The 72089-nt window shown below is 48.3% G+C and overlaps 1 long non-coding RNA gene across 1 annotated transcript; it reads left to right on the top strand.

Annotated features, from left to right (window-relative positions):
• Positions 1-37670: 37670 nt before the first annotated feature.
• Positions 37671-38982, top strand: LOC138296494 (uncharacterized). Its single transcript, XR_011203846.1, has 2 exons — positions 37671-38262; positions 38789-38982. It is a non-coding gene; the product is annotated as an uncharacterized lncRNA (long non-coding RNA).
• The last annotated feature ends 33107 nt before the right edge of the window (positions 38983-72089 follow it).

Genomic DNA, 72089 nt, shown 5'->3' with positions numbered 1-72089 from the left:
AAGAGAAGACAACAAAGAGAAATAAAGATATTGCTCCTTTTTGTGACTTCTCTGCAGAGGCATAACATTTCTGACACATTCCTAGGTTTACCAGTGTTGGTAAATCAGGGAATGAGCCAAAATCTGTGGGTGGATGTGTGGGATGCCTCCCTGGGGCGGAGTAATGCAATGCTGTGATTTGTGCCATGTTACTCTAGATTTATCATGTCACTCGGGACCACACAAGGTGGCCTTCTGTGATGTGATAAATCTTACATTTGTGTTATGTTGCCATTGTGCCTGTCTTGTGTGGTCCAAGGGGGTGGAAAACATAGATAGATATGACCCTTTGAGACCTATCCCTGCAGCTGAAGTTGATATCAGTGATTTGAAGTAGGCACAGTGCAAATTCAACATGTGTCCTTAACTTGAGTAAACAATGGACTGAATATCTAGAAATGCCTCTGTGTGGCTGTTTGTGACAAATCTGTCCCTTGCTATACAATGTTATGTTTTTACTCACAATTCTGTGTTTGAAGACAAGTCCCGGAGTCTCCTAAATCAGACTGTCATGTACATTTTTACTCTGTGTTGCCAACATAAGTGTTAGATTCATATAGATTCATATATGCCACCTTTAAAAGATCACAGACAGGATATAAGGAGTAACTTACATTATATAATGGCACATACGCAAAAATTGCATAGAACATCAGAGCCAACACATTTCAGCACACTTATTAGAACTCAGACACAGAAAGTGGTTTCAGCTTCACAGTGTCTCAGTAGGTACACCCAGAACATGTGTGCATTTGGTTAAAATATGCTGTACCAGAAGCTATAGACATTTAACAGAAAGGCCACATAGAAGACACTAATTCAAAGTGCCTAAGACTATGTCACACAATTCTCTTGTATATAAATGTCTGTTAAAATGTTAGTAAAAACAAATTAGTATGCCAATATAGGAATGTATCAATCATGTTTTGGATAATATTGTTGGCCATAAAAGCTGTTACAATTAATTTATTCAAAAAGTTGCTTTCAATGTTTTTTTCCATAACATAAACATTGGCAGTGCAACAGTTACCAAACCATAGAAGTATCTGTGAAAAAAGTAATTTGTGATAGCGCTAACAAATTTTCAACATTACTTTGCACTAGTGTCATATGGAATAATGCTCTTAAGAAAAGGTTCACAGGATTGTACATATGTATGCCTCAGTATAAGACATCACTCACATTGCATCTATTCATTTAGAGAGGGCAGACTTCACATTGCTAGAGGTGCAGCTTGAGTTGTGACATCTCTTGTGAACCTGAAAAGAGAAAAAATATTTTACAGCACAATATGAATAAACAGATATGTATCCCTTGTTGCTGCTCCTTGTCCTTCAGCTCCCCATCCAGTTGGGTGGTAAAACACAATAAGGCTTGCTTAGTGCTTCAAATCTAAAAAAGCTAATTTTTAAATGAGCTTTTCTTTTGTGCTGGTGACCTTTTTACATGGCTTTCACTCATGCGGTAATGTATTGAGAGATGACTGTACATGCAGCTTGTATTTTGTAAGCGTTGCTGCTATCCAGTCTGTTCACTCTGTCCAGGGCTAGGAACACAGAACGTGATGTCCTAATATTGTGATTGTCTGTGGAGGCAGCTCTTCACTTATAGACATATCGCATGGTCCTGCACCTCTGACACAGTGCGACATAAACTGTGCCTATATTATAAAAACTGCCTCTTTGCTCCATTCGGCAGATGAGCTCTTCAGCTGGGACTATCGTCGGATGCTGCTCACAGAGGCCCGAATGCAGCTTTGCTGATGACCCCTACATCTACCCTGCACAGGACAATAGCATGCACTACACCAGACTGGCTTCCTGGCTTCCCAGTAAGATGTAGGTCGGCAGGTATGGCAGGTTGGGGTATCCCAGTTTATCTGACAGAAGGTACTCGCAATATGTCCTTGATAGTGTAGGCAGTAACAGATAGGAATGTACTAACATAATAACATTACCATAGTTGAAATGTTTATAATTTTCACCATTTTTGTAAGCCTGGTTGCCATGCTTTGCCTCATTTGCCTAATAATCATACGTCATGTTTTTCATGAAATAACATTTTTGCAATAAATGTTGTAAAAGACGTTTCTGCATCTTTCTTGTGGCTCATCTTGGGTATGCAGACTGACAACGAAAGAGTGGGGGTCATTACAACCCTGGCGGACGGTGGTAAAGCTGTGGTAATACCGCAAACAGGCCGGCGAAAAAAAAAAGGGAATTATGACCCTGGCGGAAACCGGCAACAAAGACAGCCACTTTAACACACCGCCCGCCACAGCGGTACAGACAAGCAGCGCAGCGGTCACCGCCAACAGACAGGCGGAAGACAATGTACCGCCCATAGTATCACAACCCGCCAAACCGCCACCTTTTCCGGGGTGGATTCACCGTGGATACAAAACACGGTGGAAACAGTTGCTGCAATGGGAAAACGCTCACCTGAACACATCCCACGAGGAACGAGGACTCCATGGAGCCGGAACTCCAAATACTCCCTGCGCTTGTCTTTCTGCTCCTCTACGACCACCATCTACGTAGGCGCCGAAGACAGCGGTGAGTACCGCACCTACGACATGTGGGAGGCAAAAGTTAGAGGGACACCCACGAAACACCCCCACCCTCACCCTCGCATTTTACAACATACACACCAATGCATCCACAAAAATCACAGTAACAACCCACAACACCCCCTGAAGAATGCAAAGACAAAGCGAAATCCGTTCAAACAATGTAATGTTACAATATACATGTCTTGCAAAAATATACAGATATATACGAAAATCAGGCAGAAGTATATACATTACGAGAAGTTGTGCAGATATGTACATATCAATGTCCGTGCACCACTAGTCCAAAAATGCATGGGCGAGGCCCACAAAAGATACCTGACCACAATCGGAGAGAACACTGCCGGGGCATCAGATAGAAATACTACAGGCACCTCAGGGGGAAGGGAAGGGGGGGCACATCAGCCGGATGACTGCAAAGCCAGATCCACGACGGGGCTCCATGGCCACTGTGCCATCCTGGGGAGTGCAAAGCCACAGTCTCTCAAGTCTCTACAGTGGGTGGCTTGCCCACTGTGCCATCCTGGGGAGTGCAAAGCCACAGTCTCTCAAGTCTCTACAGTGGGTGGCTTGCCCACTTTGCCATCCTGGGGAGTGCAAAGCCACTGTCTCTCAATTCTATACAGTGGGTGGTTTGCCCACTGGACCATCCTGGGGAGTGCAAAGCCACAGTCTCTCAAGTCTCTACAGTGGGTCGCTTGCCCACTGTGCCATCCTGGGGAGTGCAAAGCCACAGTCTCTCAAGTCTCTACAGTGGGTGGCTTGCCCACTGTGCCATCCTGGGGAGTGCAAAGCCTCAATTTCACAAGTAGATAACATCCGCCAGTGGCTCGGGAGGGGGACTGGTGCCCAGACTGGATTAGTCTCCCCGTGAAAGTTCCTGTCCCGCCACTGTCCCAGCTGCACATGGGATAAGGATGCTTGATGTGGTGGTCTATTCATTCTTACCCGGTGCATGCCCTGTTCAGCGGTGCTTTGCCATGGCGGTTCTGGACTGTTCAGCGGTGCTTTGCTATGGCGGTTCTGGACTGTTCAGCGGTGCTTTGCCATGGCGGTGCTTGCCCTGTTCAGCGGTCTTCACCATGGGGGTCTTTGGCCTGTTCAGCGGTGCTTTGCCATGGAGGTTCTGGACTGTTCAGCGGTGCTTTGCCATGGCGGTGCTTGCCCTGTTCAGCGGTCTTCACCATGGCGGTCTTTGGCCTGTTCAGCGGTGCTTTGCCATGGCAGTTCTGGACTGTTCAGCGGTGCTTTGCCATGGCGGTTCTGGACTGTTCAGCGGTGCTTTGCCATGGCGGTGCTTGCCCTGTTCAGAGGTCTTCACCATGGCGGTCTATGGCCTGTTCAGCGGTGCTTTGCCATGGCGGTTCTGGACTGTTCAGCGGTGCTTTGCCATGGCGGTTCTGGTACGGACATTGGTGTGTGGCATGAGGTTCCCTAGACTGGGCATTGTGTGTGGCATGACGTTCCCTCATAACCCACCTGGGCTGTGGCAGCCGGGGCCCTCCTGGGCACTGACTCCGGCGGTGGCGGTGGTCTCCTGACCAGTGACGATACTTGGGCCCTCCTGGGCACTGACTCTGGCGGTGGTCCCCTGACCAGTGATGATACTTGGGCCCTCCTGGGCACTGACTCCGGTGGTGGTCTCCTGACCAGTGACGATACTTGGGCCCTCCTGGGCTATGACTCCGGCAGTGGTCTCCTGACCAGTGACGATACTTGGGCCCTCCTGGGCACTGACTCCGGCGGTGGTCTCCTGACCAGTGACGATACTTGGGCCCTCCTGGGCACTGACTCCAGTGGTGGTCTCCTGACCAGTGACGATACTTGGGCCCTCCTGGGCTATGACTCCGGCAGTGGTCTCCTGACCAGTGATGATACTTGGGCCCTCCTGTGCAATGACTCCGGCGGTGGTCTCCTGACCAGTGACGATACTTGGGCCCTCCTGGGCACTGACTCTGGCGGTGGTCTCCTGACCAGTGACGATACTTGGGCCCTCCTGGGCTATGACTCCGGCGGTGGTCTCCTGACCAGTGACGATACTTGGGCCCTCCTGGGCACTGACTCTGGCGGTGGTCTCCTGACCAGTGACAATACTTGGGCCCTCCTGGGCACTGACTCGAGCGGTGGTCTCCTGACCATTGACGACGGTGCTGGCGGTTGGGTCTCGACCGCCGGGAATGATGCCGCCCTTCTCCACTGTGATACTCACAACGGGCTGGGCAGACTTCCTCTGGCCCTTCCCCACCTTTGGTGGAGTCACAGCTGACTCTCCAATCTCCTTGGAACCCATGTGAGTTGTTTTCCCTCCAGGAGTCTTCACACGCTCCCGTTGTCCACTCTCCAATTTCAGAGCCTTTACAGGGGGTGGGCTGCCAGTGCCTTGGCTCTGGGTCACACTGCCTGCCCTGGTGGCCGGTGCACTCCACATACCTTGAACAGGCACCACTGGTATTGGAGGCTTTTTGGCTGAGGCGCTACAACAGGACTGATGAATTGGAGGGAGGGGAGGGGACAAAAAGATCAACTTTACAGAGGGACAGTTTCTGACGAACACTGGGATGGGTAGTTGGAGGAGGTCTGGGAGTGGAGGAAGAGGAGGTGGTTGTAGGAGGTGTCACTTTAGGTGTTTTGGGTGCAGGTGCAGGTACTGGAGGCTGTCGTGAGGTGGATGGATGTTGGGTGTGTGGTTGCCGGCGTTTGTGTACTTTGGGAGGGGGCGTCACAGACAGACTGGTAGAGGACACAGGGGACGTGTAAATGGGAGTGGAGGTGGTGAGTGCAGGTGAGCGGCTTGGGGTGCTGGGTGTCCTTGTGCGATTCATGGTGCCTGTAGATGTGGTGCATGCAGGTGTGTGTGTAGACGAGACTGGCAGGGAGGAGGGGGACACAGTGGAGGCAGTGGATGTTGCTGTGTCTGTATGTGGGTGAGGCTTGTGTGAGTGCCAGTGGGTTGTGTGGTGCCTATGTTTGCTTGAGCTACTTGTGTGTGCTGACTTGTGTGCATGCTGGTCTGTAGGTGTGCTTGGGATGGGCTGGGGTACAGGGGAGTGGGTCTGGGTGGAGGAGGTTGGAGGGGGGAGGCTAGACACAGGGACAATGGCTGCCATCAGTGCTGAGGCCAGAGATTGCAGGGTTCGCTGAAGGACAGCCTGACCAGAATGAATGCCCTCCAGGAATGCATTACCTTGTTGCAACTCTTGTTCTACACCCTGGATGGCATTCACAATGGTAGACTGCCCAACAGTGAGTGACCTGAGGAGGTCAATGGCCTCCTCACTGAGGGCAGCAGGGGTGACTGGGGCAGAGCCTGAGGTGCCTGGGGCGAAGGTGATGCCCACCCTCCTGGGTGAGCGGGCACGGGGCGAACGCTGAGGGGCTGCTGGGAGGGCGGTGTTGGTAGGGGAGGTGGTGGCTGTACCTGTAGAAGTGGGGCGCACAGATAGTGCCGCCACCACAAGGGAGCCCCCATCGGCCGACGAGTCCGTGTCGCTGGTTGGTGATCCGGTGGCCGACGCGAAGCTCCCCTCGCCCTCCATCCCACTGGTACTTTCTGAGTCCATGGTCTGGCCCTCCATGGCCATGTGGGATGCAGCTCCCTCGTGCTCCGGTGCCACTGTACCTCCGCCTGATGATGCTGATGTACAAAAGAACAGGGAGAGCAGAAAAAGGGGGGGACAGACAGACGAAAGACAGGTTGTGTGCATGGCATACCGCTACCGTTGGCAGACAAGACAGACACAGCAGCCCCCTGCATTACACCGTGCTCCTGCCCTCTGCATATTCAATTTCTGGGATATGGCCTACATGGCAATGGTAGACATCTGCACACATGGATGCCACAGGGGCAACTATACCTCGACTTGGCACTCTACTGAGGTGTGGTAGAGTGCCACATGGGCTGCATTACAGAGGGGCCTAGTCTTCGTGTTTCTGGCTGGCCTAGGTACACCCACAGGCCTCCTCCCCCACCCAGACCCCTCTACTGCGCGCAAAGTCAGCAGAATGAGGTTGTACTCACCCCCTTGTGTCTGCTGTGATGCCCTCAAGCGCCCATCCAACTCCGGGTAGGCCACCACCAGGATCCAGAACATCAGGGGGGTCATGGTGCGACGGGCACCCCTCCAACATTGGGAGGCCATCCCCAGCTGAGATTCCGCCATCTTCTTGCTGCAGCGGCGAATGTCCTCCCATCTTTTCCGGCAGTGGGTGCCCCGTCTCTGGTGGGCCCCCAGGGTCCGGACCTCCTTGGCAATGGCACGCCAAATGTCCCTCTTCTGGTGGGCGCTGACCTACATGACATGCACAAAGGAAGAGGAACAGTCATAACCAACTGCACCGTCGATGTGAGTGCCCCCTCCCTACTCTGGCCATGTGGCCCATTCATTCACATGCAATAATGTTCTATGAAGTCTTCCTCCTTCCCTCTTCCAACCAGCCCTCTCCACCCAGGCCTAGCCCATACAACGTGCTCCCTGTGTGCTAACCTGTTGGTCTGGAGGACCGTAGAGTAGCGTGTACTGGGGGAGGACCCCGCCTACCAGTTTCTCCAACTCCTGAGCCGTGAAGGCAGGGGCCCTTTCCCCAGACGCAGCAGCCATCGTCGCTTCCAGACCGAGGTCACAGCAGCACTTGCAGTGAAGGTCCTCTCCTTTCGAAGGTCAGGTATCTAGTGATTGAAAAGATAGAAAATGGCGGTGACGTCCGCGGCGGTGCGCATCATCACCGCCGGCGCACCTGTTCATTGGCTCCTGGGACCCATAGGGTCCAATGTTAACCAATGCAGCATTGCGCCACGGTCTACGACCGCCTACCGCGACGGTATGCAATGCCAGCGCTGTTACCCCACAATCCCATTGTCCCAGTTTAGAGGTCAGGCAGCCGCCATTTCAGGGGCCCACATGGCTTCATTTACCTCTGCGTCACACACAGCTAGGCCTACACTCAACACACATACAGGAAGGGTTTTGTGATTGCTGTAGTCTTGTGTGTAACTGTGGGTACATACCTGGAGGAAAAATGACTGATTCGTCGCTGTTGTCCTTCGTAGGCACCGTCAGCTGGGACATGTGAGAAGATGGCGGAATCCTCCGATGTACCGACCGCTGGTGGACCTGTTGACAATGGAAGAGCGACATGTCATCGTCACCTACCGGTTTGGCCGTGCCACAATCCAGGAACTATGTACCCAGTTGGAGCCAGACCTGATGTCACCAATCCGCCATCCCCCTGGAATCCCCCCAGACGTGCATTGATAATACATATTTACAATCTCACAGACTGACTCCAGATTGTTTTGTGTTTCAAGGGTGTTTATTGAAGTGCTCAGAAATGGGAGGTGGTTGTAAAATGGTGATGGGTGATGGCGGAGGAATGTCCATGGCAGAGTCCAGTCTATTAGTCTCACAGGTGCACTGCCCATCTGGGCATAGGAAGTGGAGCTGAGGCAGTTCAAGTATGGACAGGGTAACACAGTTGGTCAGTGGGAGGACAATCAGGGTGGTCTCATTTCCTGGCTGGGGTCTTGCCATCTTGCTCTGTCCTGTTCCTGGCTCTCAGGGACCGCTTGCGTGGTGGTTGTCCGTCTGCAGGGGGTGGGGTGCTGATGTGGTGTTCCTGTGGCAGGGCGTCCTGTCCACTAGCGCCGGCGGAGGTGGTGGACAGTTCATCGTCCTGGCTAGTGTCAGGGGCCCCTTGGAGTGCCACGGTGTCCCTCAAGGTCTGCTGTATGTCCTTCAGCACCCCTACGATGGTGCCCAGGGCGGAGCTGATGCTCCTGAGCTCCTCCCTGAACCCCAAATACTGGTCCTCCTGCAGGCGCTGGGTCTCCTGAAACTTTAGAAGGACCGTCACCATCGTCTCCTGGGAGTGGTGGTATGCTCCCATGATGGAGGTGAGGGCCTCGTGGAGAGTGGGTTCACTTGGCCTGTCCGCCCCCTGTCGCACAGCAGCCCTCCCAGTTCCCCTGTGTTCCTGGGCCTCCGTCCCCTGGACCGTGTGCCCACTACCACTGCCCCCAGGTCCCTGTTGTTGTTGGGGTGGTGGGTTATCCTGGGTTCCCTGTGGTGGTGGACACACCGCTGATTGACCTGTCCTGGGTAGGGAGGTTTAGGCCCGCTGGGTGGGTGCTGTGCTGGTGTTACCAGAGGGTGGAAGGTCAGTGTTGGGCTGTGCCTGTGCAAGTGGAACCGACTGCCCCGAGGCCCACGATGGTCCGGGCTGGTCATCAGGATCCAGTAGGGCAGAGCTGCTATCGTCACTGTGTGGCTCTTCTGGGGGTGGAGTGGTGTCGTCTGGACCCTCTGATGTGGTGACGGTCCTTCGGGTTCCTGCAGGGGCATAAGAGCATGATTAATGCATTTGTGTGTGTGATGGTGTGCAATGGGTGGGTGTCTGTGTACCCCAGTGCAGGCATTCCTGCGTGGGGGCTTGTGTGATGATGGTTAGGTGGGTTGTTCTGGGTATGTGCAGTGGACATGCTTTAGTGCTGGGTGTCCATGCTTAGTTGTGTCATGCAGGGCTTGGTGTTGGGATGGGTGGTTTGTGTTATTAGTACATTAGTGAGGATTTTGGGTGATAGGGGAGGGGATGAGGGTGGGGGTGTGTGATAGCATGCAGGTAGGGTGGGGGATCTGATAGTTAAGATTTGGCTTACCAGTGTCCCATCCTCATGGGATGGTGCGTGTGATGTGTGGGGTGGTGTGAGTGTTGATGTGTGTGGTGATGTGTAGTGGTGTGTGGTGTTTTGTGCGTGGATGTGGTGTGGGTGATGGTGTTGTGTGCCTCTGTATGGTGGTGTTGTCTTGGCTGTGCTGTCTCTCTGGCCTTCGTCCGTGAATTGTGGTCGGTACCCTGGTGTGTTTAAGGGTTCAGATAGGGCACTGTGAGCTAGCTAGGAACTGTGTCAACATTTCCAGACTTTGACAAACACCGTTTGTTCGAAACACGTTGTTTTGTTGCACTGAATAAATCTAATACATATATATATATATATAAAATCCCTGTAAAACCTTTACAGCTAATATGTTTTTACCATTAATTCCTTTACCATGAAATACATTGTAATGGCACGCATAGTAAAGGCACATTTGTTGTAAAGGCATGCGTGGTAATAGCATGCATAGAAATGTTGCATGTGTGATTAAGTCTGCGTGGTAATGGCATGCGGGGTTCAGCTTTCATTGTAGATGCTGTTATACAGCACTGACCATATTTTCTATGACACAATGAAGCCTCTCATACGGTTTCTTTCTAAATTAAAGGTTTTAAGTTTTACCAGTTTGTCTCAATCAAGATAGCTTCATGTCTGCCACACTTTTGTCATAAGTAAAACTGTTAGCAATTAGTTGTTCTTTAGAACATTCTGGGAGATTACAGTTGAACACTGGGGAATCAAATGACAGCCTGCTCCTGTTGGAAGTACAAATTTTACTGAGAATGTCAGACTTCATTCTCATATGGCTGAGAATGATAGTGTGAATTTACAGAAAATATTCTCTCATTTTACCTTCTGGATGGTAGAAATGTGGTTTCTGGTATGGCTTGGGTATGCACCTTAGCCAGACAGAATGCACCCAATCCAGTCAGGGTGAGGGAGTTACACACCCAAGATAACCTCTGCTCACCCCTTGGTAGCTTGGCACGATCAGTCAGGCCTACCCCAGAGGCAATGTGTAAAGCGATTGCAAAACACACACAACACACTACACAAGCAGATGTCAGAACATTAGTCACATAAAACATAGAGGTTACTGGTTATTCTGCAACATAAGCAGTTGTCAGGAGAACATTGCTATCACTAACAAAAATGGACCTCTCATAGTAAACATATCATCATAAATGCCCATAAGAGGGACATTGGAGAACACATGGTAAGCCATGAAAACATTCCTTGTATGCACAGGTCATCAACACATTGCACCATTGTGCACAAAAACGCCAAAGTTCCAAGTTGGCATAGGTCAGCCTAATAATCAGGGCTGCCATGCCCTAGGGCAAAAACATGGACATCTGTGTCCGGGAGCTTCTCTGCTTTGATATCCAGGAGCACCAAAGAATGTCTCTCAGCTGGATGGGGCCTCCATTGAGGCCATAGTCCATCCTGCAAGGTAATGCCCCCAAAAATCAGTGTCCCCACGATCCCCAATATCTGCTCAGGGAGGGGGAAAACCAGATCCAACAAAGAAGGCCTGAACCCAGGCGGGAAGGGGCCTCTCTCCACACACAGGGCAGCCTTCAGCAAAGAAAATCTCCTGACGAGGTTTGGAAGGCATGTGTGGCTTCCCGCGTCCAGGGAGACCACGCACCTCTCCTCCAATGCGACAATCTCGCCTTCAAGCTCACTATGGGCTGGGATGCCACCTCACCTGCCCAGCCAGCAGGGCTCTGCTCACTCTGCTTGCTGCTTTACCTCCGGGCAACCAGCGGCAGTCAGGGGCACTCCTCCTGAGCACGTCTTGGCCACGGCCACTCCTCTTGGCCTTACGTGGCCCTCGACAGCGGGGGCACTCTTCCTGAATTTTTCGGGGCCCTCAGCAGCAGATCTCCCACAAAGGGTGATACCTGCTGATACACTACTCAGGATGCAGCAGTGAGGCACCCGAAGTAGGTACCTGCCTGTGCGCCAGGGGCACTTCTCTCAGCGCTCCTCACCCCAGGGACACCAATTACGGGTTGCTTCATTCGCGTTGGCTCCTGGTGACTCGCCCGGGTTGCAGCTGTAATTACTCCCTCAGGGACACTGAAAATGCACTCCTCACATGCTTAAGCAAAATAAAAGGGCAACTCACTCTTCCTGTGCTATGCTCCCAGCAGGAGCAAACAGATGTAGAGGTATCCTTGCACTGTAAGCCAACAGCAGCAAATAACCACAACACTTCTCTTATGCTGGTAAAGCAGAGAATAAAGGGCTTTTCTAGCGCTGTGATGCAGAAAACAGGGGCCTCAGCACCCAGCCCATGAAGATAGTCAATGGGAGCACAGGACCATAGCTCCCAAACAAGCAGGCCAGCACAAAGAGTTGCAATCAATGGTAGTTTCCTAGTGACCCAGGAGGTCACAGGTTAGCTCAACAGCTGCAGTCCAAGATGGTTCCTGATGAGTTCCTCCAGTAGCATTCTGTTTTCAGATCAGTAGTACATTAGTGTCTTTCCTTACATGGGGAAAGTCCCCTGTACTTATACTCAGTTTTGCACAAGCTTTCACAAAAAGGGGAAAAAGAGGTTCAAACCAGTTCTTACTGGCTCTAGGAGTGTCCCCTCTCTCCTCCGTCACAGGCTCCAGACATCATTTGGGCGCTAAATGATCCCTTTATGTGAGGCCAGGGTACAGCCTTTACAAATGCAGATGTGCCCCACCTCCCCTTCTCTCAGCCCAAGAAGACCATTCAGTATGTAGATGCTCCTCTGTGTCTCCTCCACCCTCAATGTGTACAGGCTGTCTCAAAAGTATGCACAAAGCCAAGCTGTCACTCTGCCCCAGAAGTGGATTGGAGACAAGCTGCAAAACACCAGAGTCATAAACACAGAGAAATTCCCACTTTCTAGCAGTGATATTTCTATATTGGTTGTTAGAAATGGGGTCTTTGGTTGGCAGTCAGCTTACCCCCTGTCCAAACAAGGACCCTCACTCTAGTCAGGGTAAGTCACACACAATCCAAATTATCCTGTGCCCACCCTCTGGTAGCTTGACACTGAGCAGTCAGGCTTAACTTAGAAGGCAGTGTGTGAAGTATTTGTGCAATAAATCATGCAATAACACAGTATACCACCACAAAAATACACCACACAGCGTTTAGAAAAATATATAATATTTATCTGATAAGATGCAGGTCAAATCAATCAAAAGGCAATAAGCATACGTTGAGATGTCACTGTAAAATGATATAAAGTGTCTTCAGTTTCTTAAAAACAATAAATGTCTCTTGCAAGCACAAAGTACCTGGTTTGTGTTAGAAATCTCTGCAAGGGACTGCAGAGGAGGTGATGCATGGAAAATGGGGAGGTGACTCTTTCACCGCAATGCAGGCTGTGCATCTTTTTTAGCAGGCTGTGCGTTGAATTCTCACTGCACAAAGAGTCCAGTTGCAGGAGTGACGTATTTTTGGTCCTGAGACTTCAGGGAACAGGAGGCAGTTCTATCCAAGCCGTTGGAGAGCACTTCTCAGCACACCCAGAGAGCAGCAAGGCAGCAGGGCAACAGCAAGGCAGCAGTCCCTCTCAGAAAAGCAGTCTAGGTGAGTACTTTGGGCAGCCAAGCAGTTATTCTTGGCAGGTCTGGTTCAGGGATTCTTCACCAGCAGGTTTCTTGTCCAGGAGAGTCTGAGAGGTAGAGTGTCTACCCCAAGACGTATCTAAAGTCTGTGGTTTTGGGTGCTCTCCATATACCCATTTTAGCCTATGAAGTAGGCTTACTTCCAAATGAAAGTCTCACGTGTTTGTGAAATCCTGCCTTGCCCAGACAAGGCCCCAGACACACACCAGGGAGTTAGAGACTGCATTGTGTGAGGGCAGGCACAGCCCTTTTAGTGTGAGTGACCACTCCTCCCCTCCCTCGTAGCACAGATGGCTCATCAGGATATACAGGCTGCACCCTAGCCCCCTTTGTGTCACTGACTAGAGAGAGGTGCAAACAGCCCAGCTGTCAACCTAACCCAGGCAGGGAATCCACAAACAGGCAGAGTCACAGAATGATTTTGGCAAGAAAATGCCCACTTTCGAAAAGTGGCATTTTCAAACACACAATCTTAAAACCAACTTTACTAAAAGATGTATTTTTAAATTGTGAGTTCAGAGATCCCAAAGTCCATATGTCTATCTTCTCTCAAAGGGAGTCTATGCTTTAATCATGTTTAAAGGCAGCCCCCAGGTTAACCTATGAGAGAGATAGGCCTTGCAACAGTGAAAACCGAATTCGGCAGTATTTCACTGTCAGGACACATAAAACACATTAGTATATGTCCTACCTTAACCATACACTTCACCTTGCCCATGGGGCTATCTAGGGTTTACCTTACGGGTGTCTTACATGTAAGAAATGGGAATGGTTAGGCCTGGTAAGTGGGAACACTTGGCAAGTCGAATTTGCAGTTTAAAACTACACACACAGACACTGCAGTGGCAGGTCTGAGACATGATTACAGGGCTACTTATGTGGGTGGCAGAACCAGTGCTGCAGGCCCACTAGTAGCATTTGATTTACAGGCCCTGGGCGCCTCTAGTGCACTTTACTAAGGACTTACGAGTAAATCTAATATGCCAATCATGGATAAACCAATCAAATGTACAATTTACACAGAAAGCATATGCACTTTAGCATTGGTTAGCAGTGGTAAGGTGACTAGAGTCCTAAAGCCAACAAAAAAAGGTCAGGAAAAATAGGAGGAAGGAAGCAAAACCTTTGGGGAGGACCCTGCAAAAAGGGCCAGGTCCAACATTGGTCATAAACAATCCACCTGCACTTGGAAGCAGCATTTCTCACTACTGTTACAACCATACCAAACATGCCTATGCGCCCCCTCATAGATCAGACAAAACCCCCTAAGCACAAGGAAGGGAATTTCCAATGCAATCCTATGAGCAAGGCAGCACTCACAGCAGTAAGAAACCAAATTGTCTGTTTGTCACTACTAGGACATGCCACACAGCCAGGCACATGTCCCGCCTTTCACATACACAGCACCCTGCCCATAGGGCTAGCTAGGGCCTACCTTAGGCGTGACTTACATGTAGTAAAAGGGGAGTTTCAGGCCTGGCAAGTAAATGTAGATGCCAAGACCCTGTGGCAGTAAACTGCACATGCATGCCCTGTACTAGAAGGTCTGAGACAGGTTTGAAAGGCTACTTGTGTAAGTGGTACAAGCTGCGCTGCAGGTCCTCTAGTAGCATTTAATTTGCAGGCCCTGGATAAAGAGATACCACCGTACAAGGGACTTACAGGTAAATTAAATGTGCCAATTAGGTGTAAGCCAATCATACCAACTTTAGAAGGGAGAGCACTTGCACTTTAGCACTGATAAAGTGCTCAAAGTCCTAGAGCCAACAACAAGAGATCAGAAAAAATAGGAGGAGGAAGTCAAAAAGTTTGGGAATGACCCTTCAAAAAAGCCAGATCCAACACTGGAGCACCTTCCACCACCTCCATGGGAAAATCATGAGTTTTCTCTCAATCATGATACATGAAATCCCAGTAGGGTTAATTCACCTTAGAACACACAGCAAGTCCTATACTTAGTATGGTACCATCAACAAATGATTTATATTGAAATTAAAATGTATTACCCTTTATCAGAGGTTGGCGGAGCTCATGGAGTTCCATCCATGGAATTCTGCAGAGTTGATTTGAAACTCAGTGGAATTCTGGAGAGGCAGAGTTCCATGAGCGGCGGAGTGCTACCTGCCCTAGTGGCAGTGGCACCCTGTTCTTCTGAATGCTTCTGATCTCAGAACCACTAAGCAAGGTTGGGCCTGGTTAGCTAGGCCCGACCGTACTTAGCACTTCTGAGATCAGGTCCATTCAGGACAGGACCATAGGCAGCGAAAGCTGCTGTTTCAAACCTCTTGTGCACCAGTGTGTATGAATGAAAAAGAAAAAAGCAAGGGCTCACCTGGCTCCGTCCAGGGGGTCCTCGTTGCCAGCGGTCTGTCGCTCTTCTTCCCTCTGCTCCCGGGCCGGGGCCAGGCTACTGGCAGAGGAAGACCTGGAATCCTGGATCCAGAGCTGCTTGGGTCAGCAGCAGCTCCATCGCCGTTGTGGCTAGACTGCTCATTGGCGCGCAGTTATGGGCCACATAGTGCAAGTGTAAACTGTCTGCGCTTGTGCTGTGTGGCCCATAACTGGCCTGCAGTGTATACATGCTGGCGGGGTTAGTGGAGTTTTTGCTCAAAGCTGTGCTCCAAGCATATAGATAGATAGATAGATAGATAGATAGATAGATAGATAGATAGATAGATAGATAGATAGATAGATAGACAGACAGACAGATAGACAACATTTTGGAAAGTTTATTGCTCTGTTTGCAATCATTCTAGAGATGAACAAAACCCAAAATATTTTTCCTACACCAAGACCAGAAGCTTAGCACACTGGAATATATTGCTTCTAAACCATTTAAATATACTAAATGTAATTATTGTTAGTTTTGAAACCAATCCATGTAGTGTGTTTAGCCAACATGTACTAACATGTACTAATCCAGCAAAGTGATGCTTCAAAATGGGGTTATTTACATTGATTTTACAAAAGGTGAGTACAAACACAAAAGTTTGATTTTGAGGCATGTGATCATAGAAATATCTATGTTATAATTATTCTAAATGCACAATGAATGCTGAACAATTGCTTTCCCCTACCTGTGCCTCTAAATAGCCATACCACTGGCTGTAGCGGGACATAGCCTCATCAGTCAACATTTGCAGTGATTTGTAAGTGATGTTAGGGCCCTTATCTCCATAATTCTCAGCCATTTGTGGTTTTAGAGTTGGGTGAACAGCATTCATGGAGGAGGTATGCACAAAGCATATATTTGGAGGCAAGTAAAATGTAGTTAAAAACGCAGGTATGTCACAGTAATGCACACCTACGTAATTAGATGTCGGCACTAATTACTGCATTTGGCAAAGTGAGTCTCACAATCCCAAACAATAGGTGTGTACACATTGACAGACAGTTGTCCTAGTTCATGTAGTTTGTCCATTTTGCAAGACTGACAAGCCTCTTTTGACACGCCATATTTGACATTCTAGAAAGTTTGACAGAGATGCCTAAAATGGCAGAATGTGTTTACTATAATGGTGTTACTTTCTTCTTTCTGCAATGGATAATTTGGGAACAATAGTAATAAACTAGGGATGTAATGTGCAATAATTGAATCATACCCAGTGTATTTTTACAGCTCTGTTGACAGAGCGAAAAAAATAAAGTACATGTACAAACCAATTACAAAGTTGCAATGTATATTATTATTGTTTCACTTCTAAATAATGTATATTAACTGTATAACCTATAAAAAATATAATACTTCGTCATATGATTTAATAAAGTCCATACTTTTTTTTACAAACCTCTGCAAGTCCAGGTACCTCAAATGCTCCCTGCTATAACCAGAAGATGACAGCCAAGGGACTTCCGACTTTTCCCAGACCTAGGCATCATGCAGGACAGGGACATAATAAAAAAGGATACAGACTGAACCATCAGACTGTATTGGACTTGGCAAATCAGCTCTCGTCAAAACCTGTGTCTCTGAATCTCAACCACACCACTCTCACACAACTTGTAAAGACAACAGCAGTACTGCATTTCACAGAAATTGGCTCCTTCTAGTATACGGTTTGGAATTTCAATGGGATATCCCAGCCCACTTTCCTATGCGTGCTCCAAACATTTCTCAAGGTAATGCGTATTTTCAAAAAAGCGTGTACAAATTTCCAAATGATGTGAGTATCCTGAACACTGATGAATGACTTTTTGCATTGAGAAGCACTGCCCATGTTGTTAGTACAATTGATGGAGCACATATTTGCTAGAAATTGAGTTGTTGCTTGACCTGGGGTAAACCTTAGTGACACAGAAACCACAATCCTAGTCAGGGTAAGTGTCAAGCAAACCCTAAATTAACCTTTGGTCACTCTCTGGTAGCTTGACATGGAGCAGTCAGGCTTAACTTACAGGAAATGTGTAAAGTATTTATGAACACTTCAAACAGTAATACAGCAAAAATACCTTACAAAAGATTCCACACCAAGTTACAATAATAGAGCAACTTTTAATAAATAAAACGATGAAAAAAACTAAAACCTGTAGAAGCAAGAAGTGCCAACTGGGGATATCTGCATGCGCTGGACCTGTGCAAAGTCAAATGTTCAGGTCAACTGTGATGGAGTGCAGGCTAGCCACACGGCCCCAGTTGGGCCTACTGAACCAAAGTACCTTAAAATTCTTGTGTGGGGGGCATTGTGTTTTCCCCATGTAGTTGAGGAGATGCTTCGAAATTCCTCACACAGTGGTGGTGTGTACTGGTTTTGAGAGGCGATAGAGCTCGTGTGCAGGTGTAGGCTGCACTGGCATTGATGAGATGCACTGATTCCGAGGAGTGCAGTGACTGCAGTGCAGAGTACAGTGTCACCATCGAGGCTGTCATCAATGGGCATGGAGGGACCTTGCACTGAAGAAAATGGAACAATACTGGTTCAGAAGGTAATGCTCCTGTTCTGTCCATGCAACAGTGGCGATGCATCAATTTGTTCTGTGCAACCGGGAATGTGTTGGTTCTGCTGGAGCAAAACATGTTAGGCCCACTTCCAAGCATCCTGGAGCAGGGTGGTTGGAAGTCTTTTATGTCCCTGAGACTTCAGATTCGACCAGTTAGCTGGTTCTTGTAGCCACTCTGTGTTCAAGTGAATCAGGTGCAGTCCTTCTCACCCACTCAAGGGGACAGCAGTCAGCACAGCAAGGCAGGAGTCCATCAAGCAGCAGTCTAGTAAAGTTCCAGTCCATCAGCAGCACAGCAGTCCTCCTTCCTGGCAGTGTAGTTGCAGGTCCAGAAGTATACTGAGCTGGTGGTGTCAGATGTTAAGTACTTTACTTGCAGTTTGATGTGGGGGACAGACCTTTGAACAGCACATAGGTCCTGCCTTGTCTCCAGACGCACTATAGAGGATTATGCAGCCCTTTGTGTGGGGGCAGGGCACAGCCTATTCAGGTGTAAGTGTGATGCTTTGGCCACCTCCTCCCTCCCATCCTCTTACAATGGCCCATAAAGGCCTATCAAGTTACACTTAAGTTCCCATTGTGTGTTGCTTTCTAGGGGAAGTAGACAAAGCCCAGCTGTCACCCACCCCACACAAGTGATCAGAGACAGGTGGTAGGCACTAAATGGCTAACATAAGAAAAGTGGCATCTTCAAAATTACAATTTAAAATCTGACTTCACCATGAGCTGCAATTTTAAATTGTGATCGCAGAGACACCAAACTCACCAAAAACATATCTCTTCCAAATTGTGAATTACAATTGTAATATGTAATAGGGTAATCCCAATGTTATCCTGTTGGTGAGAAAGACCTGGCAGTAGTGAGAACAACTTTGAGATATTTTTACTACCAGAGCATGTAAAAAGTAAAAGTACAAATCCTGCCTTTTAAATGCATTGCACAATGCCCTCTGGGTTGTTTAGGGTCTACCTTAGGGGTAACAAATGTATAAAAGGACAGGCTTTAGCCTAGCAAAAGGGTTATTTGGCCAGGTTGCTATGGCAGGGTAAACTGCACTTACAGGCTCTGCAATGGCAGGTCTGAGTAGGTGACACGATCTGAGCTGCAGGTCCACAAGTAGCATTTCGTTTATGGGTCCTGGGCACATGTAGTATCACTTTACTAGGGACTTCTAAGAAAACGAACTATGCCAATTGGGGAAGAACAAATATTGCCATGATTAGGGGACAGAGTACACACACTTTACCACTAGTTAGCAGTGGTAAAGTGCACAGAGTCCTAAAATCAGCAAAAACAAGGTCAGAAAAGTGGAGGAGGTAGACAAAAAGTTGGTGAGGGGAGAGCACCTAAGGCTGCCAGGTCTAGCAAGATTGCTTTGGTACCACCCCATGACCTAGAGCAAGTATACAGAAACTGGAAAAATTGCCATTCCTTCAATGTGCAGTTGGTCTGCATTCTGGACCTGTACATCAGACGTGTATAGAAAAGATTCCCAGGATCCACCCATGAGTCAATATTGCTACGCAATAGCACCATACAACAACAGATGGCACAAATTGAACATATAAGGGTCTTGCTTGTTGGTATGTTCTGTGATCATAATTTGTAAACTAAAAAAGAATTAGGTACACTGAATAGTTTGATAAGAATGTAATTAACATGTGTATGTTTAAATTATATTTTTCAGGAGACTCTAGCAGACCACGGTTGTTAGTACATCCATAGAATCCTTCAACGCCAGGGGAAGTCTGCTTCAGTGAGTCACAAGTCGAAACAAAGAGGGTTGTGGACCAGGCTTTTGGGCTCTTCAGGCACTTTTCGCTTGTCAGGTGGAGCCCTCCTCTTCTCAACTACCAAAGTGTGTCACCTAGGGCCATGTGTACAAACACATTTTCCCATTGACACAGAATGGGTAAAACCCTTTGATACATCTGGCCCTTAATTCTTTAGTGGTGTACGCTAAACAACATCCCTTTTATCCCTTATGATGACTTCAATGCTGATGCCCAGGGCGATGGTGCTGATTTGCAGGATGAAGATGCCATTGGGGAAGAAGAAATTAACAACCTCAGGCAGAAAGAGTTACCTCCTAACTCTCAGTACCTTGTGCTTGTTCGGTTCAATAATTTCTCACGCAGGTGGGTCAAGAGGATGTTTCTTATTTCTTGATTAAATAACATTCCCATATCTAGTTTATGTGTACACATTAGGTGCATTTAGTAAAATATTGGTAAGATTGGTTTGTATATGCAGATAATGGGGGTCATTACGACCTCAAAGACCGCCGAGGCCGCGGGAGACAGAATATCGCCATTGCCGGCGGTATTCCTGGCTCCCTATTATGACATTTCCGTTGGGCCAGCGGACGGTAACACTGTTACCGTCCGCTGGCCCAGCGGAATGTCACATCAACATTGCTGCCGGCTCATAATAGAGCCGGCGGCAATGCTGATGTGCAGCGGGTGCAGTAGCACCCGTCGCGCATTTCACTGCCCGAAATTCGGGCAGTGAAATGCGCAACGGGGCTATGCCTGGGGGCCCCTGCACTGCCCATGCCAAGTGCATGGGCAGTGCAGGGGCCCCAAGGGGCACCCCAAGTCCCCTTACCGCCAGCCTTTCAATGGCGGTGTGTACCGCCACGGACAGGCTGGCGGTCGGGGACTCATAATCCCCAGGGCAGCGGTGCATGCACAGCTGCCCTGGGGATTATGACCGTCAGGCGCAATCCTGGCGGGAAAGTGGAGGGGCCGGCAGTATGGCCGTGGCTTTTCCGCCACGGTCATAATTGCTGGCGGAACTTACCGCCGGCCGCCAGGGTCGTAATGACCTCCAATGTGTCTTTGGGAAGACGACAAAAGTGCATTATTTAAAGATGTATTTAATTTCCTAATTGGGCACATTACACCATAATCTTCTGTAACACTAGAGAATCAGTGGTGAACCTTTAAAAACAGTCTCTAGTGATGTACAGATCTTGAAGGTAAAATGTCTGCGCATTGATGTGTTTGTGTGTTTCTTGTTCTCCAATAACATTTCTCCTAGTGATAGATTGATTTCAAGATGTGTTTTATTTTTTCAACTTCTTATTTATAAACATGAGGTCAGTGAAACCTAACAGAATAATTTTTTATTGTGTCGTAATTTGTGAGCAGATGCAAGGGCATTGCGTTGGGAAATTACATACTAAAATACTGTTTCTAGTTTATGTAGATATCTGTGGTCTAAGCACACAAATAACAAACAAATAACTTTCTCACCCGTACATGTTGAAACATAGTGTTCGTGTCAAGCTGTTGTTTAATATATTATGCATTTTATCATGAGTGATGGGTTCCTTATTTAAGAAGTATAATAGGCACATGAGCATTCCATGAATATTTGATTAATCTAAGACAAAAATATGCTTTACTTTGGTCTACATCAAAAGGACAACAATACAATATTAAACAATAATACATAAAGATGGTATTTTATAATTAAAATTGATGCTTTCATAGCACACTACAAACAACAAAAATCAAGACGCAAATTTAAAGTAACATGAATTCATTAACTAAAAATATAATTGGAAGAAAACAAAAAATAACACTTTATGGAGAAAATAAAATAACATAAACAATTTCAATAAACAGATTTATATAATTGGTTAGAATGAGTTTACTAGAATGATTTCACATGTATGTGCAGTTCATGTTCAGAAACAGAACAGTTTGTAAAAGGCAAATGTGTTTTTGAATTTGTCCAAATGTGAATTCTGGTGGCTCAAAGCAGAAAATTAATGTGTGTGCCTTTTGGTGGTGATCTTTTTTTAAATTATCTGCTGGTCCAAATGAACGATTCCTCCTGAGGAGGAAGGGATGCCTCTTGAGTTGCAGGCTGAGAGGTAGTGGCAGTTGTCTCAGTGGTTTATTGGGCCTCCTTTTCTATGGCAGTACCTTGCTGGGTGGTGGTTGTTGAGAAATGAACAAAGATAAAGGTAGAGGTTTCCCTAATTTCCCTGCAAATGTCCTGAAAACCATCTTGCATGTTCCCAGAAAATAAACACATGATGAAAATATCACGCTACAGAAGGTCATTTGTGTCTTATGGATAATCATTATGCCCTCTTTGCAATTCATTTTACTCCTTCAGGAAGTCATTGTAGTTTTTGAGGAGAACTAGTAAATGCCTCATCTGATCCTCATGTCTGGAGTCTGCACCAGTGATGCTCTGTCCCATGGTGCCTCTAAAATTTTGGCATCTGTGGTCTCACTCAGTTCAGGCAATCAAAGACTACCCTAAAGATCACCAGTTGAGACTTTAAACTCAACAGTAGATGTCACATATACAGGAGCCAGAACAGGGGTGTACACAAGATGCCTGTGCAATGAAGGCTTCTGCTTCCTTTGTATTGGTAGATGGGATATTCTCACTGTGTTGATGGTCATCTGCTCTGGCGGAGGGTCCAGCAATTATAACAGAAAGATCCACCAAATACTGATTAACCATATACTTATCTTCAAAACACTTGCCACACAATCTTGGGTTTACAATGTCATTTACAAAGGGTGTCCAAATAGATAGGGACACAGGGCATATATCAGAACTTGAGGAATAGAATACTCCATCACAGAAGTGACAATATTACAAAGGCAATTGAACAGAATGAACTTGTAATACAGCGGATGAAGTATCCAACATGTTTCTGAAGTCTAAATCTGGGTCACAGTCATCTATATTGTGTTTTAATGAAGGGATGTATTTTTGGCCACCCCTTGATTTTGGGTTGTTACCGAATGCCTTTTTGCATGATTACCATAAAAATTGGTTATACTGTTTTTGAAGAGTCGGAATCAGGTTTAGTTTGTTTTGCACGGGTGTACCATGCCCAATTAATGTTCTTTAACCCTAAAATGATAAGACATTGCCTAATGCTTGATTGACATAAGGAGTCCAATTTACCTGTAAGTCCAAAGTCAATAGGACTTTGACAGCTGGTCCAGGTGAGGTGAAGTGTCATACGTGGGTTCACTCTTTTGGTGATTTGGCGTTGGAGTGGCTAGAGAGAAAGAAGCACAAATGTTGTCCTTCAGCCTGGTAGTACTGAATTCCAAAACCCAACTCAATAACTCCTGATTGGAATGACTAACTTGTTGTTAAGATCCTAGTATGTTTCTATGTGCATCCAGGACATGAACATTGTAGACACAATAGAGTCGGTCAGCACTAATTGTAGCACTCCGGTGTGATCAGTGAACATGTGACTCCCAGATGAATATTACAGCTTTTAAGCTGGCAATTCAAAATTCTAATGACACCCCTTTGCAAATTCAAAACTTTAAAAACAATTATTTGTAAGACATCCCCAAGGCAGTTCTAAGGTATACATAAGCCATGGTGAATTCTGTAAGATGTAGTCTTTGTACCCCAAACACGTTCACAAAGATGCTGGTCTTAAGGAAAAAACACAGATAATTACCATAAAGCAGTGTAGTATACATTAACATTTGAGAAAGATTGTAACCAAAGTAACTCCTGTATTTTTTAACAACAAAAACACACAAACAATGCAGAGACAGGAGCAAGGGAAAACTCAGGCAGCAAATCACCACGCTAGCTTACTGTCCCCCCAACCTGCTGTCATGCAGGCTCTCATTATTCTAATGAGACTACTGGATTGTGAGCAGCAAGATCTTCCACGGTGTGGGAGACTGAGGGCCTCATTCCGACCCTGGCGGTAAAAACCGCCAGGGCCACGGACCACGGAAAACACCGCCAACAGGCTGGCGGTGCTTCCTGGGCCATTCTGAGGACAGAAAACCGGGTCTGGCGGTTTCCCGCCGGATTAACCCCAGTTGGCCCAATCCTCCATGGTGGCGCTGCAAGCAGCGCCGCCATGGGGATTTCGACCCCCTTCCCGCCAGCCTGTTTCTGGTGGTTTTCACCGCCAGGAAGAGGCTGGCGGGAATGGGTGTCCTGGGGCCCCTGGGGGCCCCTGCACTGCCCATGCCACTGGCATGGGCAGTGCAGGGGCCCCCTAACAGGGCCCAATTAAGCTTTTCACTGTCTGCATAGCAGACAGTGAAAAGTGCGACGGGTGCTACTGCACCCGTCGCACACCTGCAATACCGCCGGCTCCATTCGGAGCCGGCTTCAGTGTTGCAGGCCCTTTCCCGCTGGGCCGGCGGGCACTCCCTTGGCGGGCACCTGCCGGCCCAGCGGGAAAGTCTGAATGGCCCCAGCAGTCTCCTGACCACGGAGCGGCCAATTGACGGTTCCCGTTTGACGGGCGGCAATCGCCGCCCACCAAACTTAGAATGACCCCCTGAGTCTGACCCACTGTGGGTGACACCTGTCGCTGTAAATCTGGGTTTTGCTACGGCTAACTAGCAGTGCCTCATCTCGGCCAGAGGAAAGGGATGATTGGGCAGCCGAGTGCATGAAATATTAGGCTTCTCAGGGAAGTCGTGGTCACTCAGGTCGCAGCCGGTTCTCTCATTTACAATTCAGTCTCATATATAAATTACAAACAGAAGCAGTATATGTTTCAATGATTGGTTTAATAAAACTACTGCATCTTAGATAGCAAAGCGTGAGCTGCAATAACCAGGACGTCACAACATGACAGTATTAAAATGGTGATGAGAAGAGTGAAACATAAGAATAACGCTCTCATATTGTCACTAAGATTGATGGATTATTTTCAATCTAAGTCATAATCTGAGCACAGCATGTTAAACTCTAATTCTGTCTTTCAGGTTCCCCCGGGGAGACATTAACCCTCATACCTGAGCAAAGGCCTGTAGTCTGCATTAGCATCTGTAGCGAAGCATTCAGCAATCAGCATACAGTTGTGGTTCCCTGGTTGGAATCTCCCTCTTAAAGTATAATGGGACTAGGAAGTGTTTTTATAATAACACAGCTGATGTTCTAAGAAAATGTCCCTACATAAGGACGTGTATTTTATACAAATGTTGGAGACTAAACTTCTACCACGTCCACCGGCAATGTACTGAACTGTAGCCTTGAATGAAGCACAGGGTGATCAAGAATGTCTTGTTTGAGAACACAGTGCTGCGCTAAGCAAAACAGTTTGATAGATGAAAAATAAAACAATACCGTACAACTGGTTATTGTAAAAATAACAATGTAAAGCCGAATAAAATATATCTAGATTAAAGTGCACAGCGGCCTAGTGTGTTAAAATAACGTGCATGGAGCTATAAATAAAATGGCTACACAACACGGCTAGGTCTCTGTAACTGGATTCATGCCTGAGCTGGTCAGACAAAGTATGAATCTGCTCTCACCATGATTGCTGTGGCTGGAACAAATATGATACACACAGTACAGTAAAAAATGTATAAATATGAAATGACCATCGGATTCCATAAAGAGTAATGAACATACCTCTGCTAACCTAGATTTTTTTCAGAAAATGTGGCATCATTTGAAAAATACTAATAAACCTTACTTTAAACCAACATTTATGTGTCAAATCATGAATAAAAAGGGACAATATAGAAATAGAAATAATTATGAGGAGCTAAATTTTGGTCAATTGAATATAGTGATTTAACTTACCAATCTCCAATCCACCAAGAATTAATGCAAAGCCTTCATTGTGCAGAATTCCATTCACCTTCTCCTCCCTGGGCAAGAGGTGGAGTGGCCTGGGAGAGCCCCCACCATTCTGCTGGACCTCTAGGTGTGCTTTGGGGACCAGAGACCACACTGTCCCCACAGATCATTCCAGTGCTTGTATATTTTGCCCTTGAGTGCCTAATGATAGATTCATCATTCACTTTGGTGAAAATTGTATTCCAAATTTGCCTTTTTTGTGCCATGGTGGTAGTCTGAACAAGGGCAATAAACAACTGTGGCTTGAACCTCATAATCTCATCTACCCCTACTGTTAAATCTAGGGTTCCTTCTCCCTGCCAGGTTAATAAATGTAAAAACAAATACAAGCAGGTAAGAAAAATAACCTAAGCGCTTATAAATATAAAGGGAATAAGGGGAAAATTATATAGGTCTTGCTGCTTTGAACATTTTTAAGGCAAAGGATTGTTGCTTAGTGAGGGGTGGGCTTTATAGTCTGGATTCCAGGTCTGATTAATGTTCACACCAGATTCAGTTGTGTCTGACAAACATGTCTCTCATTTAAATGGAATGGTACATCAACAGTAAACATGCCTGCTATGTAATTACTCTATCACAAGACTTCCGCAACACTGCTGGGAAGGCAAACACATTTTAATATGCAATGTGTTTAAATGCCACTCCAATGCTGATGGAGTAGTGTCTGAAGGCAGAAAATTGACAGAGGACAATCATTGGTCCGGTTGAGAAACCCCTGTCCAAGGACAGAGGTGATTGCCTCAAATATATAAATTGAGTGAAGAACCTCCACTAGCATGATGGACTGCTTGCAGCCTTTGTCATGGAGGATGGACAGATCGATCGACCACCAAGGTCTAAATCAGGCCCTTAGATCATAAAGAAAGCAGAAAATAGCAGCACAGCATCTGATAAACCAAGCTAAGATAAACACAGTTAAATGAAGAAGCACCCAACTCCTTAAATAGAATAGACTGTAAAAGAATAAAAGGGAGCTTTTGGGGGATGATCAATGAGCAGTGCCTGGCATCACACAATAGTCTGCATGTTTATGTGCCTTACTGGAACACAGAATGCACCTGCATAGATGAATGGCTGAAGGAAATATCAAGCTAAAAATAACCAACAGATAATTATGAATTATTGTGGCTGTTGTACTTGGCTCTCTGCAGGTTCGGCACTAAGATTGTTGCCTTCACACCTACTATTTTTGCTGAATTTGTTTATGCTTGCCTTAAGATTCTGTACACTTTACCACTGCTAACCAGTGCTAAAGTGTGTGTGCTCTCTCCTCTAAACATGGTAAGAATATCTTACACCTGATTGGCATAGGTAATTTACCTATTAGTCTCTAGTTAATTGGTATACTATATACCCAGAGCCTGTAAATTAAATGCTACTAGTGGACCTGCAGCACTCATTGTGCAACCCACTTAAGTAGCCCTTTATATATTCCTAGTGTCAGCCTGGATGCAGTTTTAAACTGCCAATTCAACTTGGCAATATAACCTCCTTGCCGACCCTTAAACTCCCCTAAGGTAGACAAGGTAGCCCATAGGGGAGGGTGCATTGTAATTAAAAAGATTGGAAATGTACTTTTAAGCTTTACATGTCCTGGTAGTGAAAACTTCCTAAATTTGAGTTTCACTACTGTGAGGCGTATCTCTCCAATTGGAGAATATTGGGCTGCCTAATTACATTTAATATGTGCTAACTTTGGATTGGGGATATGTATGCATTTCATGTTTAGTGTCTAATGAATTGTAATGAAAAATCCTCTTTATTGGTGAAGTCAGATTATAATTAAGACTTTTGAAAATGCCACTTGCCAAGTTTGCATTTTCCAACCTTAAACTATCTAGTATTTGTATCCTCCCCTGGTCACATTACTGGGTGTAGCTGGCAGCTAGACTTTGTTTGGAGCTGGGTACAACCCCTCTTGCAACAGAAATGGCTGTGCTCTGCCTTAACACAAAGGACTTTTCACCCCTGCATTTTCCATGCAGCCAGAATGGAGCAGGGCAGGGGGGTGAGGAGAAGTGAAGCAATGCAAACGGAATTCTTCAGAGCCTTCTCCTACTTCAAGGAAGGCACCATGGATGAAAAATGGATCTTCAGTCTCTTCAGTCTTCAGCTCACTTTCTGGACCTGGGGAAGGACTCTCAGATTACTGCCTCATGCTGTGGCCTTTTCTGTGCTCCAAACAACTGCATATGAAAGGACTGCTTTCCGGCCTGTAGCCTGCCTTGAACTCTCATAGGCCTGCACTGTTGCTTGAGCCTTGCTTCATCACCTGCACTAGAGGGACCCCGAGGTCTAGTTTACCTTCTGTTCAGAGCATCATGGACAGAAAAGGCTCCCATCATCTTGAACCAGCACCTAGACCCAGCTTGAGTGAGTTCTAACCCCTAAGTTTTGCCCCTCCACCCTTGGATCCTTAATTGTGGGGTTATGAGTCCTTCGCCAAAGGGATATCCAGGCCTCTTGAAGCTCTCATCAGCTACATCCTACTACCTCATCCCACTGGACATTTCAGACTCCAAAAAGAGACTAAAAGCCTGATTTAGAGCTTGGTGGAGGGGTTGCACTGTCACAAACATGACGAATATCCCATCTGCCTTATTACAATGTTCATAAGATATAATGGAATCATAATAGGGCAGACAGGATATCCATCATGTTTGTGACAGAGTAACCTCACCCTAAACTCTACATCAGGCCCTAAGTCTGAACTTAAAAATCTTCACTGCGACTTCATCCAGTGGCTGCTGGAAGACAATGCTCCCACCTCGAACACGATCTGCATCCTTGCCCCACTGAACCTTTAACTTCTCAGACGTTTTTCTTTCTGAAGGTAAGCACCATCCTGGCCATGCTTTTCGACTTTGATCCAGTCTGACACAACTAGATGTCCTCATTTGGAGATTTGATATTATTGGCACACGTTTTTAGTAAAAAATTCAAATATTCATAACTCCAGTTCTACTGATTGGATTTTTGTTATTTCGGTGTCAGATAATTTATTAAAATTTACCATAGTTTCCTAAATTAGGGGGTTATTCTAACTTTGGAGGAGGTGTTAATCCGTCCCAAAAGTGACGGAAAAGTGACGGATTTACCACCAGCTGTATTACGAGTCCATTATATCCTGTGGAACTCGTAATACGGCTGGTGGTATATCCGTCACTTTACCGTCACTTTTGGGACGGATTAACACTCCTCCAAAGTTAGAATAACCCCCTTAGTGTGGGATTGTTCTTGAGTTTTCACTTTATTACTGTTTTGGTGCTGTATTAATAGTTTACACATTGGCTCTTCTTTAAATCCAATTGCTTTTGTGCCAAGCTACCAGAGAGTTAAGCACAGGTTAATTCTGTGAATTTTGTGGTTCTCCTTGACATCGATTGTGGCTGTTGTTTAAACAGGAGTCAACCTCCCTTCAAGCAACAACCCAATTTCTCACAATGACAGTATAATATATGTTTCTCTGCTTTTGTTTCAAAATCCATGGCTCACGAGGAAGGTGTCATTCCCCTAAATTAACTTCAGTAATTATATTATAACTGTTCATTTTCCATTTTATCCAATGGGAGCTAAGTATTATCAGTCTAATTTCATTCTTCACAGCTAAGTGGCCTCAGCGCATTACAATGATCAGAGAAAAGCAAACCACTGACGAGCTCATGCAATCTTTTCATTCCATTGTATTGTCTCCAGGAAAACAATTGAAGGCTTAGCAATCCTATTGCAGGCTTTGCTTAATCGTTTGGAAAAGCAGCTTCCAAACAGCACATTTGCCCTTTAACACTTCAAATAAAGCACCCCCAGCTTCTACATTACTTGTTTCTATTCAATTTGCCACATCCAAGCAAACAGCAGGAAATAGTGATTAACTGTTTTCAGCATACATTTTCCAAAACAAACTGCCTTGTCAAGGTAACCAGAGTGAATGCACAACTGAGTCAATGGTTGAAATAATGTGTGGGTTAGTAAGTGAATGGGTGAATTGAATGATTACTGCATGGACTAATGGATGAGCATGAATATGAATGTGTGTCCGAAAGAATGGGTGAGTGCATGAGTGGCTTACTAAGTGTGTGGATTGATGATTGTATGTATGAATGAATGACTAAGGTGATCAGAGATTACTTGAATGGGTGGATAAGTGGGGCTTGTTAGAACTGTTTAAGTATTCCAAGGATATAACTAACCATCAAAATAGTAACAGCTCTCTGTTTCTCAAACAATCAATTTCTGTTTCAATCTGCCATCCGTGCGCTTACATGTATCTGAACACGTATACAACTGACAGAACGTTCTACAATGATTCCAGGGCCAACATTGTGCCACAAAAAAGAGCCTTCTTGCTATGGATACCAGACCTAGAACTGAGACAAGGTTGCAATTTGTAAAGAATGGCCACAATATTCCAAAACTATCTTCAGTATGCCAGGACAGCCATTAGCAGAAGTGGTACCATCTTGCTACGGAAGCCCACATTATGCCAAGAATTATCAATACTATGTCAACCCCTGTATTATGTCACATGTGAATGTCTTTATGCCAATGAAGCCCACATCACCAACTATTACTACCATTATGCAACAAATTGACACCATATTGCCAGTACCATTATGATTCTCAACAATAAGGAAGTCCATAGTAAGGAGATTCACTGCCATTTTCCTGGGACCAATATAATGTTAAGGCTGGGGTCCATAATACACGAGTTGCTCACATTATGCTAAGAATTATTAAATTTTTTAAAACATGGTAGAATCCTAAACTTGTTTCACCAACCCTTCTACCAGCTCTGTCGCTACCTCCCTAGCTCTGGAGCTACCTGAGGGGGAAATTACAAGGATCTAGCGGGTGAACTGCTGAGTGTTACCTCTCACCACAGTGTTGAATGCCGCAGCTGCCTGGGAACCAATGAGATGCACTAATGCCTGATCATCAATGAACTGGTAGACATGGAACTTGTGGCTAGCATGCCACCTGGGAAGCTGTGGAGTTTCTGAAGCTGGCAAAGAGGTAGAAACAATATCTGACAATTCAAGAGGTTAAACTTTGATGCAAGCGCAGAAAGGGAAGTTGCTGTGCTGAGTTGTTTGAAAGGAGAGAGCAGAAATGCAGCACCAGTGCATGCACCGTAACACCACTACACAAGGGTGCCTGTGTTGTTATCAGAATATTTTTTTTGTGCAGGAAGGGCTACCTTCCTGCCCAAAAACTATTCTTAGAGGCATATTCCTCTTTCTATGTGTTCTGCAGAATGCAGCGCACATGCAAAGATAAGGTAACAAAGAGAAATAAAGATATTTTCCTTGTTAAACTAGCTTCAGGTAGGCGCATCATGTTGGTGCAAACTCATGTATACTACCTTCGGCAAATATGGGTTTGCATCAAAATACATGGGTGGATGCATAGGAACAACTTGCTTCAGCCATGCTACATTTCCCCCATGGGCGGTATCGCAACACAGCATTAGGAGATGTCATTCATTGTTTTGGGATCAAGTCCAATGCAAAGCCACGCATCTCTTGATTTACATGGCTTAATAAATTATTACGTGTATAACACAAAAGTGGCACAATTCTAATGAAAAATCTCAGGAAAGTGGACATGAAGGCACAAGAATGCTTTTTCTTCCCATCCTCCTTCAATGGAGTTGTAGAACAGACAAGAAAAATATTAAGATTCTAACCTAGATGTTCAAGCACAGTATTGTTTGTCTTTATTTAACATAATTAGAAGGATAACAGTAAGGTGTCCTTGGAGAAGAATAATGAATTACATGGTGGTAACAACATTTATTTTAGTACTGCACACAATCCAAGACTCTCTTCTTCAACATTCAAACAGGGCGTGTAAGGCAAAGCCAAAGCGTATATATAACTTATAAATGAGAGGTGTTCTGCTCTTCAATCATCAAGTCCCATTACTGAGAGGGCTTCGAGGGTCTTTCACAGTGTGAGCAATAATATACAGTATTCCACACTGGGAGTGAAGGGGGCATGTGTTGCACGCCAAAGTCATGCTAGAAGAGCCCATTCAGCTACAGATAACCAAAGGCAGGGTATGACCCACACTACTGGGAGACCAGAGTGTGACAATTAAAATCGGGTTGTTCTTTTGTCCAGTCAGGCCGAGGTGTGCTAAAACCTTCTCTATGTAAGTGAGAGAGCGTAGCTTATATAATCAATATTAGCACGATATGTTTAGGAACTAATGTATAATAATGCTGCATAGAAAATGTACTAATGTATTTTGCAAAACGCATGCTTGAAATGTGCCCACAGGGGAGTGGCAAACAATATATACGGAGACTAATGAAAATGACTAATAATTATGAATTATTATGTTAAGACATAGTTTTACACTAATTATTGAAGGTTATGTTGCTAAAGTTCTGCTAATAGATCATTAGGCCTTAGTTAGCATGAGTCGGGCCTAGCTGCCTGGTTCTCATATAAAATGTGTTTTTCTAACGTGCAGAGTGCTGACTTGCTGAAGGACATGAACTCTTGTTTTTCCAAAGCTAGAAGCTGAATGTAACTGTAGTAGATCCCTTCTCATGAAATTCGACTTGCTTGTAGAAACATTTTAGCCGAATGCAACAGTGTAGATTTATACCTGGTACAAGGTCGCCTGGACTGGTACAGACAATGGAGCCACTGACTAAAGATGTGCAAAGAATCACAAGAGGATAAAATCATACCGGACATTCTACCCCCTGAAGACGTCAATCATGAGGACCAATAAACTACGTGAGAACAGTTATGGGGTGACAAATTTAATGAAGTAATCGAAACTCTATTGGAGGGAGATAGTGGGGTTCAACCCATTAGCTAATTAGGTTTTAGGGGAATGGACATCGAAAAAGGGATAAAAACCCTTGACACAAGGAAGTAAATTAGAACAGGAGAGAGAGAATAGTTAGGGAGATGCTGATGCGATTTGCTATGATCCAAACACTTTGTCACTCTGCATAGAGACTTTGCTGTTTGGTTCTTGGAGCCAACCTTGCCCTTTAATGGCCCATATAAACTTTACCACCTTATGAGGGAAGTACCCATTTGCCCTTCCTTCCTGAGCTGAGTTCCTGACCGATGGCGAATCAACTGATGTCCTGAGGACGAAGACAGATTCTGAGTGCTGACCCAATACGGAGGGTAACTATATGACAATGATATTGTGATTGTTTGCTTTTCCTTTCTAGGTACCAACTGCTACTTTTGACAGAGACCATAGTTAGAGGTTTTTCCAAATTGATGTTACTAAATTATTTTGCATGAAGCCCAACATGCCAATGCTAATTTGAGGTTAGTTAAGGGGTTCACTAAATAGACACAAATAGACAAATGACTGAATCTATACTTTGTTGAACAATGCACTAATGTTATTCTTCTGTGGATGATCTATGTTGACGACGTGTTATGTTCTAATATTCGTGATACTCGCTTTGATGAAGTCTTATCAGAGTTGCCATATTGTGACTATGCTATTATGCTTCTTGGTCTTGAGATTAATAAACTTGCTAGTAGAATTGTAATCAATAGGGAATAAATATCATAAAATCGTACTAAACTGGCGTGGTTATTCATGACTGAAAGGTCATGGTGGTGTCCTGAGTCTTATTAAATGTCTTTGACTAAAGTAAATTGTCTTGTTATAATAAATATTGATCACGTTATTGACATATTGATTGACATGTTGATTAGCTATCTCATCCTAAGGTGTCTTCAATCAGGGTCGAAAGATTAATTGGCCTAAAACGAGTCCCCGAATGTATAAATTAGTCATGAAGGGCGCGTTAGCAGTTCTGGTAGCAGAGCGACGGTTTGGCCCTTTGGGGGCCCTAAGACGGAGAATCATTGTTTAGACTTGTCTTTCGAAATATTTCAAATTGGAGGTAAGATCTGTTTCTAAATTCCCCATGACTTTCCCAGAATCTCGGAGCCTGCTTAAGTAAGTTGGGTATGTTCCCGGCGTTTTAGCATGTGTGGTGTACAATTTGCGCTTGCTCAGCTTATGCATATTGCAGGTGATTTGTGAAGTTTGTGTGTGTATTGGGTCAGGTAATGTTGTTTTAGTAGGAGTGGGCATACTCTGCAGTGTGAGAGTAGGGAAGTCGGCGAACTTCATGTGAGTGTGGCGCTTTGTGCTAAAATATTATCCACATGGTTGTTGTTGGTGATGTACGGACCCGTCGTGGTCTAAGACTCCGGAGTATATTGCCAAGTGTAGGAGACACTTGGGTTTATGTTGTAATTTGTGCGGTTTAATAGGTCAATCGGGCGTGGTTGACAAGTCAAGTTTAAGTCAAAGTGTGTGAGTGAAACCTTCGATGGAGATTTGGCAAGTTCTAAAGTGTACTAGAACGAACCACTGACAAGTCGAGAGTAGGATGTGCAGGTCGAATTATGCTTGCGTATGCGGGAACTGAGAAGGAGAGAGTAGCGGCCGAGGCTTCAAGTGAAATCTCTGTAAAGTTCTGAAGCAATTGTGTACCCTTCCTGTAGTAAACCGGCAAACTTGGGTTTTGTTGTTAAAGGTGCTCGCAATAATTTTGCATTAGTTTGGTGTGAATCCAGTGTAAGGAGGACAAGCCGCAAGACTTAGTCAGCTGCAGTGTGTGTAAGTGTGACATCAGTCGAGCCGCGCTGGGATAGGTCAGTTGCTGAGAGGGGTCGCGCACAGATTGGCAGACATCCGTGAGAGGCAATTGGTCGAGAAAAGTAGGTGAAGAGTGTTCTGGGAATTAAAGTCACTTTGATCAGATTCTAAGCAAAATAAAATATGCAAAAATTAAGTTTTTCAAGGCTCTAAAGAGTGCCGTGAAGGGAGACATATATATTAGAGCGAGTGTGGGGGAGCCTACACCGCCTGAGGGTACTCCAGCTTCTATTGTAATGGAAGAGAAGGGAGTCGCCCCATGTCTTTGGATGAAGCAGTGGTGCAAATTGACAGAGAAGAAGGGATGTTTAGCGTTTCTGGAACATGGAACGTTTAATACGAGAATTTTGGCGAATTTGCGGTGGATGTTAAGTTTGCAAAAACCGCCTCCGAGACCAGCCCAGTACGAGGCATTAGCAATCTGGGAAATAATGTCCATAGGACAAAGACAGCAGAAATTTGAGAAGAGAATGAAAAGAGCAGAAAAGACTTTAGCTGAGGCTAAATGGGATAACGAGACCAGGATGTGGAGAAGGGGAATAGTTGATGGACTTAAAATGTTTCCGGCAATAACTCAAGAAGACGAGACGCAGAGAAAGAAAGCCATTTGTAAGACAGACAAGGGCTCTAGTAAGAAGAAGGAGATGCAGAGGTCTTGGGTAGATGAAGATGACTCAGATGATGAAGAGTTCCTTAATCAGCTGTTACATGATCGCCCGCCACCATGTGCTATAAATGACACTACACAGAGCACTAGTGCGGGTCCTGAAGATCTGGCACAGAGTAAGGGAATTACAAATACAGTGCAGACAAGTGATACAGTTTTGATACAAAATGGTGTCAGTGTACCCACTGCACCAGACACACAGATACAGTTGCAACTTTCGCCGATTTAGAGGCTCTATCCAGATGTTGCAGTACTAGAGACAACTACGAGTTTGATGGTGCTGCCTGATCTAGCACACACTAGATCGAAGTAAGTGCAGATTGAGCCAACTCCACAATTGCTGCCCCAGCCGCAGCAACAGGTGGCTCCGAGTTACACTTCTGTTGTAGGATCGCAGTCAGTAGCTACAGCACCCATGATGAATCAAGCTATGGGAGTTAATGCTCCACAGGTTTTGGGACTTGGACAGTCACCAGCTGCTATATCATTGCCAATTACGGTTGGTCCACCAGTACCGCTGTATGCGCAAGGTAAGCCTGGTGTATGTGTTCAGGGAGTAATGACCCAAGAGGCGATAAGAGGAGGGTCTACCGGAAACCTGCAGGGAATGACACAGGGAAGTCAGTCAGCCGAAAGGTCTAGATCCTTATCAGACTGTAGTCCGATTGGGGTTCCTTTGGAGACTATGAGGCAAGCAGGGTTAGGCACGCTAACCCCACAGATAATGAGTACAAATATGACACAGACACCCATGGTGCAGTCTGGAAATGTTTTGTTGCAAGGCTTGACAGCGCTACAATTGAATGAGTGGTTAGACAAGCTCAACACTCCGCAGACTACTACAGTGACCGCGGAGAAGTCAGAAAGAGACGAGTACCTGAATTTTGTGAGACTGGGTGTAGAAGCCACAGAACTAGTAGAAGGGACAATGGGGGTGTCCTGCCATTTGATAAAGTTTGTTTTGACCAATGACTTTGTGTTTCACCACTGCGCATATTAGTTGCTCAATGTTCACCAGTAGCACATGGTATGTTTTGTTCAGTTTAGCCGCCTATTGGCTTTGACATGGCATTAGCCATTACTTTCTGTATTCAGTTGAGCCGCCTATGGGCTTTGACATTGCATTAGCCATTACATTCTGTATTCTGCCTATTGGCTTTGACATGCTGTATCCAGTCTAGCCGCCTATTGGCTTTGACATTGCATGCCTATTGACTTTGACATGATGTATTCAATTTAGCTGCCTATTGACTTTGACATGCTATTAGATATTCTGCCTATGGGCTTTGACATGATATTATATATTACATTTTGTATTCAGCTCCGCTGCCTATTGGCTTTGACATGATATCATATATTACACTTTGTATTCAGCTTAACTGCCTTTTGGCTTTGACATGATATTATACATTGCATTTTGTATTCAGCTCAGCTGCCTATGGGCTTTGACATGATATAAGACATTGCATTTTGTATTCAGCTTAGATGCCTATTGGCTTTGACATGACACTAGACATTGCATTTGATATTTAGGTTAGCTGCCTATTGCCTTTAACATGACATTGCATTTGATATTTAGGTTAGCTGCCCATTGCCTTTAACGTGGAGTTAGACATTGCAGTTGAGAATAGTTCTGTATTTTTCCAAGCTGTGTTTTTGCACCAGAGAACCAAGATGTTTTGCTCTCACAGTAGACTAGACCTGATAAGAGAGAGTACATGGGCGTTGTTTCTCTTCCCTTGAGCTTGGGAACAGGAGTAGTCTTGGAGACCTGGCCAGTCTCCAAAAGGCTTGCTCAGTTTCCCAGGTCTGAGAGGAGGGGGCACACCTTTGTAACGAATGTAACAGGCTGCAGAGAGTCAGATTCGAATCTGCCGGACCTCGTGCTGGAGCTTGGCGCCAGTTGCCAGCATCCCGTGTGGGTAGATGACACTCTTTCTCGCGGCTGACAGGGGTCCTCAGCTTGCAGACCTTAGAAAGATGTAGCTGTAAATAGTTCCCACACGGTGAAGTATTTGTTTTGCTTTGCATTCAATATCTTATAAATATAACCTGCTGTGTATATTGCAAACTGATATATTTTGTTTGATTAACGCGGACTTGAAAGCTACTAATTCGTCATTCATTCATAAACATTGTGGTTGGGGAAGAATAAAATAACAATAAAAGTCTTCTTTGACCTCAGAAGTGCATTTCTGTTGTGTTATGTTAGTGCTTAGAAACTAAATAAGAGGAAAGCACTACAATTGGTACCTGGAGTCGTGGGGTCGGTCATTAAGAGGTGATTAAGAAGGGGTTTGACGAGTTAGTAGATTTCTAAGTGCACACTTTAAAAGTGTAATTGTTTTTTGTTGTTTGGAGAATTACAGAAATTGTTTTCTGTTTGGGGAATCACAGTAGCACGGCAGACCATGTCTGAGAATACATGTGTTGATGAACTGCCTGATGGTGCTAAGAAAAACTGTGAATTGTTTTCTGTTTGGGGAATTACAGAAGAAAATGCATGTGTAGCTAAAAGGCCTGATAAGGTTTTGAGAAATAATTCCCGTTGTATATATGTAGAAAACATGTGTTTTGGAAGTAATGATGACAGAAAGGTCTGGATACCTTTATCTGCTTACAGAGAAATGCAGGAGAAATGTAGGAAGTTGGAACATGAAAATAGGAATTTACGTGAGCAAATTAGCCAGGATACGATAATTCAAAATAATGCTGAAAGTTATAAAAATGAAGAATCTTTCTTGTCCCATTCCAGTAATGAGGGGGTTAAGACAGCTCCGAGCTGCACTGAGTTTTCCTGTGAGCCAGGGTTTTTGGCAGCCAAAATGCATTCCTTAACTGATAACACGGACGAGAATGTGATTTACGAGTTACCGTTGCAAAATGCACAATTAGCTTGTTTGATTTTTGGAAAAAGAATAGCCCTCATTTGAGAGAAATCCTAACACTTTTGTATATGGTCACTGTGAAAAATAATATGCAGCTGCGCGCTTGTGATTTGGCAAATGAAATAATGCAGACTTTAGGTTTCTGCGCAGTGCAAGAAGGAAATACTTATGTATATTTAAATCAAGAACAAGGAAAGAAAATAGTGCCCCTAGCTAGAATCATACAATGGATCTGGTACTTGCAAGACAGGGCTAGAGTACCACAGATAAAAGAATTACTGATGAAATTGTGTGCACCATTTGAATTCGTGTCTACTGAAGATAAAAAGCATGTTTGTTTTACTAATGATTCATTGACTGAAATGTTGTTTTCTGGCACCGTAGAAGGAACAGAGTTGTATAATGTGTGTCAGATTTTAAAGCAAGAGCTACGTGAGATGTGTCATTTTTATGCTGATTTTTGGTTCTTTGATAATGTTTTAGCACCTAACTGGTTCAATTACCTTGCAGATGTTAATGAGAAAAATGCAGAGAGAGAAGTGTTCACCCAGAATTCTGCCTTAGTGGGGATGGCTATGTGGGTGCCCCAGAAATGTGAAAAGGCCACTTACAGGTGGGCAGAGATGAGAGAGATGCACATTCCCCTAGATTTGATAAAAACTGTGCAGCACGCACAAAAGCAATCTGTCATGCAAGCAGTCACAGAGCAGTTGGGGAGAGGAAAGTTGCCAGAACAGAAATGGCAAATTGATCAGGTTTTAGGGAGAGTGATTGCTGCAAATTACCAAGGAAAAATCGAAATTATGCTGATACCTAGAAAAGAATCTGATTCATTCATACAAATTGGAGACAGAATGGCCCAAATTGGCAAAAGTGCAGTGAATGGAGGTTTGGTAAAGAATGAGTCTGCCCCAGCCCTTCTGACAGTGCAAGAAAAGGGAAGCTGTGGCGCAGCAGATAAAAACCTCAGTGCTGATGTGTGGGCTGAAGCCCCAAGTGATCCTCCAGAACCTGCAGAAAATATAACAAAGGGCCTCAAAAACGTCCTGCTGATTATAAAACAGGGAAAGAAAGAGGAAGGGTGCAGTTTAAATGAAAAATGTTATTTGCAAGAAAAGTCATACTTGTTTCTTTTGCAGATCCGACCACGTTTCGCCACTGTCCCTGAGTGTGCTGTGTGGTCCCCCTTCCGGTGTGTGCGTGTGGGGTCGGGGAAGGGACCGAATCCCCAACCTGAACCTGGCTGAGTAAAGTGCCAGCACCATGGATCCATTTTGCGCAAACTGCGCCTTCAGTTCAAGTTCAACTTGTTTGCTGTGTTTTTTTTTTTTTTCCCCTCTCGTATGGAACTCTGACTTTTGCTTACCTTCCAGAAAACCTTTCAGGTGGACCGTGCATCTTTACATGAGTAGAACTCATGCCACATCAAATTGCTAACACTGTTGAATTAGAGACTCATTCAGAAGAAAAAAAAAAAAAATTGCCCAGTCTTTTCTATGTAGATGTATCTGATGTGAAAGGTTATGAAATCAATGTGTTAATTCACTTCTATTGCTTTACAGGGATTGCTTTGATCATAATGTTTTTTTTTGTACTGATGTTTTTTTTTTTTTTTTTGAAATATGAGATATGTGAAACAAAAATTCATTGGTCAAAGGGCGGAATGTCCTGCCATTTGATAAAGTTTGTTTTGACCAATGACTTTGTGTTTCACCACTGCGCATATTAGTTGCTCAATGTTCACCAGTAGCACATGGTATGTTTTGTTCAGTTTAGCCGCCTATTGGCTTTGACATGGCATTAGCCATTACTTTCTGTATTCAGTTGAGCCGCCTATGGGCTTTGACATTGCATTAGCCATTACATTCTGTATTCTGCCTATTGGCTTTGACATGCTGTATCCAGTCTAGCCGCCTATTGGCTTTGACATTGCATGCCTATTGACTTTGACATGATGTATTCAATTTAGCTGCCTATTGACTTTGACATGCTATTAGATATTCTGCCTATGGGCTTTGACATGATATTATATATTACATTTTGTATTCAGCTCCGCTGCCTATTGGCTTTGACATGATATCATATATTACACTTTGTATTCAGCTTAACTGCCTTTTGGCTTTGACATGATATTATACATTGCATTTTGTATTCAGCTCAGCTGCCTATGGGCTTTGACATGATATAAGACATTGCATTTTGTATTCAGCTTAGATGCCTATTGGCTTTGACATGACACTAGACATTGCATTTGATATTTAGGTTAGCTGCCTATTGCCTTTAACATGACATTGCATTTGATATTTAGGTTAGCTGCCCATTGCCTTTAACGTGGAGTTAGACATTGCAGTTGAGAATAGTTCTGTATTTTTCCAAGCTGTGTTTTTGCACCAGAGAACCAAGATGTTTTGCTCTCACAGTAGACTAGACCTGATAAGAGAGAGTACATGGGCGTTGTTTCTCTTCCCTTGAGCTTGGGAACAGGAGTAGTCTTGGAGACCTGGCCAGTCTCCAAAAGGCTTGCTCAGTTTCCCAGGTCTGAGAGGAGGGGGCACACCTTTGTAACGAATGTAACAGGCTGCAGAGAGTCAGATTCGAATCTGCCGGACCTCGTGCTGGAGCTTGGCGCCAGTTGCCAGCATCCCGTGTGGGTAGATGACACTCTTTCTCGCGGCTGACAGGGGTCCTCAGCTTGCAGACCTTAGAAAGATGTAGCTGTAAATAGTTCCCACACGGTGAAGTATTTGTTTTGCTTTGCATTCAATATCTTATAAATATAACCTGCTGTGTATATTGCAAACTGATATATTTTGTTTGATTAACGCGGACTTGAAAGCTACTAATTCGTCATTCATTCATAAACATTGTGGTTGGGGAAGAATAAAATAACAATAAAAGTCTTCTTTGACCTCAGAAGTGCATTTCTGTTGTGTTATGTTAGTGCTTAGAAACTAAATAAGAGGAAAGCACTACAGGGGGTGAACAGATTAGAGTCATACACAGAGGCAGAATTGCCCCAAGATAACCAGAGAAGTGAGCAAGGTGCATCAGAGGTTGGCAAACCTGGCATATAGATACGGCATAGACATAGAAAGTACAAAACATCTGAAGAGGAGCTATAGGTTAGATTTTGAGTCTATAGACTTTGAACACATGAGATCTACTGGGATGAAAGCACATCTCAGAGAGATACTACAGAGTGCTCAGATTTGGGGAGCCTTAGAGAAGTGGGAAGGCAGATGGGCAAAAAAGAGGGATAAAGAGAAAGGTGATGGTCCGGAGACGAAGCAGGCTAAAGCTGCACCGGACACGGGGACAATAAAGATGTTGCCAATGAGAGAAACAGCTGGAGGAGTTTTAGTCCATGTACCGTGGTCTAGAGGTGAAATCCTCTCATTCACAAATGATTATCCCAGGTTGAGGGAGAAACCAATAGAGTGATATCAGCAGACAGACAGGTTTGTGAAGCTTGCGAAATGTCTCTGGGAAGACTTGAATACCCTGTTTGAGATCATAGTTCCATCTGACTTATGCCTTGAGTGCAAAAGAGGTGTGGACTGGCCGACAGAGGAGCCGGCAAGGGATAACGTTACTGGAGCACCATCGAAAGAGGTGATGAGGTATTATCATAAAGTGATTGAGTTTTTGAAGCAGAAAGTGTAGCCGTAAGTAACTGATTGGCAGAAAATCGATCGAACATCACAGGAAGCCAAAGAGTCGATCCATGTTTACTATGAGCGGTTGTTGAAGGCGTTCAAACACTATAGTGGTACTGAGGTCATCAACCTTTTGTTCAGGTTTGTTGAAGGGCTGAGACCAGAGATTAGTCAGATGATTAAGAATCATTTGATCTGTTGACAAGCAAAGCCGATTGATGAGGTGTTGCAGTATGCGAAATACTGTATTGACAAGATTGAACTGAAACAGAGAAAGTTGAAGGAGAAAGTGATGGTGATGCAGATTAAGGCAGTGCAGGCAGGGATGTAGGGAAATGGAATCCAGCAGATGGTACAGGAGCAACCGCAGGGAAATGGAATGTTTCAGGTGCAACCAAGAGGGGACGTGGGGCACTGGAAGCGGGAATGTCCAATGTTGGGGCAGGATGGTGTTGTTCAACAAAACAATGATGTCGGTATATTTCAAAATGTGAGGGGTCCAAAAGTAAGGGGTCAGAAAATCAAAACTTACAGAATAACATGGTTCAGATGCAGGGGTTACAGCCCATGCAGCAGATACAAATGCCACGTGTTCAACCAGCACAAGTGCAACAAGTACAACAGCAGATTCCCATGGTACCTAGACAGCAAGTGCAGATACCATTAGCTCTGATGGGACAGCAACAGATGATGCTTCCTCAACAGGTCACAGGCCAAACGATGCGTCAAAATAACACAGTACAACAGTTCCCATTGCATGGTGAGGATGGAATAAACGATGAATGGTCGGATGATTGTTTAGACAGTGAGGAGTGCAGGCTTGCAGCATCCCTAGAAGTAGATCAGAGGGGTCCCTATGTAGAGGGAAAGGTGATGGGACATAATGTTTCATTCCTGGTTGACACAGGAGCTACACGCTCAACAATCAGAAGTGCAGAGGTTCCGAAATTGCCACTTTCGGGGCGTACTATAAGGGTGGTAGGAGTAGCAAATCAGTTCCTGACAAATCCGATTACAGATTCGGTTCAAGTTGAGATTGATAACTTCCAGGGATTACATAAATTTATAGTCTGTGATTTTAGTCCCGTATCCCTACTGGGAAGAGGCTTACTGTGCAAAACGAGGTGTTCAATTACCTGTTCCAATGAAGGGATTGAGGTGCAAACAAACAGTGTTGATGAAGGAGACGATGTTTAGATCTCTGAATTAGAGACGGAGATGGTAAGTGATTAATACCCTTTGATAACCTTATTCCCAACGCTCACAGTGAATGATTTACCAGCTGATTTGCAGGGAACAGTGACAGAAAAGGTGTGTGACCTGACAGGTAAAGAAGTAGGACTAATAAAAGGAGTACAATCAGTCAAAGTATAAGTGAGGCCAAATGCAGTGTTTCCCCAGGTAACGCAGTACCACATGGCACAAGATGTCCTTATACAAGTGACGCAGATAATTGCAGACTTTGTAAAACAAGGGGTTCTGAAAGAAGTATCGAGCAGCCCGTGTAATTCACCAATAATGGGTCTGAAAAAGCCTTGTGGGAAAGTTTGAATTGTTCAAGATCTGAGAAAAATAAATGAGATTGCGGTAAAATGTTGCCCTATAGTGCCAAATCCAGCAGTGATTATGTTTCAGGTTCCGCGTGATGCAGAGTGGTTCACAGTTGTGGACCTGTCTCAAGCATTCTTTTCGGTGCCTCTTCATGAGGACAGCCAATTTCTTTTCAGTTTCAAATTCCTGGATAAAGTCTACAGTTGGTGCAGAATTCCTCAGGGGTTTTCTGAGTCACCTTCCATCTTCAATCAGATATTGAAGAAGGATTTGGAGCCACTAGAATTGCCTTTCAGTTCGACTCTAGTGCAGTACATTGATGATTTGTTAATTGCGTCCAGAACAAAAGATGACTGCAGGTACGACACGATTGCCTTGTTAAATAATTTGGGAAAAAATTGACATAAAGTGTCCCCAAAGAAACTGCAATACTGTCAGAAAGAGGTGAAGTACTTAGGTCACCTGATTGAAAAGGGCTCCAGGAGAATATCCAAAGAAAGAGTGACAGCCATACTGCAGAAGAATCTCCCGACAACAAACAGAAATGTCAGGATGTTCCTTGGAATGGTGGGCTACTGTCGTCAGTGGATCCCTAACTACTCGATTATCTCTAAACCTTTAGTGAAATTGACAGTTAAGGAAGTACAGGATAGCCCGGGTACTACAACCATGTCGGAGACAGAGATGAAGGCATTCATAGAACTGAGGGAAAGTATGTGCAGGGCACCAGCTTTAGGTATGCCTGATTACACAAAGCCATTTGTTCTGTTTTGTCATGGACGTGATGCTTGTTCTTTGCCTGTCCTGACACAGGTCCATGGAGGTGCAAACCGCCCAGTAGCATATTTTTCAACTACTTTGGACCCAGTTGCAGCAGCCTTACCAGGTTGTTTGCGTGCAGTTGCAGCAGTTGGTCAAAGTCTCACTCAGTGTGAAGGTATAGTGATGGGACATCCCCTAACAGTAATGGTCCCTCACTCAGTTGAAATCCTGTTGCCCCGAACCAAGACACAACACATGACAAATGCGAGACTTACAAGATATGAAACAATTATACTGGGGTCTCCTAATGTTTCCCTGAAACGATGTACTGTATTGAACCCAGCTACCTTGCTTCCTATTGAAAATGTGAACATTGATGATGCTGAGGAAGTCGAACATGATTGTCTGGAGGTAACAGATCTGTGCACCAAACCAAGACCTGACATTAAAGATACTCAATTAGAGGAAAATTATTACATTATGTTTGTTGATGGTTCATGCTTGAGAGGCTCAGTGGGGGTACTGGGAGCTGGGTTTGCTGTGTGTAAAATCACCGGGATATTAGAAGCTTCCTGGCTCGAAAGAGTGTAATCTGCACAAGTGTCAGAATTAATTGCTCTTACTAGGGCATGCCACGCAGCTAAAAACCTGAAAGTCACTATCTATACTGACAGCAGATACAGATTTGTAGTTGTACATGATTTTGGCCAATTGTGGTCACAGAGGGGTTTCATGACCTCTTCTGGTTCTCCAGTGAAGAATGGTGAGAAAATTAAGGATTTGTTGCATGCCATTGTTTTGCTTTCCCTCTTATGTCATAACCGAGCTTACAGAACCTCTCTGGAATGTACTTCTGAGTTTAAAGAAGACATTTATTGTTGTTAATTCCCCACCCACAAGTTCCTAAGAGACTAAGGCGGTCATTCTGACCCTGGCGGTCAAAGACCGCCAGGGCGAAGGACCGCGGGAGCACCGCCGACAGGCCGGCGGTGCTCCAATGGGGATTCCAACCGCGGCGGTAAAGCCGCGGTCGGACCGGCACCACTGGCGGGCTCCCGCCAGTGTACCGCCGCCCCATTGAATCCTCCACGGCGGCGCAGCTTGCTGCGCCGCCGAGGGGATTCCGACCCCCCTACCGCCATCCAGATCCCGGCGGTCCGACCGCCGGGATCCGGATGGCGGTAGGGGGGGGTCGCGGGGCCCCTGAGGGCCCCTGCAGTGCCCATGCCACTGGCAGGGGCATTGCAGGGGCCCCCGTAAGAGGGCCCCTAAATGTATTTCACTGTCTGCTGCGCAGACAGTGAAATACGCGACAGGTGCAACTGCACCCGTCGCACAGCTTCCACTCCGCCGGCTCGATTCCGAGCCGGTTTCATCGTGGAAGCCTCTTTCCCGCTGGGCTGGCGGGCGGCCTGAAGGCGACCGCCCGCCAGCCCAGCGGGAAAGTCAGAATTACCGCCGCGGTCTTTCGACCGCGGAACGGTAAGCTGACGGCGGGACTTTGGCGGGCGGCCTCCGCCGCCCGCCAAGGTCAGAATGAGGGCCTAAATTAGTAGATTGGAAGCACACATTCAAAAGTAGTCACAGCAATGAAAGCAAATTATATCAAAGTACTTCTCAGTTGCAATGTACACAGCAAATATAGGTGAAGACATTTATAGCATAACTTCAAAGCAAAGCATAAAAGTCAAATTCATCACCGTATGGGCAAGGCCGTAGGGCCTATACTCAACTTCATCTTTCTAGGGTCTGCAAGTTGATGACTCCGGTCAACAGCGAGAAAGAGATTCTCTACCCAAACGGGAGACGGGCAACTGACGTCTAGTTCTAGTCTGAAGTCAAGCAGATTCAAATCTAACTCACCGTAGCCCAGAGTCATCCTTAAAAGCAAACTCAGTGTGAGAGCCGAATAACCTTGGAGAGGGGCCAATTCTCCTGAACTCACTCGCTCAGACTAGATTGCGAGGTAAACACAAAATCTACGTGCTCTTATCAGCTAAGGTCTGGTGTGAAGAAAACAACTTGGTCCATCTTGTGGAAAAACACAGCTTGGAAAAACACAGCTCATCTGTAATGTCTAAACTGCAATGTCTAACCCTACGTTAAAGCCAATAGGCAGCTAACCTAAATATCAAATGTAATGTCTAATGTCATGTCAATGCCAATAGGCAGCTAAACTGAATACAGAATGTAATGTCTAATGCCATAATGTCTAATGTCATGTCAAAGCTAATAGGCAGCTAAACTGAATACAGAATGTAATGGCTAATGCCATGTCAAAGCCAATAGGCAGCTAAACTAAATACAGAATGTAATGTCTAATGCCATGTCAAAGCCAATAGGCAGATAAACTGAATACAAAATGTAATGGCTAATGCCATGTCAAAGCCAATAGGCAATTAAACTAAACAAAACATATAGGTGGTCTTTACAACCCTGGCGGTCGGTGTTAAAGTGGCGGTAACATTTTTGGAATTATGACCGTGGCAGGAACCGCCAACAAAGACAGCCACTTTAACACTCCGACCGCCACGGTGGTACAGACAAACAGCGCGGCGGTCACCGCCAACAGACAGGCGGAGGACAATGTACAGTCCACAGTATTACAACAGGCCAATCCGCCCCCTTTTCCGGGGCAGATTCACCGCAGATAAAAACACGGTGGAAACAGCTATTTCAAAGGGAAAACGCTCACCTCTACACACCCCACGAGGAACGACGACACCATGGAGCCGGAACTCCATATTCTCCCTGCGATAGTCTTCCTGCTCCTATACGAGGATCAACAACGCCAGCAGCGAAGACCACGGTGAGTACTGCACCTACGACATAGGGGAGGGGAGGGAAAAACACAGGGACACACACAGCCAACATCACAGTCCCCACCCCGACCCTCACCCACTACAACACACACACCAATGCATAACCAAACACTACAGTGACAACCCCCAACCCCCCCAGAAGAATGCAAAGACAAAAGGAAATGAGTTGAACCATTGTAATATATCAAAATACAGTAACCAAATATATACATATATATATATATATATATATATATATATATATATATATACACATTAAACAAAATATACACCACAATTAGTAGTGCAGGTAATGCACCATTCATTGTCCGTGGACCACTGGGCCCAAAATGCATGGGCGAGGCCCACACTAGATACCTGATCAAAATGGAGAGAACACTGCAGGGGCATCAGATAGAAATACAACAGGCACCTCAGGGGGAAGGGAAGGGGGGGCACCTCAGCCGGATGAGTGCACCACGCCAGATCCGTGAGGGGGCTCCATGCCCATTGATGTATCCTGGGGAGTGCAAAGCCACAGTCTCTCAAGTCTCTACAGTGGGTGGTTTGCCCACTGTTCAATCCTGGGGAGTGCAAAGCCACAGTCTCTCAAGTCTCTACAGTGGGTGGGTTGCCCCTGTTCAATCCTGGGGAGTGCAAAGCCACAGTCTCTCAAGTCTCACAAGTGGGTGGGTTGCCCACTGTTCAATCCTGGGGAGTGCAAAGCCACAGTCTCTCAAGTCTCACAAGTGGGTGGGTTGCCCACTGTTCAATCCTGGGGAGTGCAAAGCCACAGTCTCTCAAGTCTCTACACTGGGTGGTTTGCCCACTGTACCATCCTGGGAAGTGCAAAGCCACAGTCTCTCAAGTCTCCCAAGTGGGTGGTTTGCCCACTGTTCAATCCTGGGGAATGCAAAGCCACAGTCTCTCAAGTCTCACAAGTGGGTGGGTTGCCCACTGATCAATCCTGGGGAGTGCAAAGCCACAGTCTCTCAAGTTCCTACAGTGGGTGGTTTGCCCACTGTACCATCCTGGGGAATGCAAAGCCACAGTCTCTCAAGTGGATAACAGTCTCCACTGGTTCTGGAGGGGGACTGGTGCCCAGAGTGTTTCATCCTGTGCAGGACAGACAGAGTGAATGCATGTCTCCACTGGTTCTGGAGGGGGACTGGTGCCCAGAGTGCAGCACTCACCCCGTGACGGTCCCAGTTGCGTCACTGCCCCTGCTGCTAATGGGCTAGCGGTGCTCACCTTGGCCGTCTTTGCCCTGTTCGGCGGTGCTTGAGTTGGCAGTTTCTGACCTGTTCAGCGGTGCTTGCCCTGTTCAGCGGTGCCTTCCATGGCGGTCTTTGTCCTGTTCAGCGGTGCTTGAGTTGGCAGTTTCTGACCTGTTCAGCGGTGCTTGCCCTGTTCAGCGGTGCCTTCCATGGCGGTCTTTGTTCTGTTCAGCGGTGCTTGAGTTGGCAGTTTCTGACCTGTTCAGCAGTGCTTGCCCTGTTCAGCGGTGCCTTCCATGGCGGTCTTTGCCCTGTTCAGCGGTGCTTGAGTTGGCAGTTTCTGACCTGTTGAGCGGTGCTTGCCCCTGTTCAGCGGTGCATTCCATGGCAGTCTTTGCCTTGTTCAGCGGTCCCTGGTCTGTTCAGCGGTGCTTGCCAAGGCGGTCCTTCATTGCCCAGCAGGCCTGTGGCTGGCAGTCCTTCATGGGTCAGCTGGGCTGTGGCTTGCGGGGCCCTCCTGGCCAGTGACAATTGGGCTGGCCTCCTGGGCAGTGACTCTGGCGTTGGCCTCCTGGCCAGTGACAATGGGGCTGTCCTCCTGGGCAGTGACTCTGGCGGTGGCCTCCTGGCCAGTGACGATTGGTCTGGCCTCCTGGGCAGTGACTCCGGCTGTGGCCTCCTGGCCAGTGACGATGGGGCTGGCTTCCTGGGCAGTGACTCCGGCGGTGGCCTCCTGGCCAGTGACGATTGGGCTGGCCTCCTGGGCAGTGACTCTGGTGGTGGCCTCCTGGCAAGTGACGATTGGGCTGGCCTCCTGGGCAATGACTCTGGCCTCCTGGCCAGTGATGATGGGGCTGGCCTCCTGGGCAGTGACTCTGGAGGTTGCCTCCTGGCCAGTGACGATTGGTCTGGCCTCCTGGGCAGTGACTCCGGCGGTGGACTCCTGGCCAGTGACGATGGGGCTAGCCTCCTGGGCAGTGACTCTGGCGGTGGCCTCCTGGCCAGTGACGATGGGGCTGGCCTCCTGGGCAGTGACTCTGGCGGTGGCCTCCTGGCCAGTGACGATTGGGTTGACGTGGCCTCCTGGGCAGCGGGGATGATGGCGGTCTTCTCTGCCGTGCTGCTCCTCCCAGACTTTGGAGATTTCTTCTGGCCCTTCCCCACCTTGGGAGGAGTCACAGCTGAGTCGACACTACACCCGGGACCCTTGTGAGCGGCTTTGCTGGCTGGAGTCTTGCCCCTCTCCCGCCGGGCACTGTTCAACTTCTGGTGCTTCACAGGGGGGGCGGCTGGCTGTGCTGTGGCTCCCTGCCACACTGGCTGGCCTGGTGGCCGGTGCACTCCACATACCTGTAACAGGCAACACTGGTCCCGGCAATTTTTTGGCTGAGGTGCTAGTACGGGACCTATGACTTGGAAGGGGTGGGGGGGTGGGAAAGAGTTCAAGGTTGGCCAGGAAAAGTTTCTTAGGAACACTGGGACAGGTAGCTGGAGGGGGTTTTGGAGTGGAGTAAGAGGTAGTGGTTGTAGGAGATGTACGTTTGGTGACTTTGGGTGAAGATACATGCGCTGGAGGCTGTCGTGAGGTGGATGGCTGTTGGGTGGGTGTGTGCCTGCGTTTGTGTATCTTCGGAGGGGGCGTCACAGACACACTGGGAGAGGACACAGGGGACGTGTAAATGGGAGTGGGGTTGGTGACTGCACATGAGCGGGGTGTGGTGGTGGGTGTGCTGGTGCGGGACATAGTGGCTGTAGAGGTAGTGCATGCAGGTGAGAGTGTAGACGAGACTGGGAGGGAAGAGGGAGACAAGGAGGAGGGAGACACAGTGGAGGCAGTGGATGTTGCTGTGTCTGTATGTGTGTGATGCTTGCGTGAGTGCCTGTGGGATGTGTGGTGCTTATGTTTGCCTGAGCTTCCCTTGTGTGGTGAGGTGTGTACAGGCTGGTCTGATGGTGTGCTTGGGATAGGCTGGGGTACAGGGGATTGGGTCTGGGTGGAGGAAGTTGGAGGGGGGAGGCTAGAGACAGGGACAATGGCTGCCATCAGTGCTGAGGCCAGAGTTTGCAGGGTTCGATGAAGGGTAGCCTGACCAGAATGAATGCCCTCTAGGAATGCATTTGTGTGTTGCAATTCCCTTTCTACACCCTGGATGGCATTCAAAATGGTAGACTGCCCAACAGTGAGTGACCTGAGGAAGTCAATGGCCTCCTCACTGAGGGAAGCTGAGGTGACAGGGGCAGGGGCTGAGGTGCCTGGGGCGAATGTGATGCCCACCCTCCTGGGTGAGCGGGCACGGGGCAAAGGCTGAGGGGCTGCTGGGAGGGCGGTGCTGGTAGGGGGGGTGGCAGCTGTACCTGTAGAAGTGGGGGGGCACAGATTTTGCCGCCACTACAAGGGAGCTCCCATCGGAGGACGAGTCCGTGTCGCTGGTTGCTGATCCTGTCCCCGCCGTGAAGCTCCCCTCGCCCTCCGTCCCACTGGTGTATTCCAAGTCCGTGGTGTGGACCTCCATGGCCATGTGGGATGCAGCTCCCCCGTGCTCCGGTGCCACTGTACCTCCGCCTGATGATGTTGATGCGCACAAGAACAGGGAAAGCACAAAAAGGGGGGGGGACGACAGAAGAAAGACAGGTTGAGTGCATGGCTTACCGCTACCGTTGGCGGACAACACAGACACAGCAGCCCCCTGCACTACATCGCCCTGTTGGGCTCTACAGATGCTATTCCTGGGATATGTCCTACATGGCTATGGTTGACATCTGCACACATAGATGACACAGGGGCATGTATACCTGTACTTGGCACTCAACAGAGGTGGGGTGGGGTGCCACATGGCCTGCATTACAGAGGGGCCTAGCCTACGGAACTCGCCCTGGCCTAGGAAAACCCACAGCCCTCCTCCCCCACCCAGACACCTTCGCTGCGCGCAAAGTCCACTGAATGATGTTGTACTCACCCCCTTGTGTCTGCTGTGATGCCCTCAAGCACCGATCCAACTCCGGATATGCCACCACCAGGATCCGGAACATCAGGGGGATCATGGTTCGACGGGCACCCCTCCCACGTTGGGAGGCCATCCCCAGCTGAGCCTCCGCCGTCTTCTTGCTCCAGCGGCGAATGTCCTCCCATCTTTTCCGGCAGTGGGTGCTCCGTCTGTGGTGGATCCCTAGGGTCCGGACATCCTTGGCGATGGCACGCCAAATATCCTTCTTCTGGTGGGCGCTGACCTACGTGACATGTACAGGGGAAGAAGAGAAGTCATTACCAACTGCACCGTCAAAGTGAGTGGCCCACATCCCTACCCTTGCCATGTGCCACATGCATTCACAGTCCTTCATGCACGCAGTACTGTGCCCCCTTCATTCTTACAACCAGCCCTCTCCACTCAGGCATAGCCCATACAACGTGCTCCCTGTGTACTTACCTGTTGGTCTGGAGGACCGTAGAGTAGCGTGTACTGGGGGAGGACCCCGTCCACGAGCTTCTCCAACTCCTCTGCAGTGAAGGCAGGGGCCCTTTCCCCAGACGCTCGAGCCATTGTCTCTTCCAGACCGAGGTCACAGCAGCACTTGCAGTGTAGGTCCTCTCCTGTCGAAGATCAGGTATCGAGTGATTGAACAGATAGAAAATGGCGGTCACGTCCGCGGCGGAGACGTCCACGGCGGTGCGTACCATCACCGCCGGCGCACTTCGTCATTGGCTCCTGGGACCCATAGGGTCCAATGTTAACCAATGCAGCATTGCACCGCGGTCTTCGACCGCCGACCGCCTACCGCGACTGTGTACATCGCCATACCTCACATCCTCATTGTCCCACTTTAGAGGTCAGGCAGCCACCATTTCAGGGGCCCACATGGCCTAGTTACCAACTGCGTCACACAGACCTAGGCCTTGTCGCGCAACAGAAATACAGGCCAGATTTTGTGTATGAATGGTGTTCTGTGTAGACTGTGGGTACATACATCTGAGTTGTTTGACTCTGTGGTCGCTGTTGTCATTCCTAGGCACCGTCCGCTGGGACATGTGAGGAGATGGCAGAATCCTCCGGTGTACCGACCGCTGGTGGAGCTGTCGACAGTGGAGGAAAGACATTTGATCATCACCTACAGGTTTGACCGTGTCACAATCCAGGAACTGTGTGCCCAGTTGGAGCCAGACCTGATGTCAGCAATCCGCCATCCCACAGGGATCCCCCCTCAAGTGCAGGTGCTATCAGTGCTCCATTTCCTTGCAAGTGGGTCATTTCAAACAACAGTGGCCATAGCATCAGGGATGTCCCAGCCTATGGTTTCCAACGTGTTGTCCAGAGTGTTGTCTGCCCTGCTGAAACACATGCAGAGCTACATCGTTTTCCCTCAGGTGGAGGATTTGCCTACAGTTAAAGGTGACTTCTATGCCCTTGGACATATCCCTAACATCATAGGTGCCATTGATGGGACCCATGTAGCTCTGGTCCCCCCCCACAGGAGTGAACAGGTGTACAGGAACCCGAAGAGTTATCATTCCATGAATGTACAGATGGTATGTTTGGCAGACCAGTACATCTCCCAGGTAAATGCTATGTTCCCTGGCTCTGTGCATGACGCCTACATCCTGTGGAATAGCAGCATCCCTTATGTGATGGGTCAACTCCAGAGGCACAGTGTGTGGCTATTAGGGGACTCTGGTTACCCCAACGTGTCATGGCTACTGACCCCATTAAGGAATCCCAGGGCAAAGGAGCGCTACAATGAGGCCCATGGGCGGACTAGGAGGGTGATCGAACGCACCTTCGGCCTCCTGAAGGCCAGGTTTAGGTGCCTCCATATGACAGGTGGTTCCCTATTCTACTCACCAAGGAAGCTGTGCCAGATCATCGTGACCTGCTGTATGCTTCACAACTTGGCTTTGCGATGACAGGTGCCTTTTCTGCAGGAGGATGGTCCAGATGACGGTGTTGTAGCAGCTGCGGAGCCTGTGGATAGTGATGAGGAGGAAGCAGAGGAAGAAGACATTGACAACAGGGACTCAGTTATCCAGCAATATTTCCAGTGACACACAGGTGAGAAAAAATTCCTGCCTACTACAAGTACTTTCACACTTCTACCTCTATCCTGTCTGTCGATTTCACCCAGTATATGGCAACTGAGTTGTACATTTCCCTTACGGTTTCACAGGTGTGGTTTCCAACGTGTGTCATCTGCTTAGATTCCTCATGGACTTGAGATGTGAGACATAGGTATGTTGACATTACATTTGAAAACGCATTTTGTCACTGTCATTGCTAATACACATTTTCGAAATCACAGACTGACTCCAGATTGTTTTGTGTATCAAGGGTGTTTATTGAAGTGCTCAATATTGGAGGGGGGTTGTAAAATGGTGAGGGGTGATGGTGGAGGAATGTCCATGGAAGAGTCCAGTCTATTGGTCTCACAGGTGCATTGCCCATATGGGCATAGGAAGTGGAGCTGGGGCAGTTCCAAGATGGACAGGGTTACAAAGTGGGACAGTAGGATGACAATCAGGGTGGTCTCATTTCTTGGCGGGGGTCTTGGCATTGTGCTCTGGCTTGTTCCTGGATCTCAGGGACCGTTTGCGGGGTGCTTCTCCGTCTGCAGGGGGTGGGGTGCTGGTGTGGTGTCCCTGTGGTGGGGCGTCCTGTCCACTTGCGCTGGCAGAGGTGGTGGGCAGTTCATCGTCCATTCTAGTGTCAGGGGCCCCTTGCAGTGCCACAGTGTCCCTCCTGGTGTTAAGTATCTCCTTCAGCACCCCTACGATGGTACCTGGGGCGGAGCTGATGGTTCTGAGTTCCTCCCTGAACCTCAAATACTGTTCCTCCTGCAGCCACTGGGTCTCCTGAAACTTGGCCAGTACCATGCCATCGTCTCCTGGGAGTGGTGATAGGCTCCCATGATGGAAGAGAGGGCCACGTGGAGAGTGGGTTCCCTAGGCCTGTCCGCCCCCTGTCGCACAGCAGCCCTCCCAGTTCCCCTGTGTTCCTGTGCCTCCGTCCCCTGGACCGTGTGCCCACTACCACTGCCCCCAGGTCCCTGTTGTTGTTGGGGTGGTGGGTTATCCTGGGTTCCCTGTAGTGGTGGACACACAGCTGATTGACGTGTCCTGGGGACAGAGGTATGGGCCCGCTGGGTGGGTGCTGTGCTGGTGTTACCAGAGGGTGGAAGCTCTGTGGTGGCCTGTGACTGGGTGTGGGGAACCGACTGTCCCGAGGCTCACGATGGTCCGGGCTGGTCATCTGGATCCAGTTGGACAGAGCTGCTGTCATCACTGTGGGCCTCTTCTGTGGGTGGGGTGGAGATGTCTGGACCCTCCTATTTGGTGACGTTGGGTAGTGGTCCTGCAGGGGTATAAAAGCATGATTATTGCATCTTTGTGTGTCATGGTGGGCAATGGGTGGGTGAGTGTGTACCCCAGTGCTAGCATTCCTGTGTGGGGGCTTGTGTGATGATGGTTGAGGGGGGTGTTATGGGTATGTGCAGTGGGCATGCTTTAGTGATGGGTGTCCATGCTTTGTTGTGTCATGCAGGGCTTTGTGTTGGGATGGGTGGTTTGTGTTATTAGTGCATTTGTGAGGAGTTGGAGTAATAGGGGAGGGGGCGAGGGTGGGGGTCTGTGATAGCATGCAGGTAGGATGGGGGATATGATAGTTAAGATTTGACTTACCAGAGTCCATTCCTCCACTGACTCCTGCGAGGCCCTTAGGATGCAGAATAGTTAAGACCTACTCCTCCCATGTTGTTAGTTGTGGAGGAGGAGGTGGGGGCCCGCCACCAGTCCGCTGTACCGCGATGTTGTGTCTTGAGACCACGGAACGCACCTTCCCCCGTAGGTCGTTCCACCTCTTCCTGATGTCGTCCCTATTTCTTGGGTGCTGTCCCACTGCATTGACCCTGTTGACAATTCTTCGCCATAGCTCCATCTTCCTAGCTATGGAGGTGTGCTGCACCTGTGATCCAAATAGCTGTGGCTCTACCCGTACGATTTCCTCCACCATGACCCTGAGCTCCTCCTCAGAGAACCTGGGGTGTCTTTGCCGTGCCATGGGGTGGTGTAGGTGATGTGTTGGATGGTGTATGTGGTGATAAGTCTGGTGATATGTAGTGGTGTGTGGTATTTTGTGCGTGGAAGTAGTGTGGGTGATGGTGTTGTGTGCCTGTGGCTGCTAGTTTGTGGATGGTGGTATCTCTCTCTGGCCTTCTTTCTAAATTATTTGTCGTAGGGGTTTGTGGGTGATGTGGGTGTGTGTTTTATATTGTATTGGGTGTGTGGGAGTGGTGTGTGTATGTGTATCAGGTGTGTGTCTTTTGAATTGTCCAATGTAGGGTTCTTATGTAAGAGTGTGTGTATTTTAAGCGCGGCGGTGTGTACCGCCAATGGAATACCGCGGTTGAAAGACCGCTGTGTGGATTCGTGGGTCGTGATAGCATGGGCGTATTTCTGTTGGCGTGACAGTGGAGGTTTTGTTTTCGCCAGTTTCTCACTAACCTTTGGTGTGGCGGACTTGTGTGGGTGTCTGAATTTTGACGGATTTTGGGATTTGGGTCGTAATAGCAGTGGCGGAATTCCACGGCCGTGGCGGTGTGTTGGCAGTCTTCTGCACGGCGGTAAGAGGCTTTTACCGCCAGTGCTGTAATGACCCCCATAATGTGCTACTGGTGAACATTGAGCAACTAATATGCGCAGTGGTGAAACACAAAGTCATTGGTCAAACACAATTAATAGCATCACAGCGATTCAGTTACCTCTTGAAATTGCTGTGGAATGACAGTCTCACAGTAGCAAAACTACTGCTTAGGGAGTTAATACCACGTTTCGGGTTTCTGATCTCTTTAGAATCAGATAGAGGCAGACACCGACAATGAGGTGATTAAGCTCCTGTGTTCCACACTGAACATTGAACAGAAGTTGCACTGTAGTCATCGCCCTGAAGCATCAGGACTAGTGGAACAGATGAATGGTTCCCTGAAGTCGAGAATGGCAAAGATGTGCGCAGCTACAAATTTGAAATGGCCAGATGCATTGCACTTAGTGCTGATGTCAATGAGAAACACACCTGACAAGAAAACAGGACTATCTCCCCACGAGATTTTAAAGGGTCGAGCTATGAGATTGCCCGCAGTGCCTGCAAATGCTCTTGTAAATATCACGGATGATATGGTGTTGGACTACTGCAAGGGTCTGGCTGACGTGGTCCGCTCTTTCTCTCACCAGGTGGAGGCCACTACACTGCCACCGATAAGTGATCCAGCTCACACTCTGAAGGCCGGTGACTGGGTTGTCAAGAAGCACGTGTGAAAGTCATGTCTGGAGCCACGTTGGAAGGGGCCATATCAAGTAATACTGACAACTACCACAGCTGTGAAATGTGCAGGTCTTCCGAATTGGATACATGCCTGTCACACAAAGAAGGTGACGTGTCCAACTGATGAGGAAATCAAATTGTTCAAAACAACAGCTGCAGAGAAGGAAGTCTCAGGGCCGGAGAGTATTCAAAGGGGAACTGAGACTGAAGGAGAGCCTGCTGAGGACCGCTTAGTCCCTCAAACAGTAAACGAGTTCCAGAGAGGTGACAGTGAGCCTATCTCAGCCGGGGCAACAGGGGAACCGAGACAAGAAGAGGTTCTCCCAGAAGCAGACGGATACGGGTTTGAAGTTGAGCCCATAACAGACCCTGAAGACGAAGAAGGTGTAGTCGAAGGAAGTCGAGGCGTTCTGAATCAATTGCTGGTCCATCAAGAGAAAACACCATAGCACAAGAGGAGGGCATTGATCAACGTCCTGAAAGGCCAAGGAGAAGGAAAACACTTAAAGGAGATAACTGGCCAGAGAGACAAGCTGCAGGGGAAAAAGTGATCTCTAGTGACACAATGGAGGAGGAAGTTGATACAACCAGGAAAGAATATCTCAGTGAAGGAGAGCTGCAGGGTGACCACAGACTGAAAAGAAAAAGAGTTGCAAACAGAAGGTACGCAGGTCCTGAATGGGTGTATGCAACATAAGCTGAATGGCAACAGGAATTCTTGGCGTTTTGTTTTGATAGAGAGGTTTCAGGTCAATACTACAGCACCTGAATCCATCATTAGAAAGAGACCGTGTTAAAATTGAAAATCGAAATTGAATAAAGCTGAAAAGCTGAGAAAAGAGACTGATAAATTACCGGATGTGACACTGATAACCTGAATTGACTTTGAAAATCCGAATATGACAGGCTGCTAAACCTGATTTGACAAAAGGGTCCTGGAGTGAGTGAAACGCTGTAAATACTTGCTGAGAAAAAGAGACTTTGCATTGAGAAGAAAGAAAAAAAAAAAAAAGATTTTTTATAATATCCTCAAGTTGATTGTTTGCTTTGTATAAAACTGCCTTTTGATTCAATAACAGATCATGAGTTACACTAGGGATAATAGTAGTAAGGGTAGGACTCGTGCATGTTTAGCTGTTGGAGTGGGAATTATGTGTGTAATAATAATCATAAGTGTGATTGTGGGAATGGCATTGGTGGATAAGAAAGTGACGAACAATGCTTCAACTCCTGAAACTGCTACACTAACACTGTGGGAAAAGTTTGAGCGGGATACTAAATACTTGCACGAGGGAACTAATTCAAAAGGAGAACTGTCTACTAATGTTTTCTATTGCTTGCTGAATAAGTATGTTGACACAACGGATGCGAGAAATTGCTATGTGTGCACAAAGATTCCTTCATCAGTACAAGAAGGGGTTACTTATCATAGTCTGCCATTAACTTACGGGATAAGTTGCAGTTTGCTATTTACCAGATTCTATAATCAAGAACATGTGCAATACTTCTACTCTAACTTAGATGTAGTGTTTTCCTTTGTGCCTGTGTTTGAGTTTCTAAACAAATTAGCTAAAGAACATAGCATTAAATTAGTTAGGGGTTTCTTTGAGCCGACACTGACATTTGGGACAGCTCATGCGCACCGCAATAATCTAACCTGCTTTACTAACACCTGTAGAAAAAAGCTTCTTAGATCACACTGATGATAGACGCAAAGCACTGAAAGAAAGGCTAGACAAGGGTTTAGAAAAACGCAAGTTTGCAATGATTATTCTTACACCGCAATAAAGACACAAGGCAAATTAGCTATAGACGCATTGCATGTAGGTAGGCTCTGCATATATAGGCCAAAATCTGAGCTTAATACTTTGTTTGTGGGAACGAGTGAGTGCAGACATGTGTTTTTGTTTCAGAGTAAATGGACGTTCATGTTAAATGGACAGGATCCAGCGATCCCTGGGATCTAATATATGTGTAGACTTAATGCTTATTACCGTCTTCCTAAAGGATGGTATGGGACATGTTATTTGGGAATAGTTTTCCCAAAGATCTACCAGATTGATGACTTAAAGCAAATTCCTAAAATGTCTGAATTACATCATGCTAGACAAAAGAGACAGCGGCTGCTGTCGTAGGTGACATATTTGGAGCCATAATTCCTTCAGTAGGGGTTATCTTAAACTCCATAAAGATTCGAAAGTTGTCTACTATTGTGGATAACATGCTGACAAACTTCACAGGGGCTATACTCCTGATGGATATTAAACTTGCTGCGGAGAGGGCTATGACTCTTCAAAACCGGCTTGCTTTAGACATTCTTTTAGCAAAGAGTGGCGGAGCCTATAAGATGCTTAATGAGTGCCATTGTTGTGCGTTTATACCAGATAACAGCAAAAAGATTAGATGTATGCTTACCAACTTAACAAGAGACAGTGCAGATTTGAAAGAATTGAAGGAACCTGGAGTGTGGGAAAAGGTTGGGAAAGGAATTACCAAAGTAGGGAACTAGTTTAGTAGCATTTGGAATGGGGTATTTGCAAAAATAATAGGGGGTATATTGATTGTTCTAATTTGCCTATTTGGACTGTGGTTATCATGCAAAATTAATAAAAGAATTAAAAGAGATTTGGTAAAACGCAATAAAAGAAAAGAAGAAAAGGAAAAAGAAGAAATGTTCAAAGAAATTTGGGAAAGGTTCCATAGAAAAGAAGAAATTGAAATGAGAAATTTAAAGAAAATGAGAGGTTGTGAATGGAAAGGTTTTGTGTGATGACAAGAGTCATCAGAGGAGGGACTGAGAGAGCGTAGCTTATATAATCAATATTAGCACAAAATGTTTATGAACTAATGTATAATAATGCTGCATAGAAAATGTACTAATGTATTTTGCAAAACGCATGCTTGAAATGTGCCCACGGGGAGTGGCCACATATATATATGGAGACTAATGAAAATTACTAATAATGATTAATTATTATGTTAAGACATAGGCCCTCATTCTGACCCTGGCGGTCGGTGATAAAGCGGCGGCCAAGCCGCCAACAGGCCGGCGGTCTAAAATATGCAATTCTGACCCTGGCGGGAACCGCCAACACAGCCCGCCAACTTAACACTCCGCCCGCCACAGCGGTACAAACAAACAGCGCGGCGGTTCCCGCCAACAGCCAGGCGGCAGACAATGTACCGCCCACCCTATTACGACCCACCAATCTGCCACCTTTTCCGGGGCGGGAGCACCGCCGATAAGAACACGGCGGAAACAGACTACGAACGGGAAAACGCTCACCTCTACGCACTCCACGCGAGATTCCGGCAGCATGGAACCAGAGTTGCAGGTCATCCCCGCACTCCTATTCCTGCTCATATACCAGGAGGGCGCCCGGCGGCGCGGAAGACATCGGTGAGTACTGCACCTACGACACAGGGGAGGGAAAAGATTACCGGCACACACCCACCCACCCACACCCACTACAACACACACATCAATGCATTCCCACAGATCACTGTCACAACCCACAAACCACCCCCCTCCGAAATAATGCAAAGACCAAAAGAAGAGATCATAAACGGGCAGATATATTGAAATATGGACACCAGTAATCGCAATAAATAAATAAACTATATACAAAATATATACAGCTACTAAATGTAGTCCAACCACTGTCCGTGGATCACAGGGTTCCTGTGCAAAGGGGCAAGGCCCAGTCCCACGACAAGAACTCCACGGAGAGAACACTGCAGGGGCATCAGAAAGAAAATCGGACAGGCACCTCAGGGGGAAGGGAAGGGGGGGCACCTCAGCCACTTGAGTACACGACGCCAGATCCACGAGGGGACTCCATGACCACTGGCCCATCCTGGGGAGAGCAAAGCCACAGTCCAAACAGTCCATACAGTGGGTGGCCTGCCCACTGGGCCATCCTGGGGAGAGCAAAGCCACAGTCCATACAGTCCATACAGTGGGTGGCCTGCCCACTGGGCCATCCTGGGGAGAGCAAAGCCACAGTCCATACAGTCCATACAGTGGGTGGCCTGCCCACTGGCCCATCCTGGGGAGAGCAAAGCCACAGTCCAAACAGTCCATACAGTGGGTGGCCTGCCCACTGGCCCATCCTGGGGAGAGCAAAGCCACAGTCCATACAGTCCATACAGTGGGTGGCCTGCCCACTGGGCCATCCTGGGGAGAGCAAAGCCACAGTCCATACAGTCCATACAGTGGGTGGGCTGCCCACTGGGCCATCCTGGGGAGAGCAAAGCCACAGTCCATACAGTCCATACAGTGGGTGGCCTGCCCACTGGGCCATCCTGGGGAGAGCAAAGCCACAGTCCATACAGTCCATAACAGACCCCACTGCCACTGGAGGAGGCAAGTTGGCCAGAGGACATCCTGCAGCCCTGCCCGAGATAGATCCTGCCCTGCCACGTCTGCCAAAGGGCCAGCGGTTCTTGCCTTGAAGGGCCCAGTTCAGCGGTTCTTGAGACGGCGGGGCCCAGCGGAGCGGTGCTTGAGACGGCGGGGCCCAGTTCAGCGGTCCTTGCCCTGAAGGGCCCAGTTCAGCGGTTCTTGAGACGGCGGGGCCCAGTTCAGCGCTCCTTGCCCTGAAGGGCCCAGTTCAGCGGTGCTTGAGACGGCGGGGCCCAGCGGAGCGGTTCTTGAGACGGCGGGGCCCAGCGGAGCGGTGCTTGAGACGGCGGGGCCCAGTTCAGCGCTCCTTGCCTTGAAGGGCCCAGCGGAGCGGTGCTTGAGACGGCGGGGCCCAGTTCAGCGCTCCTTGCCTTGAAGGGCCCAGTTCAGCGGTGCTTGAGACGGCGGGGCCCAGCGGAGCGGTTCTTGAGACGGCGGGGCCCAGCGGAGCGGTGCTTGAGACGGCGGGGCCCAGTTCAGCGCTCCTTGCCTTGAAGGGCCCAGTTCAGCGGTGCTTGAGACGGCGGGGCCCAGTTCAGCGCTCCTTGCCTTGAAGGGCCCAGTTCAGCGGTGCTTGAGACGGCGGGGCCCAGCGGAGCGGTTCTTGAGACGGCGGGGCCCAGCGGAGCGGTTCTTGAGACGGCGGGGCCCAGCGGAGCGGTGCTTGAGACGGCGGGGCCCAGTTCAGCGCTCCTTGCCTTGAAGGGCCCAGTTCAGCGGTGCTTGAGACGGCGGGGCCCAGTTCAGCGCTCCTTGCCTTGAAGGGCCCAGCGGAGCGGTGCTTGAGATGGCGGGGCCCAGTTCAGCGCTCCTTGCCTTGAAGGGCCCAGTTCAGCGGTGCTTGAGACGGCGGGGCCCAGCGGAGCGGTTCTTGAGACGGCGGGGCCCAGCGGAGCGGTGCTTGAGACGGCGGGGCCCAGTTCAGCGCTCCTTGCCTTGAAGGGCCCAGTTCAGCGGTGCTTGAGACGGCGGGGCCCAGTTCAGCGCTCCTTGCCTTGAAGGGCCCAGTTCAGCGGTGCTTGAGACGGCGGGGCCCAGCGGAGCGGTTCTTGAGACGGCGGGGCCCAGCGGAGCGGTGCTTGAGACGGCGGGGCCCAGTTCAGCGCTCCTTGCCTTGAAGGGCCCAGTTCAGCGGTGCTTGAGACGGCGGGGCCCAGTTCAGCGCTCCTTGCCTTGAAGGGCCCAGTTCAGCGGTGCTTGAGACGGCGGACGGTCTATGGCCAACTGCTAATTGCCTGGTGGTGCCCTCCTGGGCAGCGGGGATGGTGCTCCTTCACTGCCCACCTGGGCTGTGGGTGGTGGGGCCCTCCTGGCCAGCTGGGCTGGGTCCTCCCTGGGCAGCGGCTATGGGGGTGGTGGGCTCTCCCGGGGCAGCTGTGCCGGTTCCTCCAGGGGCAGCGGCTATGGGGGTTGTGGGCTCCTCCTGGGCAGCAGGCCTGCTGCCTGACCTCTCCGACTTGCTGCCCTTGCCCTCCTTAGTCGTCGGCCTGTGGCCCTTTCCTCCCTTTGGAGCTGTGGCTGGTGACTGTCTCTGGGTGGTGTCCGGGGGGGATGTAGAAGGCGGGCTCCTGCGGCGCCCCTTCCGCCTTCTGCTCCTCTTCCCAGGGGGTGGGCTGGCTGTCCCCTTGCTGCTGGGCGAAGATCCAGACATGCGGGCTGGCGGGCTCCAATACCCCTGCACCCTTGTCAAGGGGGCTGCAGGGCTGGTGGTGGCTGAGGTGCTCTTCTTACCCCGACGAGAAGGAGGGGGGGGCTCAGGGTCAGGAAAGAAGTTAGTAGTGGCGAGGAAGAGCTTCTTGGGACAATGGAGAGTGGTAGGTACAGTGGGAATGGGAGTGGAGGGAGAGGATGTGGTTGTAGGTGAGTCACGTTTGCTGTCTTTGGGTGCAGGTGCAGGAGGGATAGGCTGTCGTGAGGTGGATGGCTGTTGGGTGGGTGGGTGGCTGCGTTTGTGTGGTGTGGAAGAGGGGGTGACAGACACAGTGGGAGAGGACACAGGGGACGTGTAAATGGCAGTGGGGGTGGTGACTGCACGTGTGCGGACTGGAGTGGAGGGTGTGCTGGTGATGGAAACACTGGCTGATGGTGAGGTGAATGGAGGTGTGAGTGTAGACGTCACAGGGAGGGAGGAGGGAGACGAGGAGGTGGGGGTCACAGAGGTGGTAGTGACTGTTGGCATGTCTGCATCGGAATGTTGCGTGTGTGAATGTCTGCGTGATCTGTGGTGCTTATGTTTAGATGAGCTTCTCTTGGGTGTTGAGGTGTGTGCAGGCTGGTCTGATGGTGTGGGTGGGACAGGCAGAGGAACAGGAGACTGGGAGGAGGGAGTTAGTAGAGGCAGGCAGGAGACAGGGACAATGGCTGCCGTCAGTGCTGAGGCCAGAGCCTGGAACGATCGCTGATGGGCAGCCTGACCCGAATGAATGCCCTCCAGGTACGCATTGCTGCGATGAACCTCCCTCTCCACCCCCTGGATGGCATTCAAAAGGGTAGTCTGCCCAACAATGAGCGTTCGGAGGAGGTCAATGACCTCCTCACTGAGGGCAGCGGGGGTAACAGGGGCAGGGCCTGAGGTGCCTGGGGCGAAGGAGATGCCCGGCTTCCTGGCAGAGCGGGCACGGGGCGAACGCTGAGGGGCTGCTGGGAGGGCGGAGATGGTGCGCTGGGTGGCGGCTGTACCTGTAATGGCGGGGGGCACGGATGGTGCCACCCCCGCAAGGGAGCCCCCTTCCGAGGACGTGTCCGTGTCGCTGCAGGCTCCAGTCGTCCCCGTCGTGGAGCTCCCCTCGCCCTCCGTCTCACTGGTCCAGTCTGACTCTGTGGCATGGCCCTCCTGGGCCATGTGAGATGCAGCTCCCTCCTGCCCCGATGCCACTTCTCCTCCGCCTGATGATGCTGATGCACACAAGCACAGAAAGACAAACAAAAAGGGGGGGGGAGAGAGAAATAAAGGGATATTGAGTACATGGATCTCCGGTACAGTTAGCGGACATGACAGACACAGATGCCCCCTGCACTAAGTTGCGCACTTGGGGTCCGCTACGCATTCCGTGGAACATGCCCTACACGCCTAGAGTTGACAACTGCACCCATGGATGACACGGCCCAGGGATGGCTGTACTGACAAACTACTGAGGGTGGTGGCTGGGGACACAGGGGCTTACGGGGGTGCCCAGCCTACAGATATCGCCCTGGCCTAGGGGGACCCCCAGCCATCCTCCCCCAACCAGACACCTCCACTGCGCGACAACAGAGTAGATAATGCTTGTACTCACCCCCTTGTGTCTGCTGTGCTGCCCTCACGCGCCCATCCAATTCAGGGTAGGCCACCGCCAGGGACCGGAACATCAGGGGGCTCAGTTGACGGCAGGCACCCCGCCTACGTTGGGAGGCCATCCCCAGCAGAGACTCGGCGGTCTTCTTGGTCCCGCGGCGGATGTCCTCCCACCTCTTGCGGCAGTGGGTGCCCCGTCGATGGTGGACCCCCAGGGTCCGGACTTCCTTGGCGATGGCACGCCAAATCCCGATCTTCTCATGGGCGCGGACCTATGTGACACGTACAGGGAGGGAGAAATACCACGTTCAAGTTTGTCAGCATTTTCCTTTCCAGTGGCCCAACGCCCCCCATCCCCGCCAGGCCCCCCGCCATGCCCAACATGCCCCCCATCCCCGCCAGGCCCCCCGCCATGCCCCCCGCCAGGCCCAACATGCCCCCCATCCCCGCCAGGCCCCCCGCCAGGCCCAACATGCCCCCCATCCCCGCCAGGCCCCCCGCCATGCCCCCCACCAGGCCCAACATGCCCCCCATCCCCGCCAGGCCCCCCGCCAGGCCCAACATGCCCCCCATCCCCGCCAGGCCCCCCGCCATGCCCCCCGCCAGGCCCAACATGCCCCCCATCCCCGCCAGGCCCCCCGCCATGCCCCCCGCCAGGCCCAACATGCCCCCCATCCCCGCCATGCCCCCCGCCAGGCCCAACATGCCCCCCATCCCCGCCAGGCCCCCCGCCAGGCCCCCGCCAGGCCCAACATGCCCCCCATCCCCGCCATGCCCCCCGCCAGGCCCAACATGCCCCCCATCCCCGCCAGGCCCCCCGCCATGCCCCCCGCCAGGCCCAACATGCCCCCCATCCCCGCCATGCCCCCCGCCAGGCCCAACATGCCCCCCATCCCCGCCAGGCCCCCCGCCAGGCCCCCCGCCAGGCCCAACATGCCCCCCATCCCCGCCATGCCCCCCGCCAGGACCAACATGCCCCCCATCCCCGCCAGGCCCCCCGCCAGGCCCCCAAGCCAGCCAGTGTCCCCAAATCCAGATTGAATTAAACTCACTTGTTGGTCTGGAGGACCGTAGAGTAGCGCATACTGGGGGAGGACCCCATCCACGAGCTTCTCCAACTCCTCTCCAGTGAAGGCAGGGGCCCTTTCCCCAGGTGCAGCAGCCATTGTCCCTTCCAGACCGAGGTCACAGCAACACTTGCAGTATAGGTCCTCTCCTGTGAAAGTTCAAGTCGCAAGTGGATAAGTAGATAGAAAATGGCGGTGACGTCCGCGGCGGTGCGTACCGCGGCGGTGCGTCCCGCCACCGCCGGCGCCCTTCGCCATTGGCTCCTGAAACCCATAGGCTTCAATGTTAACCAATGCGGCTTTGCGCCGCGGTCTGCGCCCGCCGCCCGCCGCGGTGTGCCACGCCAGCGCATTGACCTCACATCCCATTGTCACACTTCACAGGTCAGGCAGCCGCCATTTCCAGGGCCCACATGGCTCAATTTCAACTGCGTCACACAGGCCTAGGCATTGCATAGCCACTCAGACACGCCATTCACTGCATAGAGAATCGTATACTGTGCTAGCTGTGAGTACGTACCTGTGGGTTGCTTGACTGTGTGCTCCATGTTGTCCTTCCTAGGCACCGTCCTCTGGGTTGGGTGAGGAGACGGATGAATCCTCCCGTGTACCGACCGCTGGTGGACCTGTCGACAATGGAAGAACACCACATTATCCTGACCTACCGTCTTAACCGTGCCACTATCCATGAACTGTGTGCCCAGCTGGAGCCCGACCTGATGTCCCCCATCCGCCAACCCACAGGGATTCCCCCTCTGGTGCAGGTCATGTCAGTACTCCATTTCTTGGCAAGTGGGTCATTTCAGACAACCGTGGGAATTGCTTCTGGGATGTCTCAGCCCATGTTTTCGAAGGTGTTATCCAGAGTGTTGTCTGCCCTGATGAAATCCGTGAGGAGCTACATCATTTTCCCTGAGGTGGGCGAATTGGCTACAGTGAAGGGTGATTTCTACACCCTTGGACATATTCCCAACGTAATTGGTGCCATTGATGGGACCCATGTGGCTTTGGTTCCCCCAAGAGACAGGGAGCAGGTGTACAGGAACAGAAAAAGTTACCATTCAATGAACATCCAGGTGGTGTGTTTGGCTGACCAGTACATCTCGCATGTAAATGCCAAATTCCCAGGGTCAGTGCATGACGCCTACATCCTAAGGAATAGCAGCATCCCTTACGTGATGGAACAGCTACAGAGACACCGTGTATGGCTAGTGGGGGACTCTGGGTACCCCAACCTGTCGTGGCTACTGACCCCAGTAAGGAATCCCCGGACCAGGGCAGAGGAACGGTACAATGAGGCCCATGGGCGTACTAGGAGGGTGATCGAACGCACCTTTGGCCTCCTAAAGGCCAGGTTTAGGTGCCTGCATATGACAGGTGGATCCCTAATGTACTCACCTAAGAAGGTGTGTCACATCATCGTGGCCTGCTGCATGCTTCACAACCTGGCTTTGCGCCGCCAGGTGCCTTTCCTGCAGGAGGATGGTCGAGACGGTGGTGTTGTGGCAGCGGTGGAACCTGAGGAGAGTGACGAGGAGGAAGACGACGGGGCTGAAACAGACAACAGGGACAGAATCATTGAACAGTACTTCCAATAGGACACAGGTAACATTTCAAAGACAATTTAGTAAATGTTAACTACTCTCCAGCATCTCTGCTGCCTGTCTATTTGCCCCAGTGTATGATGACTGAGTTTTGGCTTTTCCCTCCCTATTTCAGATCTGGGGTCCCCACTACGAGTCCTGTGCTTCGTTTCCCCATGGACTACAGCTTTGTGGCAGCTGTTTGTTGACTTCACCATGTACAAGGACATATTTGCACTGTCATGTCAATTACAATCTATTGAAATCACAGCCAGACTCCAGATATTTTGGTGCAAAATAGGTGTTTATTGAAGTGCTCAAAATGGGATGGGTGGTTTCAAGTGGGTGGGGGCTATGGTGAAGGAATGTCCATGGCAGAGTCCAGAGTAACAGTCACACAGGTGCATTGTCCAGAGGCCTGTGGAGAGATGGAGCATGGGCAGTTCAAGGATGGACAGGGTGACAATGTGGGACAGTGGGATGACATCAGGTGGTATCCATTGCTGGCGGGGGTCTTGACATCCTAGTCTGTCTTCTTGCGAGATCTCAGGGCCTTCTTGCGGGGTGGTTCTTCTCCTGCAGGAGGTGGGGGTCTGGTGGGCTGCTGCTGTGCGGGGGCCTCCTGTCCACTAGCGCCGGCGGAGGTGGTTGGCTGTTCTTGGTCCAGGCTAGTGGCAGGGGCCCTTGGGTGTTGTTCAGTGTCCGCCCTGGTGTTTACGAGGTCCTGCAGCAGCCCTACCATGGTAACCAGGGTGGTGTTGATGGCTCTGATGTCCTCCCTGTACCCCCGATAGTGTTCCTCCTGCAGTGCCTGGATCTCCTGGAACCGGGCCAGTACCGTCGCCATCGTCTCCTGGGAGCGGTTGTATGCTCCCATGATGGTGGTGAGGACCTCGTGGAGAGTGGGTTCCCTGGGCCTCTCCTCCCCCCCCTGTCGCACAGCTGCCCTCCGAGTTCCCCTGTTTCCCTGGGCCTCTGCCCCCTGGCCGGTGTGCCCACTACCACTGCCCCCAGGTCCCTGTTGTTGTTGGGGTGGTGGGTTATCCTGGGTGCCCTGTAGTGGTAGACACACCGCAGATTGACGCGCCCTGGAGACAGAGGCATGGGCCCGCTGGGTGGGAGCTGTGCTGGTGTTCCCAGAGGGGTTAGGGTCTGTAGTGGCCTGGGCCTGTGTGAGGGGAACCGACTGTCCAGAGGTCCCCGATGGTCCGGGCTGGTCATCGGTGTCCAGGTCGACAGAGCTGCTGTCATCGCTGACGGCCTCTTGGGTGGGGGGTGTGGAGAATTCTGGCCCCTCCGTCGCGGTGTGTTGACGGTCGGGTCCTGCAGGGGTATAGAGGTATGGTTATAGTTTCAATGTGTGGCATATGGGTGTATCTGTGGGTTCTCGTGTCCCCAAGTGCTGGCATTCGTGTGTGGGGGCTTTGGTGAGGGTGGCTTGTGGGGGGGATGTGTATATGCATTGGGCATGCTTTGGTGATGGGTGTCCATGCTTAGTGGACGCATGCAGGCCTATGTTTTGGGATGTGTGGGTTGTGATGGTGAGACATTGGCGGGGAATAGGTGTGCTGGGGGTGGGGGTGAGGATGGTGGTGGGGGTGAGGATGGTGGTGGGGGTGAGGGTGGGGGTGAGGATGGGGGTGGGGGTGAGGGTGGGGTTCGAGGATGGGGGTGAGGGTTGGGGTCTGATTTGGCATGCAGGTGGGGGGGAAGCAGTATTGAAGCTTCAACTTACCAGTATCCATTCCTCCGCCGACTCCTGCGAGGCCGTCAGGATGCAGGATGTTCAAGACTTCCTCCTCCCATGATGTGAATTGTGGGGGTTGAGGTGGGGGTCCTCCGCCAGTCTTCTGCACGGCGATGTTGTGCCTGGATACCATGGAACGCACCTTCCCCCGTAGGTCGTTCCATCGCTTCCTGATGTCTTCCCGATTTCTGGGGTGCTGTCCCACTGCGTTCACCCTGTCGACAATCCTCTGCCATAGCTCCGTCCTCCGGGCAATGCTGGTGTATTGTATCTGTGTGCCGAACAGCTGGGGCTCTACCCAAACGATTTCCTCCACCATGACCCTGAGTTCTTCGTCTGTGAAGCGGGGTTGTCTTTGGGGTGCCATGGGGTGGTGTGTATGATGTGTGGGGTGGAGTATGTGTATTTAAGTGAGTTGAGTGTGGTGGTGTGTGTTGTTTTGTGTGTGGATAGTGTGTGGGTGATGGTGTTGAGTGGCTGTGGCTGTTATTTTTTGGATGCTGGTGTCTCGCTCTTGCCTTCTTTACGAATTTTTTAGCGTAGGGGTTTGTGGGTGATGTGGGTGGGTGTTTTATATTGTATTGTGTGTGTGGGAGTGGTGTGTGTATGTGTATCAGGTGTGTGGGATTCAAATCATCCAATGTGGCTGGGTTTTGTTCGTTTGTGTGTATTCTGACCACGGCGGTGTGTCCCGCCAATGGAATACCGCGTTTGAATGACCGCCGCGTGGATTAGTGGGCCGTAATGGCATGGGCGTATTTCTGTTGGCGTGACGGTGGAGGTTTTGTCACCTCCACCTTTCAGCCGACCGCTGGTCTGGCGGTCTGTTGTGGTGGTCGGATTTTCGGAGGTTTGCCTTCTGCGGGTCAGAATGACCGTGGCGGGTTTCCGCGACCGCAGCGGGATTATGGAGGATTTCTGACCGGCGGTAGGCGCCTTTTACCGCCGAGGTCAGAATGACCACCATAGTTTTACACTAATAATTGAAGGTTATGTTGCTAATGTTCTGCTAAAAGATCATTAGGCCTTAGTTAGCATGAGTCGGAACCTAGCTGCCTGGATCTCATATAAAATGTGTTTTTCTAACGTGCAGTGTGCTGACTTGCTGAAGGACATGAACTCTTGTTTTTCCAAAGCTAGAAGCTGAATGTAACTGTAGTAGATCCGTTCTCATGAAATTCGACTTGCTTGTAGAAACATTTTAGCCAAATGCAACAGTGTAGATTTATACCTGGTACAAGGTCGCCTGGACTGGTACAGACAATGGAGCCACTGACTTAAGATGTGCAAAGAATCACAAGAGGATGAAATCATACCGGACATTCTACCCCCTGAAGACGTCGATCATGAGGACCAATAAACTATAAACTATGTGAGAACAGTTATGGGGTGACAAATTTAATGAAGTAATCGAAACTCTATTGGAGGGAGATAGTGGGGTTCAACCCATTAGCCAATTAGGTTTTAGGGGAATGGACATCGAAAAAGGGATAAAAACCCTTGACACAAGGAAGTAAATTAGAACAGGAGAGAGAGAATAGTTAGGGAGATGCTGATGCGATTTGCTATGATTCCAGACACTTTGACACTCTGCATAGAGACTTTGCTGTTTGGTTCTTGGAGCCAACCTTACCCTTTGATTGACTGTATATACTTTACCTCCTTATGAGGGAAGTACCCTTTTGCCCTTCCTGCCAGAGCTGAGTTCCTCACCGATGGCGAATCAACTGATGTCCTGAGGACGAAGACAGAATCTGAGTGCTGACCCAATATGGAGGGTAACTATATGACAATGATATTGTGATTGTCTGTTTGCTTTTCCTTTCTAGGTACCAACTGAAGACCATAGTTAGAGGTTTTTTCAAATTGAAGTTACTAAATTATTTTGCATGAAGCCCAACATGCCAATGCTAATTTGAGGTTAGTTAAGGGGTTCACTAAATAGACGCAAATAGACAAATGACTGAATCTATACCTGGTTGAACAATGCACTAATGTTATTCTGCTGTGTTTGATCTGTGTTGACGACGTGTTATGTTCTAATATTCGTGATACTCGCTTTGATGAAGTCTTATCAGAGTAGCCATATTGTGACTATGCTCTTATGCTTCTTGGTCTTGAGATTAATAAACTGGCTAGTAGAATTGTAATCAATAGGGAATAAATATCATAAAATCGTACTAAACTGGCATGGTTATTCATGACTGAAAGGTCAAGGTGGTGTCCTGAGTCTTATTAAATGTCTTTGACTGAAGTAAATTGTCTTGTTATATTAAATATTGATGACATTATTGACATATTGATTGACATGTTGATTAGCTATCTCGTCCTAAGGTGTCTTCAATCAGGGTCGAAATATTCATTGGCCTAAAACGAGTCCCCGAGTGTATAAATTAGTCATAAAGGGACGCGTTAGCATAAGCATGTACCAGATGCGTTGGAGCACAGCCGCGCTTACAGGCCATGTAAACCTGTACTAAAAGCCAAGGCTGAGAGAAACGAGCCAGGCAGAAGAACGACAAGCAAGAACGTTATTTTGGATGTTTAACATGGTTTAGTGTTGCCCTTGTGGTGAGCACAAGAGGTTAGCATGAACACTCTAGTAAGATGTCCTTTCTTTATGAAGTATGGTTTGACTTCCCAATAGTAGTGCTATGTGAACTCAAATTGGTAAATAAGCTAGAGGTGCTGCGGATGAAGAAATCAATAAGCACACATTTGCAAGATTAACTCTTAGGGCCAGATGTAGGAAAATCCTGAATTGCGACTCACAAATTGTGAGTCTGAGCGAGTCGCAATTTGCGAGTCGCAATTCAGGAAGCAGGATGGTGTTCCTGACACCATCTGCGACTCGCAAGGGGCTCGCAAAGGCCCACCTCATTAATGTTAATGAGGTGGGTCGCAATTTGCGACCCCCTTGAGACTCACAGCACTCACAGGGATGGTGGCCTGCTGGAGACAGCAGACCACCATGTCTGTGACTGCTTTTAAATAAAGCAGTTTTTTTTTGGTAATGCAGCCCGTTTTCCTTAAAGGAAAACAAGGTGTATTACAAAATGAAACAATGAAACGTGTCAGTTTCATTTTTTCAGAGCAGGCAGCCACAGGACCACTGCCTGCTCTGAAAAAATGTTTTCCAGGCCATTCACAAAGGGGCCTTTTGCGAATGGGTTACCACCACTGTGACACTGGTGGTAACTGCGATTGCTTTGCGACTGTGTTCGCAGTCACAAAGCAATCCTGCATCGAGCTGCGACTCGCAAATAGGAAGGGGAACACCCCTTCGTATTTGCGACTCGCAGTCCCGTTTTACGAGTCGGTAACCAGGTTACCGACTCGTAAAACGGGAATAGGGCATCGCGATGTGGGTTTTGCACGACACAAACAGTGAAAATCGCTGTTTGCGATGCGTAAAACCATTGCTACATCTGGCCCGTAGTTCCAAAAAATGCTACAATAGCTTTTAAATGATGTTTCCCTAAAACCTACAAAAAGTCTGAATGACAAAGATGTAGAGACCCATCAATTTAGTATGCAATGATGTTATTTGAAAATCGACTACATCCTCTGGTAAAGTGAAAATCTAAATTCAGTTTTCATGTGGGATTTTCAGTAGGCGTTGACCATTGTGAAGCCCACAATCTGAACATGAATGAGGCTGACCTGAGTTTGAATTAGTGCTGAGTTTGAATTCGCTATTTGAGTTTCTATGTGGGATTTCAGCACTCTGAACATGGATAGGATTGACTGTTGTTTGAAGGTTAACTCATAAGGAAACTTAACTGTGTGAAGGCATATAGGTAAGTACCCTCTTTCTTGGCATGATTAACCCCTTTCCTGCCTGATGTCAGTGTGTTTGACTGTGTTCACTGGGATCCTGCTAACCAGGACCCCAGTGATCATGCCCTCTCCTCTCTTCCACAATTCTGTATTTCATTCACAATTGGCACACTAGTGCCCCATTATAAGTCCCTAGTATATGGTACCTAGGTACTCAGACCATTGGGGTTCCAGGTGATGCCTATGGGCTGCAGCATATATTTTGCCACATATGAGGAGCCCAAGCAAAGGGTT

The sequence above is a fragment of the Pleurodeles waltl genome, chromosome 5 (assembly GCF_031143425.1).
Source record: "Pleurodeles waltl isolate 20211129_DDA chromosome 5, aPleWal1.hap1.20221129, whole genome shotgun sequence".
In the NCBI taxonomy this organism is placed as follows: domain Eukaryota; kingdom Metazoa; phylum Chordata; class Amphibia; order Caudata; family Salamandridae; genus Pleurodeles; species Pleurodeles waltl.
The sequence above is the reverse complement of the archived record's forward strand: the minus strand, read 5'-3'. Positions and strand labels throughout refer to the sequence as shown.